The 71,657-nt window shown below is 46.0% G+C and overlaps 4 protein-coding genes across 4 annotated transcripts; 2 read left to right on the top strand and 2 right to left on the bottom strand.

Moving 5' to 3' along the window:
• The first annotated feature begins 38,174 nt into the window (after nucleotides 1–38,174).
• Nucleotides 38,175–42,769, top strand: LOC125509927 (uncharacterized). Its single transcript, XM_048674990.2, has 9 exons — nucleotides 38,175–38,417; nucleotides 39,164–39,354; nucleotides 39,469–39,581; nucleotides 39,918–39,993; nucleotides 40,472–40,500; nucleotides 40,657–40,750; nucleotides 41,010–41,099; nucleotides 41,253–41,439; nucleotides 42,339–42,769. Exons 2-9 carry the CDS (start codon nucleotides 39,166–39,168, stop codon nucleotides 42,677–42,679), a joined length of 1,119 nt encoding a protein of 372 aa, XP_048530947.1. The 5' UTR covers nucleotides 38,175–38,417; nucleotides 39,164–39,165; the 3' UTR covers nucleotides 42,680–42,769.
• Nucleotides 42,770–44,062: 1,293 nt separating this feature from the next.
• On the bottom strand, nucleotides 44,063–45,140 carry LOC147972101 (uncharacterized). Its single transcript, XM_087521307.1, has one exon. It carries the CDS (start codon nucleotides 45,101–45,103, stop codon nucleotides 44,063–44,065), a length of 1,041 nt encoding a protein of 346 aa, XP_087377433.1. The 5' UTR covers nucleotides 45,104–45,140.
• A 9,945-nt stretch (nucleotides 45,141–55,085) lies between these two features.
• LOC125509926 (uncharacterized) lies at nucleotides 55,086–58,727 on the top strand. The gene is made up of 9 exons (XM_087521308.1): nucleotides 55,086–55,441; nucleotides 55,534–55,760; nucleotides 55,857–55,969; nucleotides 56,357–56,432; nucleotides 56,910–56,938; nucleotides 57,092–57,197; nucleotides 57,423–57,512; nucleotides 57,667–57,853; nucleotides 58,328–58,727. Exons 2-9 carry the CDS (start codon nucleotides 55,581–55,583, stop codon nucleotides 58,666–58,668), a joined length of 1,122 nt encoding a protein of 373 aa, XP_087377434.1. The 5' UTR covers nucleotides 55,086–55,441; nucleotides 55,534–55,580; the 3' UTR covers nucleotides 58,669–58,727.
• Nucleotides 58,728–58,881: 154 nt separating this feature from the next.
• Nucleotides 58,882–60,418, bottom strand: LOC147972100 (uncharacterized). Its single transcript, XM_087521306.1, has one exon. It carries the CDS (start codon nucleotides 60,379–60,381, stop codon nucleotides 59,158–59,160), a length of 1,224 nt encoding a protein of 407 aa, XP_087377432.1. The 5' UTR covers nucleotides 60,382–60,418; the 3' UTR covers nucleotides 58,882–59,157.
• Between the last annotated feature and the right edge of the window lie 11,239 nt (nucleotides 60,419–71,657).

The raw sequence follows: 71,657 nt of genomic DNA, 5'->3' as shown, positions 1-71,657 counted from the left end.
CCGGGAGTTCCTTTCTCAGGATATACACGATGTACGGTATCGTCCAGTCAGGGGTGATTGCCAAAACTTCCATGATTGGGTCGACCACTGCCGGAATTTCAACTTCAGTCGGATCTGTGGCACTCTTTGGCTGCGGGGCTTCATCTATAAAAGGATCTTCTTGGACTGATGGCAAGTGGATGTGTTCCAAAAACACATTGCTGGGGATGGCTTCTCTCTTGGAGCCTATCTTTGCCAAATCATCAGCCGCTTGATTTTTCAGTCGGGGGATGTGATGAAGCTCTAACCCCTCAAATTTCTTCTCTAACTTTCTCACTGCATTGCAATAACCAGTCATAGCTGGACTTCTGACGTCCCATTCTTTCATCACCTGATTAACCACCAAATCTGAGTCGCCATAGACCATGAGGCAACGGACGCCGAGTGAAATGGCCATGCGCAACCCATACAAAAGTGCTTCATATTCTTCTTCGTTATTGGAGGAATCGAAGTGAATCTGGAGAATATATCTGAGCTTATCTCCTCGGGGGGAAACCAATACTACCCCAGCACCGGAACCATTCGGCATCTTAGATCCATCGAAGAACATGGTCCAGTGCTCCGAGTGAACTTGAGTCAGAAGTTGCTGTTCGATCCACTTGGCGACGAAATCTGCAATTGCTTGGGACTTGATAGCTTTCTTTGCCTCAAACTTGATATCTAGGGGAAGAAGTTCAATCGCCCATTTGGCCACTCGACCAGTTGCATCTCTGTTGTGCAAAATCTCTGATAGTGGAGCGTCGCTGACGAATGTAATGGAATGATCAGAGAAGTAATGTGCAACCTTCTTCGTGGTCATATAAATCCCATATACAAGCTTCTGGTAATGAGGATATCTTTGCTTTGAAGGAGTCAAAACTTTAGAAACATAATATACTGGGCGCTGAACTTTGAAGGCCTTTCCTTCTTCTTCCCGCTCGACCGTAAGTACTGTACTGACAACTTGTCCTGTGGCTGCAATGTAAATCAGCAAAGGCTCCTTGCTGATTGGGGCAGCAAGCACCGGCTGGATGGAGAGCAGAGCTTTGAGCTCTGTAAACGCTGCATCAGCTTCTAGAGTCCACTCGAACTTGTCAGACTTCTTCATCAGTCGGTAAAGAGGCAATGCCTTTTCAGCAAGGCGAGAGATGAATCGACTTAAAGCGGCCAAGCATCCTGTAAGCTTCTGGAAGTCATGCACACGCACAGGACGTTTCATCCGGAGTATAGTACCAATTTTTTCAGGATTGGCGTCGATTCCCCATTCGGAAATGAGAAAACCGAGTAACTTCCCACCTGGAACTCCGAACGTGCACTTTGACGGATTGAGCTTGATATCATACCTCTTGAGGTTGGCAAAGGTTTCAGCAAGGTCAGTCAGCAGGTCGGAACCCTTCCGTGACTTGACCACAATATCATCCATGTATGCCTCCACATTCCGACTGACTTGAGTGAGCAAACACTTCTGAATCATCCTCATGAACGTGGCTCTGGCATTCTTGAGGCCGAACGGCATGGTGACATAACAGAAGCACCCGAATGGAGTGATGAAGCTGTTTTGATCTCGTCGGGCCTGTACAGACGGATCTGATGGTACCCGGAATAGGCGTCTAGGAAAGACAAATGCTCACATCCCGCAGTCGAGTCGACTATCTGGTCGATGCGCGGGAGAGGAAAATGATCTTTTGGGTAGGCCCGATTGATATGCTTGAAATCGATGCACATGCGAAGTGACTTGTCCTTCTTGGGTACCATGACAACATTGGCGAGCCACTCGGAGTGGTAAATTTCTCGGATGAACTCCGCTGCTAAGAGCCGAGCCACCTCCTCGCCAATGGCCTTCCTCTTCTGGACGGTGGACCGTCGAAGATGTTCTTTCACAGGTTTAAATTTTGGGTCGACTCATAGGTGGTGCTCAGCCAGCCCCCTGGGAACTCCAGGCATGTCAGCAGGCTTCCATGCGAAGATGTCCCAGTTCTCACGGAGGAACTGGATGAGCGCTTCTTCCTATTTGGAGTCGACCGTCGTTGAGATGTGAGTCGGAGCAGCGTTTGGATCAGTCGGGTGAATGTGAACTGCCTTCGTTTCACCGGACGACTGAAAAGCTGATTCTGAAGCAGGCTTCTTAGCTCGTAGCAACTCACTCGGATCTGCAGTCTTCTGATACTCTTGCAGCTCGACCACCGCCATCTGAGCGTCAGCAATCTTTGAGCCTTTCTGAAAACACTCTTCTGCTTTCTTCCGATTGCCTGTAACAGTGATCACACCTTTGGGACCAGGCATCTTCAATTTGAGATACACATAACATGGTCGAGCCATGAAGCGTGCATAAGCTGGCCTGCCCAAAATAGCGTGATAAGCACTTTGGAAATCCACAACTCCGAATGTCAACTTTTCCTTGCGGTAATTCTTGGAATCACCGAAAACCACATCAAGAGCAATTTGGCCGAGTGACTTGGCTTTCTTCCCAGGAATGACTCCATGGAAACTCATGTTACTGGTGCTGAGCCTGGACATCGGAATGTCCATCCCTTTCAATGTTTCTGCATATAGTATGTTCAAACCGCTGCCTCCATCCATCAAGACTTTGGTCAGTCGAGTGCCTTGGACAACTGGGTCGACCACCAGAGCTTGCCTCCCAGGGGTGCCAATGTGCGTAGGGTGATCAGACTGGTCGAATGTGATGGCAGTCTGGGACCACTTCAGATAATTGGGTGTTGCCGGAGCAACCATATTTACCTCACGGTTAATAACCTTCAGTCGACTTTTGCTCTCAACATCAGCAAAAATCATCAGGGTGGAATTGACCTGGGGGTACCCATCGTCACTATCTTCCTTGTCCTCAACTTTGTCCGACTCCTTTTCCTTATCTTTGGACTGCTTGCCCTGAAACTGCTGGATCAGAAGCCGACACCGTCGAGTGGTATGCTTTGGGTAAATGAGTTTACCCTCTTCATCTTTCTTGGTGTGGATGTGACACGGTAGATCCAAAACATCATTTCCATCTTGGTCTTTAACTTTCTTGGGGTTCCAAGGTCCTTTCGGTTTTCCCTTAAATTTTTCCTGGGTTACGGCCAGGGCCTCCCTAGGAGCGGCTGGCTCGGCTTTCCACTTCTATTTCCGACTGGAATTTCCTCCGGTTTCCTGGGCGACTGCTTTATGCTTGCCACTCCGGAGTCGATCCTCATCTTCACCATTAGCGTATTTGGTGGCAATCTCCATCATCCGATTCAGAGACATCTCTCCGGTTCGACCGAACTTCAGATTCAATTCTCTGTACTTAACGCCTTCTTTAAAGGCACAAACTGCTTGATGATCTGGTACATTTTCAACTGTGTGATGCAATGTGATCCACCTTTGGATGTAATCCCTCAGAGTTTCATTCGGTTTATGCATGCAAGACCGCAATTCCGTAAGTCCTGCAAGTCGCTTGCATGTTCCTTCAAATGTGGTGACAAACAGTCGGGAGAGATTCTCCCAAGTGTAAATGCTAGTGGGTGCTAACTGATTCAGCCACGCTCTGGCCGAGCCTTCTAACATGAGAGGCAGGTGCTTCATGGCTACCTCATCGTTCCCACCGCCAATCTGGACAGCCACTCGGTAATCTTCGAGCCAAGTATCGGGCTTGGACTCATCGGTGAACTTACTAACTCCAGTCGCCAACCTGAAGTTGGGAGGAATTACAGCGGCTCTGATGGCTCGACTGAAACACTCCGGCCCTGAAACATGTACTCTGCTACTGGTAGGCGCATCTCTGTTGTGGCCTTCTCGATGAGCTCTATTCCTGTCGACCAAACCTTGAACGAGAATGGATCTCGCATCAAAGCCTGGTTCCCTGGGGTCGACTGGAATCCTCCGCCCAACACTATGAGGGCGTTTGTCTGCCTGCTGTCGAGGCACATATGATCCACTCCTCGGGGAAGGGGTTGGCACTCGACGTCGATCATCACGATCGAATCGGTGATCATACTGCTCATTCCTTTTGTACTGATCATGCCGGTCTCCACGTCCCTCACGCCTCAGAGGCGATCTTGGGCTGTGAGCCGACTGGACTGTATCTGCTGCAACAGATCGACTGTGGATCCTGTTCCGCGACTGAGAAACGGCGGAATTCTGGTCTCCCGCTGCCCGGAGCAACGCTCTGATTTGCAACAAGCCTCTGCCAACCTCTGACTGGGAGGGCTGAATCGACTCTGCTATACGGGCCGCAGCCGCCAAATTCTGAATCAGAGTACGATATACCTGCGGGGGCGGAAAGAGTTGACGTCGACTGGATTCTGGAGCCCGTTGATGCGCTCGCCCGTCGAGTATTTGCTGGAGATTCTCCAGTCGAGTGAGCTCGGCCAAGTTAGCCAAGCGCGTGTCCTCTAAGGCTCGGGCCTCGGGGGTCTCTCCAACGATAGGAGTGTGGAGTGCATCCATGTTCCGGCGGCGAAGTTCCTCCCGCTGCAACGACGTGAGAGGCTCGGGGAGATACTCCTCGTGAGGACGCGACGGGTCGCCCCCATCCGCGCCTCCGTCAGCGCGGGGGAAACCGGGAGGACTGTGTGGCCCATCGATCACCAGAACCTCTGCAGTTGGGTCACTGCTGTCGCATTCGGATGCGGTCTCTGCGGAGTCAGTCGAACAGGCCGTAGAGGGATTCGTCAGGCTCGATTACCGTGACATGTGGGGTGGCCGACGGGCGGGCCACCGCATGCCTCACCCATCTCTGAAGCCTCGACCGACTGGAGCACTTTCCCCGGCGAGAAACAGGCCGGGGAGATGCCACGGGAGCCGACCGATACTGGGTCGACGGCTGCCGCAGGAGGACACCACGGACGCATGCGCGAAAGTGCATCGCCCCGCGGACGGGGAGCGCGTCGACATCGAGTGGAGCCTCCTGAAGCCAAGCGGAGTCGTCGGCGATGAACGTGAGCGCACCGAGACGGATCTTGCGGCCCTCCACCAAAGCTCCGCCCGAAACCATGATCAAGGAGAACGGAAAAAATCGCAACTTCTCAAACTAGGCGCTAAGACTCCTAGCCCCAAGGTGGGCGCCAACTGTCGTGGTTCTAACTCTGATAGTGATGTAGGGGGTAAGTATGGAGAGGCGAGGTCTTAGCTATGGAGAGGTTGTAAGGACGCAAGGTTTACGAGTTCAGGCCCTTCTCGGAGGAAGTAACAGCCCTACGTCTCGGTGCCCGGAGGCGGTCGACTGGATTATGTGTATGTGAGTTACAGAGGTGCGAACCCTTGTCTCGGAGGAGGGGGTGGCTTATATAGAGTGCGCCAGGACCCCAACCAGCCCACATTACGAAGGGTTCAATGTACATTAAGGTAGGGCGTTACTGATAACGCTAGTAATGAAGTGCTATGATGACCATAAAAGCTACTTAATGACCGACCGTTAGCGTGCGGAGTGACTTTAGGTCTCCTGGCCGTCGAGTGGTTGGATCTTGGTCGAGTAATTGCTTCTTGGTCGAATGTCTTCGAGTCTGTCGAGTGGAACACCTCCAAGTCGATTGAAAGGTGATTTATTCTAGAAGTGTCCTTGGGTAGGGCAGTTAGGACAGGTCCGTGACCCTACCCTAGGTACATAGCTTCATCGGTTCTTATTGTTGCAAATAGGAATTATGTGCCCGTAGATTTTATTGTTCTTGACATAGATTGCAATCCTTCATGTCCTATTATTCTTGGTAGACCTTTCCTTAGAACAATTGGTGCAATTATTGATATGAAGGAAGGAAATGTTAGATTCCAATTTCCACTAAGGAAAGGCATGGAACACTTTCCTAGTAATTAAATTAAATTACCTTATGAATCTATTATGAGATCCACTTATGGATTGCCTACCAAAGATGGCAATACCTAGATATATCCTTGCTTGTTATGCCTAGCTAGGGGCGTTAAACGATAGCGCTTGTTGGGAGGCAACCCAATTTTATTTTTATTCCTTGCTTTTTGCTTCTGTTTAGTAATAAATAATTTATCTAGCATATGTTTTGGTTGTGTTTTTTGTGTTTAATTAGTGTTTGTGCCAAGTAGAACCGTTGGGAAGACTTGGGGAAAGTCTTGTTACACTTGCTGTAAAAACAGAAACTTTAGCGCTCACAAGAACTACTGCCATTTTTATTTGGAAAGTGATATTTAGTTAATTCTTTTTGAAGATGATTAAAAGATAAATTCCTCACGTCCAGCAATTTATTTTAGAATTTTTGGGGTTCCAGATATTGTGCTAGCTACAGATTACTACAGACTGTTCTATTTTTGACAGATTCTGTTTTTCGTGTGTTGTTTGCTTATTTTGATGAATCTATGGCTAGTAAAATAGTTTATAAACCATAGAGAAGTTGGAATACAGTAGGTATAAAACCAATATAAATAAAGAATGAGTTCATTACTGTACCTTGAAGTGGTATTTTGTTTTCTTTCGCTAACGGAGCTCACGAGATTTTCTACTTTGAGTTTTGTGTTGTGAAGTTCTCAAGTTTTGGGTAAAGATTTGATGGGTTATGGAACAAGTAATGGCAAGAGCCTAAGCTTGGGGATGCCCATGGAACCCCCAAGATAATCTAAGGACACCTAAAAGCCAAAGCTTGGGGATGCCCCGGAAGGCATCCCCTCTTTCGTCTACTTCTATCGGTAACTTTACTTGGAGCTATATTTTTATTCGCCACATGATATGTGTTTTGCTTGGAGCATCTTGTATTATTGGAGTCTTTATTTGTTAGTTTACCACAATCATCCTTGCTGTACACACCTTTTGAGAGAGCCATACATGATTTAGAATTTGTTAGAATACTCTATGTGCTTCGCTTATATCTTTTGAGTTATATAGTTTTGCTCGAGTACTTCACTTATATCTTTTAGAGCACGATGGTGGGTTTGTTTTATAGAAACTATTGATCTCTCATGCTTCACTTAGATTATTTTTAGAGTCTTAAATAGCATGGTAATTTGGTTAAAATCCTAATATGCTAGGTATTCAAGATTAGTAAAAAAAATCTTATGAGTGTTTTGAATACTAAGAGAAGTTTGATGCTTGACGATTGTTTTGAGATATGGAGGTAATAATATCAAAGTCGTGCTAGTTGAGTAGTTGTGAAATTGAGAAATGCTTGTGTTGAAGTTTGCAAGTCCCGTAGCATGCACGTATGGTAACGTTATGTAACAAATTTGAAACATGAGGTGTTATTTGATTGTCCTCCTTATGAGTGGCGGTCGGGGACGAGCGATGGTCTTTTCCTACCAATCTACCCCCCTAGGAGCATGCGCGTAGTGCCAAGGTTTTTGATGACTTGTAGATTTTTGCAATAAGTATGTGAGCTCTTTATGACTAATGTTGAGTCCATGGATTATACGCACTCTCACCCTTCCATCCTTGCTAGCCTCTTCGGTACCGTGCATTGCCCTTTCTCACATTGAGAGTTGGCACAAACTTCGCCGGTGCATCCAAACCCTGTGATATGATACGCTCTTTCACACATAAACCTCCTTATATCTTCCTCAAAACAGCCACCATACTTACCTATTATGGCATTTCCATAGCCATTCCGAGATATATTGCCATGCAACTTTCCACCATTCCGTTTATTATGACACATTCATTATTGTCATATTGCTTAGCATGGTCATGTAGTTGACATAGTATTTGTGGCAAAGCCACCGTTCATAATTCTTTCATACATGTCACTCTTGGTCCATTGCATATCCCGGTACACCGCCGGAGGCATTCATATAGAGTCATCTTTTGTTCTAGTATTGAGTTGTAATCATTGAGTTGTAAATAAATAGAAGTGTGGTGATCATCATTTTCTAGAGCATTGTCCAAAGTGAGGAATTATAAAAAAGAGAGAGAGAAAGGCCATAAAAAAGAGAAGGCCCAAAAAATGAGAAAAAAAGAGAGAAGGTACAATGTTACTATCCTTTGTCACACTTGTGCTTCAAAGTAGCACCATAATCTTCATAATAGAGAGTCTCTTGTTTTGTCACTTTCATATACTAGTGGGAAATTTTCATTATAGAACTTGGCTTGTATATTCCAACAATGGGCCTCCTCAAGTTCCCTAGGTCTTCGTGAGCAAGCAAGTTGGATGCACACCCACTTAGTTTCTTTTGTTGAGATTTCATACATTTATAGCTCTAGTGCATCCGTTGCATGGCAATCCCTACTCCTTGCATTAACATAGATCGGTGGGGATATCCATAGCCCATTGATTAGCCTCGTTGATGTGAGACTTTCTCCTTTTTATCTTCTCCACATAACCCCCTCATTATATTCTATTCCACCCATAGTGCTATGTACATGGCTCGCGCTCATATATTGCGTGAAATTTTATAGGTTTGAGATTACTAAAGTATGAAACAATTTCTTGGCTTGTCATCGGGGTTGTGCATGATGAGAGCATTCTTGTGTGATGAAAATGGAGCATGACTAAACTATATGATTTTGTAGGGATGAACTTTCTTTGGCCATGTTATTTTGAGAAGACATACTTGCTTAGTTAGTATGCTTGAAGTATTATTATTTTTATGTCAATATGAACTTTTCTCTTGAATCTTTAGGATCTGAATATTCATACCACAATTAAGAAGAATTACATTAAAATTATGCCAAGTAGCACTCCGCATCAAAAATTCTATTTTTATCATTTACCTACTCGAGGACGAGCAGGAATTAAGCTTGGGGATGCTTGATACGTCTCAACGTATCTATAATTTTTGATTGCTCCATGCTATATTATCTACTATTTTGGACATTATTGGGCTTTATTATCCACTTTTATATTATTTTGGGACTAACCTATTAACCGGAGGCCCAGCCCAGAATTGCTGTTTTTGCCTGTTTTAGGGTTTCGAAGAAAAGGAATATCAAATGGAGTCCAAACGGAATGAAACCTTCGGGAACGTGATTTTCTCAACGAACAAGACCCGGGAGACTTGGACCCTACGTCAAGACACAAAAGAGGAGGCCACGAGGTAGGGGCGCGCCTACCCCCCCCCCCCCCAGGCGCTCCCTCCACCCTCGTGGGCCCCCTGTTGCTCTACCGACGTACTCCTTCCTCCTATATATACCTACGTACCCCCAAACGATCAGATCTGGAGCCAAAAACCTAATTCCACCGCCGCAACTTTCTGTATCCACGAGATCCCATCTTGGGGCCTGTTCCGGAGCTCCGCCGGAGGGGGCATCGATCAGGGAGGGCTTCTACATCAACACCATAGCCTCTTTGATGAAGTGCGAGTAGTTTACCTCAGACCTACGGGTCCATAGTTATTAGCTAGATGGCTTCTTCTCTCTTTTTGGATCTCAATACAATGTTCTCTCCCTCTCTTGTGGAGAACTATTCGATGTAATCTTCTTTTTGCGGTGTGTTTGTTGAGACCGATGAATTGTCGGTTTATGATCAAGTCTATCTATGAACAATATTTGAATCTTCTCTGAATTCTTTTATGTATGATTGGTTATCTTTGCAAGTCTCTTCGAATTATCAGTTTGGTTTGCCCTACTAGATTGATCTTTCTTGCAATGGGAGAAGTGCTTAGCTTTGGGTTCAATCTTGCAGTGTCCTTTCCCAGTGACAGTAGGGTCAGCAAGGCACGTATTGTATTGTTGCCATCGAGGATAACAAGATGGGGTTTTCATCATATTGCATGAGTCTATCCCTCTACATCATGTCATCTTTCTTAAGGTGTTACTCTGTTTTTAACTTAATACTCTAGATGCATGCTGGATAGCGGTTGATGAGTGGAGTAATAGTAGTAGATGCAGGCAGGAGTTGGTCTACTTGTCTCGGATGTGATGCCTATATACATGATCATACCTAGATATTCTCATAACTATGCTTAATTCTGTCAATTGCTCAATAGTAATTTGTTCACCCACCGTAGAATACTTATGCTCTCGAGAGAAGCCACTAGTGAAACCTAAGGCCCCCGGGTCTATCTTTATCATATTAATCTCCTACTACTTAGTTATTTCCTTTGCTTTTTTACTTAGCCTTTATTTTACTTTGCATCTTTATCACAAAAATACCAAAAATATTATCTTATCATATCTATCAGATCTCACTCTCGTAAGTGGTCGTGTAGGGATTGACAACCCCTATTCGCGTTGGTTGCGAGGATTTATTTGTTTTGTGCAGGTACGAGGGACTCGCACGTAGCCTCCTACTGGATTGATACCTTGGTTCTCAAAAACTGAGGGAAATACTTACGCTACTTTGCCACATCATCCCTTCCTCTTCGGGGAAAACCAACGCAGTTCTCAAGAGGTAGCAATTATACACTTTTATATTATTTTTGGGACTAACCTATTAACCGGCCAGCCCAAATTGTTGTTTTCTTGCCTATTTCAGTGTTTTGAAGAAAAGGAATATCAAACGGAGTCCAAACGGAATGAAACCTTCGGGTAAGTTATTTTTGGAACGGAAGCAATCTGGGAGACTTGGAGTAGACGTCAGGGAAGCTTTGAGGTGGCCACGAGGCAGGGAGGTGCGCCTGCCCCCTGGGCGCGCCCCCACCCTCGTGGGCCCCTCGTGGCTCCCCTGACCAACTTCTTTCACCTATATATATCCATATACCCTAAAAACATCGGAGAGCAGAATAGATCGGGAGTTCCGCTGCCAGAAGCCTCCGTAGCCACCGAAAACCAATCTAGACCCGTTCCGGCACCCTGGCGGAGGGGGGAATCCCTCTCCGGTGGCCATCTTCATCATCCCGGTGCTCTCCATGACGAGGAGGGAGTAGTTCACCCTCGGGGCTGAGGGTATGTACCAGTAGCTATGTGTTTGATCTCTCTCTCTCTCTCATGTTCTTGAGGTGGTACGATCTTGATGTATCGCGAGCTTTGCTATTATAGTTGGATCTTATGATGTTTCTCCCCCCTCTACTCTCTTGTGATGAATTGAGTTTTCCCTTTGAAGTTATCTTATCGGATTGAGTCTTTAAGGATTTGAGAACACTTGATGTATGTCTTGCATGCGCTTATATGTAGTGACAATGGGATATCACGTGATCCACTTGATGTATGTTTTGGTGACAACTTGCGAGTTCCGTGACCTTGTGAACTTATGCATAGGGGTTGGCACACGTTTTCGTCTTGACTCTCCGGTAGAAACTTTGGGGCACTCTTTGAAGTTCTTTGTGTTGGTTGAATAGATGAATCTGAGATTGTGTGATGCATATTGTATAATCATACCCACGGATACTTGAGGTGACATTGGAGTATCTAGGTGACATTAGGGTTTTGGTTGATTTGTGTCTTAAGGTGTTATTCTAGTACGAACTCTCTGATAGATTGAACGGAAAGAATAGCTTCGTGCTATTTTACTATGGACTCTTGAATAGATTGATCAGAAAGGATAACTTTGAGGTGGTTTCGTACCCTACCATAATCTCTTCGTTTGTTCTCCGCTATTAGTTACTTTGGAGTGACTCTTTGTTGCATGTTGAGGGATAGTTATATGATCCAATTATGTTATTATTGTTGAGAGGACTTGCACTAGTGAAAGTATGAACCCTAGGCCTTGTTTCAACGCATTGCAATACCGTTTGTGCTCACTTTTATCATTAGCTACCTTGCTGTTTTTATATTTTCAGATTACAAAAACCATTATCTACTATCCATATTGCACTTGTGTCACCATCTCTTCGCCGAACTAGTGCACCTATACAATTTACCATTGTATTGGGTGTGTTGGGGACACAAGAGACTCTTTGTTATTTGGTTGCAGGGTTGCTTGAGAGAGACCATCTTCATCCTATGCCTCCCATGAATAGATAAACCTTAGGTCATCCACTTGAGGGAAATTTGCTACTGTCCTACAAACCTCTGAACATGGAGGCCCAACAACATCTACAAGAAGAAGGTTGCGTAGTAGACATCAAGCTCTTTTCTGACGTCGTTGCCGGTGAGGTGAGTGCTTGAAGGTATATCTTTAGATCTTGCAATAGAATCTTTTATTTTCTTGTTTTATCACTAGTTTAGTTCATAAAAGAAAACTACAAAAAAATGGAATTGAGTTTGCCTCATACGCTTCATCTTTTTAATATCTTTCGTGAGAATGATGGAAAGGAAAATTGTGCTCAAGGGCTAGAAGAAGAAGTCTATAGAATGTTTGGCACTAAATCTTTGGATGATGAGCATGATTGCAATGTTGTTAGTATGAATTCTTTGAATATCCATGATGCTAATGATATGCAAAGCCACAAGCTTGGGGATGCTATGTTTGATGAAGATGATATATTTTGTCCCCCAAGTTTTGATGAGCAAATTTATTATGATGATAGCATGCCTCCTATTTATGATGGTTATGTTGATGAAAGTGGGTTTGCGAAGAGTGTCAACTTTAGGAAGTAATGATCCCACTATTTTGGAGGATGTTGAATATTATTTTGACAATTATGAAAGTGGATTTGGAGAGGTCATGACTTTATTTAGTAATGATTCCACTATTTCGGAAGAGGTTCCAATTGATTATGAGAACAAAGTTGCTATATATGATGATTATTGTGATGACATGTATGCTATAAAGAATAATGATATCCATGAAACTTGTCATCATGCATAGGAAGTGGGTTAGACTTAAATGTGCTAGTCATATTCTTCATGATGCTCTCTTTATGTTTCAATTCTTATCTTTTATGTGAGCATCATTGAAATCATCATGCCTAGCTAGGGGCGTTAAACGATAGTGCTTGTTGGGAGGCAACCCAATTTTATTTTTGTTCCTTGCTTTTCATTCCTGTTTAGTAATAAATAATTCATCCAGCCTCTTTTTAGATGTGGTTTTATGTTTTAATTAGTGTTCATGCCAAGTAAAGCCTTTAGGACCTTCTTGGGTGATTGTTATTTGATCTTGCTGTAAAAAACAGAAAGTATGCGCTTACGAGAATAATTTTCATTTTTTACCAGAGAGCGATAAAATACCAATTCCACTTCAGTACATTAATAAACAAATTTCCCAGGACTTCCTAATTTCTCAGGATTTTTGAGGTTCTAGAAGTTTGCGTTAGTTACAGATTACTTTAGACTATTCTGTTTTTGACAGATTCTGTTTTCATGTGTTTTTTGCTTATTTTGATGAATCTATGGCTAGTAAAAGAGTTTATAAACCATAGAGAAGTTGGAATACAGTAGTTTTAACACCAATACAAATAAAGAATGAGTTCATTACAGTACCTTGAAGTGGTGTTTTGTTTTCTTTCGCTAACGGAGCTTACGAATTTTCTGTTAAGTTTTGTGTTGTGAAGTTTTCAAGTTTTGGGTAAAGATTCGATGGGCTATGGAATAAGGAGTGGAAAGAGCCTAAGATTGGATATGCACAAGGCACCCCAAGGTAATATTGAAGGACAACCAAGAGCCTAAGCTTGGGGATGCCCCGGAAGGCATCCCCTCTTTCGTCTTCGTTCATCGGTAACTTTACTTAGAGCTATATTTTTATTCACCACATGATATGTGTTTTGCTTGGAGCATCATTTTATTTTATTTTGTTTTTCTTTCTGTTTGAATAAAATACCAAGATCTGAAATTATTAAATATTAGAGAGTCTTCACATAGTTGCATAATTATTCGACTACTCAATGATCTTCACTTATATCTTTCGGAGTAGTTTGTCATTTGCTCTAGTGCTTCACTTATATCTTTTTAGAGCACAACGATGGTTTTATTTTGAAGAAATAGATGAACTCTCGTGCTTCACTTATATTATTTTGAGATTCTTTTATAACAGCATGGTAGTTTGCTTTGGTTATGAATTTAGTCCTAATATGATAGACATCCAAGAGGGATATAATAAAAACTTTCATGTAAAGTGCATTGAATACTATGAGAAGTTTGATACTCGATAATTGTTTTGAGATATGGAGATGGTGATATTAGAGTCATGCTAGTTGAGTAGTTGTGAATTTGAGAAATACTTGTGTTGAAGTTTGTGATTCCCGTAGCATGCACATATGGTGAACCGTTATGTGATGAAGTCAGAGCATGATTTATTTATTGATTGTCTTCCTTATGAGTGGCGGTCGGGGACGAGCGATGGTCTTTTCCTACCAATATATCCCCCTAGGAGCATGCGCATAATACTTTGTTTCGATAACTAATAGATTTTTGCAATAAGTATGTGCGTTCTTTATGACTAATCTTGAGTCCATGGATTATACGCACTCTCACCCTTCCACCATTGCTAGCCTCTCTAGTATCGCGCAACTTTCGCCGGTACCATAAACCCACCACATACCTTCCTCAAAACAGCCACCATACCTACCTATTATGGCATTTCCATAGCCATTCCGAGATATATTGCCATGCAACTTTCCACCGTTCCGTTATTATGACACGCTTCATCATTGTCATATTGCTTGCATGATCATGTAGTTGACATCGTATTTGTGGCAAAGCCACCGTTCATAATTCTTCATACATGTCACTCATGCATCATTAAACATCCCGGTACACCGCCGGAGGCATTCATATAGAGTCATATTTTGTTCTAAGTATTGAGTTGTAATTCTTGAGTTGTAAGTAAAAAGAAGTATGATGATCATCATTATTAGAGCATTGTCCCAGTGAGGAAAGGATGATGGAGACTATGATTCCCCCACAAGTTGGGATGAGACTCCGGACGAAAAATAAATTAAAAAAGAGAGAAAAAAGAGGCCAAAAAAAGAGAAGGCCCCAATAAATGAGAGAAAAAAGAGAGAAGGGACAATGCTACTATCCTTTTACCACACTTGTGCTTCAAAGTAGCACCATGATCTTCATGATAGAGAGTCTCCTATGTTATCACTTTCATACACTACTGGGAATCTTTCATTATAGAACTTGGCTTGTATATTCCAATGATGGGCTTCCTCAAAATGCCCTAGGTCTTCGTGAGCAAGCGAGTTGGATGCACACCCACTAGTTTCTTTTGTTGAGTTTTCATACACTTATAGCTCTAGTGCATCCGTTGCATGGCAATCCCTACTCACTCACATTGATATCTATTGATGGGTATCTCCATAGCCCGTTGACACGCCTAGTTGATGTGAGACTATCTTCTCCTTTTTGTCTTCTCCACAACCACCATTCTATTCCACTATAGTGCTATATCCATGGCTCGCGCTCATGTATTGCGTGAAGATTAAAAAAGTTTGAGAACATCAAAATTATGAAACAATTGCTTGGCTTGTCATTGGGGTTGTGCATGATTTAAATATTTTGTGTGATGAAGATAGAGCATAGCCAGACTATATGATTTTGTAGGGATAGCTTTCTTTGGCCATGTTATTTTGAGAAGACATGATTGCTTAGTTAGTATGCTTGAAGTATTATTATTTCTATGTCAATATTAAAATTTTATCTTGAATCTTCCGGATCTGAACATTCATGCCACAATAAAGAAAATTACATTGATAAATATGTTAGGAAGCATTCCACATCAAAATTTCTATTTTTATAATTTACCTACTCGAGGACGAGTAGGAATTAAGCTTGGGGATGCTGATACGTCTCCAACATATCTATAATTTTTGATTGGTCCATGCTATTATATTATCTGTTTTGGATGTTTATGGGCTTTATTATACACTTTTATATTATTTTTGGGACTAACCTATTAACCGGAGGCCCGGCCCAAATTGCTGTTTTCTTGCCTATTTCAGTGTTTTGAAGAAAAGGAATATCAAACGGAGTCCAAACGGAATGAAACCTTCGGGAAAGTTATTTTTGGAACGGAAGAAATCCAGGAGACTTGGAGTAGACGTCAGGGAAGCTTCGAGGTGGCCACGAGGAAGGGAGGCGCGCCCCAACCCTTGTGGCTCCCTTGACCGACTTCTTTCACCTATATATATATATCCATATACCCTAAAAACATCGGAGAGCAGAATAGATCGGGAGTTCCACTGGCAGAAGCCTCCGTAGACACCGAAAACCAATCTAGACCCGTTTCGGCACCCTGCCGGAGGGGGGAATCCCTCTCCGGTGGCCATCTTCATCATCCCGGCGCTCTCCATGACGAGGAGGGAGTAGTTCACCCTCGGGGCTGAGGGTATGTACCAGTAGCTATGTGTTTGATCTCTCTCTCTCTCTCTCGTGTTCTTGAGGTGGTACAATCTTGATGTATCGCGAGCTTTGCTATTATAGTTGGATCTTATGATGTTTCTCCCCCCTCTACTCTCTTGTGATGAATTGAGTTTTCCCTTTGAAGTTATCTTATCGGATTGAGTCTTTAAGGATTTGAGAACACTTGATGTATGTCTTGCATGTGCTTATCTGTGGTGACAATGGGATATCACGCGCTCCACTTGATGTATGTTTTGGTGATCAACTTGCGAGTTCCGTGACCTCGTGAACTTATGCATAGGGGTTGGCACACGTTTTCGTCTTGACTCTCCGGTAGAAACTTTGGGGCACTCTTTGAAGTTCTTTGTGTTGGTTGAATAGATGAATCTGAGATTGTGTGATGCATATTGTATAATCATACCCACGAATACTTGAGGTGACATTGGAGTATCTAGGTGACATTAGGGTTTTGGTTGATTTGTGTCTTAAGGTGTTATTCTAGTACGTACTCTATGATAGATTGAACGGAAAGAATAGCTTCGTGTTATTTTACTACGGACTCTTGAATAGATTGATCAGAAAGGATAACTTTGAGGTGGTTTCATACCCTACCATAATCTCTTCGTTTGTTCTCCGCTATTAGTGACTTTGGAGTGACTCTTTGTTGCATGTTGAGGGATAGTTATATGATCCAATTATGTTATTATTGTTGAGAGGACTTGCACTAGTGAAAGTATGAACCCTAGGCCTTGTTTCAACGCATTGCAATACCGTTTGTGCTCACTTTTATCATTAGCTACCTTGCTGTTTTTATATTTTCAGATTACAAAAACCATTATCTACTATCCATATTGCACTTGTATCACCATCTCTTCGCCGAACTAGTGCACCTATACAATTTACCATTGTATTGGGTGTGTTGGGAACACAAGAGACTCTTTGTTATTTGGTTGCAGGGTTGCTTGAGAGAGACCATCTTCATCCTACGCCTCCCACGGATTGATAAACCTTAGGTCATCCACTTGAGGGAAATTTGCTACTGTCCTACAAACCTCTGCACTTGGAGGCCCAACAACATCTAAAAGAAGAAGGTTGTGTAGTAGACATCAGCAAGCCAGCCCCGACGAACAGGCCATGCCCAATGACTCGGAGGACAGTAGTTATCATTCGCTCTCTGAGGATGAGGAAAGCCTCAGCAACGAAGATTTCATCGTGCCTGAGGAACCTCTCAAGCAGGAGCGCTTCAAGTGCCAGCTAATAGCCACCGCCAGGAGCTTGAAAAAGAAGCAGCAGCAGCTTCAAGCTGACCAAGATCTGCTCGTCGACAGGTGGACTGACGTTCTGGCAGCCGAAGAATACGGCCTCAGACACCCAGCCAAGAGTTACCCAAAACAAAGATTGCTACCTCAGTTTGACGAAGAGGCGCTGGAGCCCATACTTCCCTCGCGTAATGCGGCCGACCAAACACTACGCGGTCGGGACAGTGCTGCGGACCGACCACCTCGTGGTCGGGATAGAGCGGCAACCCAAGCCGAATAGCAGCCCGCCCCGCCACCATGAAAAAACAGAGACAAAACAGTTCGGGGTCATACACACGACCTCCGGCAGACCCTGAATAGTAGAGCAGGATATACCCGATCGATTTACGGATCGCGAGGATGTTCCTCGACACGTGATGATGGCTACCTATTCGGACATGACAAACCTAGTCACACCTGAGCCGACAACCGCAGACGGACTCCATCGGAGCTACGTCGCGACGCGACCTGATATAGAGGCGCCACACACCCTCTTTGCTTCACCGATGAAGTAATGGATCACAAATTCCCCGAAGGGTTCAAACCCGTTAACATTGAATCATACGGCGGAACAATCGACCCCGCGGTATGGATCGAGGATTTTATTCTCCATATCCACATGGTCCGCGGAGATGACCTCCACGCTATCAAATACCTCCCACTAAAGCTCAAAGGGCCAGCTCGGCACTAGTTAAATAGCCTGCCTGAAAACTCTATCGGCAGGTGGGAGGACTTGGAAGAAGCCTTCCTTGACAACTTCCAAGGTACATATGTCCGGCCACCAGACGTCGATGACTTAAGCCACATAGTCCAACAACCTGGAGAGTCAGCCAGGAAATTTTGGACTAGGTTCCTAACCAAAAAGAACCAGATCATCGACTGTCCGGATGCCGAAGCTCTAGCGGCCTTTAAACATAGCATCCGCGACGAATGGCTCGCCCGCCACCTCGGCCAAGAAAAGCCGAAATCCATGGCAGCCCTCACGGCACTTATGACCTGCTTTTGTGCGGGTGAGGATAGCTGGCTGGCTCGTAGTAAAAATACGGCCAGCGATGCAGGCCCCTCTGAGGGCAAAAACAGCAACGGCAAGCTCCGACGTAACAGACACAAACGCCGAAGCAATGGTAATAATACCGATGACACTACAGTCAACGCCGGATTCAGCGGCTCCAAGTACAGGCAGCGGAAGAAACCATACAAGAGAAACAATCAGGGACCATCCAGCCTGGACTGCATACTCGACCGTCCGTGCCAAATCCATGGCACCCCAGACAAACCAGCCAACCATACCAACATAGATTGCTAGGTTTTTAAGCAAGTCGGCAAGTTAAATGCCGAGAACAAGGAAAAGGGATCACAGAGTGAGGACGATGACGAGGAGCCCCTGCAGCCAGACACGGGGGGACAGAAGAAGTTTCCCCCTCAGGTCAAAATGGTGAACATGATATATGCTACACACATCCCCAAGAGGGAGCGCAAGCGCGCACTCAGGGAAGTCTACGCGATAGAGCCAGTCACCCCAAAATTTAATCCATGGTCGTCATGCCCGATCACTTTTGATTGCCGGGATCATCCGACCAGTATCCGTCACGGCAGTTCAGCCGCACTGGTCCTGGACCCAATAATTGATGGGTTCCACCTGACGCGAGTCCTGATCGACAGTGGCAGCAGCCTCAACTTGCTCTATCAGGATACAATGCGCAAAATGGGCATTCATCCATCACGGATCAAACCCACAGAGATACCTTCAAAGGAGTCATACTAGGTGTAGAGGCCCGCTGTACGGGTTCACTCACACTCGAGGTTGTCTTCGGATCCCCGGACAATTTCCGAAGCGAGGAGTTAATCTTCGACATAGTCCCCTTTCGCAGCGGCTATCATGCACTGCTCGGACGGACCGCATTCGCCCGATTCAATGCAGTGCCGCACTATGCTTATCTCAAGCTCAAGATGCCCAGTCCACATGGCGTCATAACAGTTAATGGAAATACGGAACGCTCCCTCCGTACCGAAGAGCACACAGCTGTCTTAGCACCAGAAGTACAGAGCGGCCTTCTCAAGCAGAACCTTAATTCGGCTGTCGAGCCCTCGGACACCGTCAAGAGGGTCCGAACTACCCTGCAGCAGGATAGCTCGGCTCGTCAGGAGCTAGACTAGCAATCCGGCCTTCGTCTCAGTCCTGGTCAAGTAGCGACATTCGCACCACACGTACATAACTACGCACTCAAAATTCCATGTGCATCGACGGAGGCATAGCTAGTTTATGATCCGCAATTCGGCTAGATCGCCCCGGACACTCATACTTTAACTATTCCCTTTTTTTTCTTTTATTTTCCCTTTTTTACAGGCCTTTTCTGATGGCTTGACCATCAACTCTTTTCGAATAATATAACACCAAGACAACAAGAAGCATGGACGTACTGGAAAACTATTAGGTGGTCTCTTTAACGATCCCTTTACCTATCTTCAGGACCCATACGCAGCTCTCTCTTGGTGAAGGCATAGTAAATAGCCTTTCCGCTTATTGCACTACATGTATAAATGCACTTTAACGCACCAATGAAATTATAATAGAAACAGTTTGCGGCCCAAATTTTCACGGCTCTAGCTTACCACTGGTTCTTCTTTTTCTTTATTTTTGTCTTTTCCTTTCTGGTAATTCTATCAGGTAACACCTATACACTCGGGTGCGTTTCAATTTGCTAGGGGCTTCATAGCACCCCACACTACAGCAACAAAAGTCCGAACACTTTTTATAAGTATAGTTCGGCACCCCGAATTAAGCATTATATGCATTGGCTCCGAATCATGTCTTTGGTCAATAGTTGGGTTGCCCGGCTCGTGTGCTTGGTACCCTACGTTCCGCTATATCGGCTAAGGTAGTAAAGGGAGAACTACTGCGATTGTGCCTTAGTTTATCCAAAGGAGCACCTCAGTAGAGAAAGACGAAAACTGACTGTCATGATGCGGCAAGAGCCGGTCAGTTGTTCGGAGGTTGAAAATCATTGGAGATTTCTTCCGCATCACGCGAAGGATCGGTACTTCCTGATTAGACGCTTGCAACACTCTAGCTCAGATACTAGGGGCTGCGCCCATGTTTTTATTGTCAAACTCCTATGGCTAAGTGAGGGCGTTAACGCCGCATAGTCTGATTGCCTGGTTCGTTGCGCTAAACAACTCCTTCAAGGACCATATAATTGGATCAAGATTGTTTAGATTCCATCCCGAACACCTCCGTACTACCTACGTGGGGGCAGAAGCCGACGACTGGAAAATCCTCAGATTTCACATAACATGGCCGCACAGGAGGAAAAATTTAAAAACATAACAAGCATTATATTGCAAACCCGCTTTGTTCTATCATACAAGGTAGAAGGAACTTGAATACATTCATTCAAAGATAGTGTCCTGCGCACACTGCGTTGCTACAATGCGAGACCCCTCTAGGACATCTGCAAAATAGCGCTCGGGTGTGCGGTGCTCCTTGCCCTCCGGCGGCCCCTTGGTCAGCTCGACGACGTCCATCTTCGCCCACCACATCTTGCAGCGGGCGAAGGCCATGCATGCACCTTCAATGTAGGCCGATTGCTTTACGACATCCAGCCGAGGACAGGCGTTCGCCAGCCGCTTCACGAGCCCGAGGTAGCTGCCGGGCATAGCTTCAGCTGGCCATAGCCGGATTATCAAATCCTTCATGGCTAGCTCAGCCACCTTATGCAGCTCCACCAGCTGTTTTAGCTAATTGGTGAAGGGCACGGGATGCTCCGGCACAAGATACTGCGACCAGAGCAATTTCTCCGTGGATCTCCACTTCTTCGGCTTGGAAGAACTCCGTGGTGTCGGACACACTGCGCGGCAGATCTGCGAAGGCCCCTGGAGAACTCTGAATCCGGGTTAGTAAGAAATACTTCTTTATATATTTGCTTTGCATGCTAAACGCCTTACCCGCCGCGATCTTCTTGGCCTCTTGGATTTCCTGGAGGGCACCCTGGGCTTCAACCCGGGCCGCTTCCGCGCTTTGACGAGCCTTGGAGAGTTCAGTCTCTCAAGCCGAGACATCGCCCTCCAGGGTCTCGTACTTCTTCACCGCATCCTGGAGCTCTTGCTGGACCTCGTTCAGCCGGGCCTTCAGCTTCTTGCGAGCGGCCTGCTCCTTGATGGCTCTCTCCTCGGCTTCGGCCAGGGCCGTTTTCAGGGCCTCGACCTTGGTCGTCGCCCCTACACATATAATGACACTACAGTCAGTATACATCATTTACTCTTTCCGAATATATCACGAGCCATTGCATACCTTGCTGGTCTTCCAGCTGCTTCCTCGCATGGCCAAGCTCTTCTTCGGCCCGCTCCAGTTTTTGCTTTAGTCCGGAGACTTCGGCGGTATGAGAAGTCGCGGCCAGCAGCGACGCCTGCTTATTAACATCAGACACACTTGGTTAGTTTCATGCGAAATTTAATTGATCCTCTGTCCGGCTTGTCTTTCCGAACACCGGACAGTGTCTCAGGGGCTACTGTCTATGTGGAGATTTTCTCGGTTAAACGCCGCTTACCTCAAGACCTGTCAACAAGCCGCTGCAGGCTTCGGTCAGTCAGCTCTTGACAGACTGAACCTTCTCAATCATCGTACCCATAAGGATACGGTGTTCTTCCACAATGGAAGCACCTCATAGTGCTTCCAACAGATTATCCGGCACCTCTGGTTGGATAGAGGTCGCCGGTGGGACGGGCGCACCTCCTTCTCTTGATGGAGGCTGCTTGTCGGACTCCAGGGCCATATGGGATTTCGGATCCGTTCCCAGAGGGGGGCCGAATCGAGTACGACCCCCATCGTCAGTCTCCATGGGGGCTTGTTCCCCCATGTGTCCGACGGCCAAGGTATCGCCCTCCAGCGCCGCCTTGACGGCCTCCCAAACCTCTCCCTGGCCTGGGAAGGTCCTTCGGGACAGCACCTCGACGTCTCCCTGGGCCTTGGGAGAGTAAGCGGCCGACGGTGTCTCGCTGGCCATCTCCTTTGAGTCCAACGAACCTCTTGATGAGGATCGCTGGGAGCTGTCATGGGCCGGACTGCAATAGCATAATTAATCATGTCAATACGACAAAGAGGGGAGGTTAGATTTATGGGCATGTATGAGTGTTAGCACTTACGATGCGGCCCGAGGCTTAGTGCGGGGGCATCGCTCCGGACTGCTGTTGACGTCCCATGCGGAGCTGCCCGCGAGCGGGCCTTTCCCCTTCTTGGGCACCTCCGCCTCCAGAATTGTGGAGGCCACCCTCTTCTTCCTCCCTCCATCAGAGGGAGAGTCGCTCTTCTCCTCCTCATCATCGTCGTCTTTGGCGACGGAGGAACGGGTCTTGTCTTCGGACATCGCGTTCGAAGTGCCCTTGCGGCGGGGGCCACTCCGGACCCCCTTGGCCTTCCCCGTGGCCTTCTTCGCCGGCGCCGTATAGGGCACCGGCACCAGCATCTTCGCTAAACGCGGAATGACTGGTTCTTTAGGCAGTGGAGCTGGACACCGGATCTGCTTCGCCCTCTCCATCCAGTCCTGAAGAAGCAATGATAATAATAGCTTAGATATAATCCTTGAAACAAGCAAGTAGGGGATGCGTTAAAAATAACATACCTCGTTGGCGAGGTGATTGATGTCGTGCCCACGGTCCGAATCCGTGGCCGGCGGTATCTCGTTGCCCTTGAAGAGCAACTTCCAGGCGTCTTCATGAGAAATTTCGAAGAGCCTCTTCAGGGTATGGTGCTTCTTCGGATTAAACTCCCATAGAGGGCGACTTCGGATTTGGCACAGGAGAATCCGACGAAGTAGCATCACCTGGATTATATCGACAAGCTTGATATCCTTGTCCACCATACTTTGAACGCTCGTCTGCAGCGCTATCAGCTCGTCTGGCGAACACTAGTTCAGGCTAAGGATGGCAATGGGTCGGGTTTGGATCGGGTTGAACAATCTCAAATCCATATCCATGTCCATGAAGACAGTCTTTGCCTGCCCATGAAAAAATCCATGGGTGAAAAATTGTGTCCATGTCCAAATCCGATGGATATCCATACCCATTGGATATCCATTGGGTCCTCTTGAGACATATAAATAAGACATAACACAATATTAACATAAACTCTTCCATTCTCCACCTCGTGGTAGGCTAGGCTTCACTTATGGTAAATCAACATCCACTAACAACCTAAGATCATTTAGTATTTTTCTAACAGATGAGAATGACAAGTCATTTAAGAAGGAGGTATAAATAAGGGAAGGGGTGTTGGAGTATGTTATAGAGGGGATTGAATGTCAACTAAAAAAAGTTACGATGGGGATTGTGTAATTTCTTATGCATGTTTTAGATAAAAAAGTGTAAAATTGTTGTGGGACATACGACCGTGGGGCAGGGATAGCAGATTTTCCTCCATTAAGTCGTACTATCGGGTCGGGTTTGGGTATATCCATGGGTACAAGATTATATCCATGCCCTATCCACGAACAATCGGGCCGGGTTTGGGCGCCGCCCATGGACACAAAAGCATATCCAAACCCTATCCATCCGGGTCGGATATCCATGGATATCCATGTCCATGGATAAAATTGCCATCCTTAGTTCAGGCTCTTCTCGACCCAGGAGGTGAGCCACATTGGAGCACCGGAATTGAATTCGGCAGCTGCGGCCCAGTTGGTGCCGTGGGGTTCTGTTGTAGAACCATTGTTTCTGCCATTCCTTGACAGTCTCCACGAAAGTGCCTTTCCGCCAGGAGACATTGGACAGCTTACTCACCATGGCTCCTCCGCACTCCGCGTGCTGGCTATCCACCATCTTCGGCTTCACGTTGAAGACTTTGAGCCACAGCCCGAAGTGGGGTTGGATGCGGAGGAAGGCCTCACACACGACGATGAACACCGAGATGTTGAGGAAGGAGTTCGGGGATAGATCATGGAAGTCTATCCCGTAATAGTACATCAGCCCACGGACGAAAGGGTGGAGTGGAAACCCTAGCCCGCGGAGGAAATGAGGGATGAATACCACCCTCTCGTTGGGCTTCGGCGTAGGGACGACTTGTCCCTGGGCCGAAAGACGGTGGGCGATTTCCTTCGCCAAGTACCCGGCCGCCCGAAGCTCAGTAATGTCCTTCTCCTTGACGCAGGAGACCATCCACTTGCCTTGGCCTCCGGATCCGAACATGGTTGAGTGCTAACTTGAGTGGGAAGAAGATGAGAACTTGGGCGCTGGAGCTCAAGAGTGGAAGAGAGAAGGCATGCGAGAAGAAGGGGGAATCCTTATCCCCTTATAAAGGCAGTGAATATCAAATGCCTCCCCACTCGCCTTAAACCTCGCCTATTCCCAAGGGCTGCGTAAACAGGTATGGTTGGGTTACCCACGCCCGAATTGATGAAAATCCCGCAATAAGGGGACACAATCTCTGCTTTGACAAGACGTGCCAATGGAAACCGTATCTCGAAATGCGGAGCGATGGACAAAAACGGTTCGATATAGTGACCGAACAGATGTGATGTCATCTTGCAAAAAGTTGTCAGCACATGATACTCATGGAATATTATATTCCTTATGCGGTTGTGTGTGGTGCGTGTGTTACTGGTCCGGACACATTCAATACGTCCGAAGACTATCTTGGAGTTTGGAAGGAGGAACCCGCCTTGCAATGCCGAAGACAGATCTATGCGTCGGATACCTTGTCATTGAAGCCAGGTTTAGGGGCTACTTGTAACACCCCGGATATGACTTTCCCAATATGTACTCCAACTCTTGCCATTTCTAGCGTTAAGTTATTTTATTTTCTCGGGTTCGGGTCTTTGTCTCCGTGTGTTGTTATCGTTGTCATGCATCTCATATCATGGCATCATGTGCATTGCATTCGCATACGTGTTCATCTCTTGCATTCGAGCATTTTCCCCATTGTCCGTTTTGCATTCCGGCGCTTCGTTCTCCTCCGGTGGTCATTTCTACCTTTCTTTATTGTGTGGGGATTGAACATTTCTGGATTGGACCGAGACTTGCCAAGCGGCCTTGATTTACTACCGGTAGACCGCCTGTCAAGTTTCGTACCATTTGGACTTCGTTTGATGCTCCAACGGTTAACCGAGGAACCAAAAAGGCCTCGTGTGTGTTGCAGCCCAACACCCTTCCAATTTGGCCCCAAACCCACCAAAAACCTCTCCATCATCTAGAGCGTTTGATCACGATCACGTGGCCAAAAACCGCACCTCATTTGGAGTCTCCTAGCTCCTTCTATCTATAAATAGGTGCACCCCCCCAAAAATCCCGGATGAAACCCTAACCTAATTCCCTCTTCGTCGCCGGACTCTTCCTCTCCACCAGGCGGACACGTCCGCCCCGCTCCCCCAGCCTCTCTCCTCCCGCCATGTGGCCGCCGGCCGCCTCCCACCGCCGCGGGCCCGCAGGCCCATCCGCGGCCCTCCGCCGCGCGCCACCGGGCTGTGCCTCCCGCGCCGCCCCCACCGCCCCTCTCCTCGATCTCCGGTCGCCACCTCGCCCGCCGGCCGCCGCCCCGCCGGATCTCCGCCGGTGCCAACCTCCGCCGCCTCCCGGCCCACTCCGCCGCCCGGCCGTGCCTCGCCGACCCGACGCCGCCTCGGCCTCGCCTCCCCTCGCCCGGAGCCGAGCTCCACCGCGGCCACCTCGCCGTCCGGCGAGCTCCGGCCTCCCCTACTCCGAGCTCCGGCGTCGTCTCCGCCCCCGGTGAACAGTGTTTCCGGCGATCCTCATAATCCGCGCCAATCCGGATTCAGATCTGGGATTTGCCTCGGTTGACTTTTTGCCCCGAAACCCTAATATTTTGCTATGTTCAACGCATCGTAACTTTGCATCCGTAGCTCCGTTTTGGGCATATAGCATATCAAATTGTTCGTCTCAGAGATTACATCATTTCATTCCATTGCATCATTTTCATTTGAGTTTATCTTGATGCCCGAAATGCTGTTATAAGAGGGATACTTGAGTTAATTGTCAGATCTGCTACTCCATTTAGATATTTGTCATTTTTGCCATGATTATTGTGTGCATGTTATCACCATGAGCTCTACATATGTTTTGTTAAGGGTTTTGCCATCTTTCCAGAGGTGCAACCCATGTATTTTTGTGATGTGTGTGGTGACTAGCACAAGCTTGCAAAGTGAGGCACTTGGTAATTCTGATTTCAGGGACTTAGCATTTCCACTAAGTCCTTGAGCTGTTTATCTCATATGGCCATATGTTCATGTTGTTTCCTAGTGATCCGTGCCTCTTTTGAGGATGATCAGTAAGGATGTTTTGTTAATATTGTAGTGCTCTATACATCCATGTCTTTGTTTGCAATTATGGAGGACCCTAGCTTGAGTCAATCGAGCTCTACTTTTGCTACTTCGTGATTCCGGGCAGATTGTCTACTTGTTAGCAATTTTGCCGATGATGTTGTAGTTGATCCGTGCATGCTATGCTATTGTTCTTGCCATGTCTAGCTTGCATTTTGTGTATTCTTGATGCATGTATGCTTAGTTTGTCATGACTTGCTCCGTAGTGAGTGCATCGAGCTCGTAAACATGCCTACTTGATATTTGTTTTCAGCATGTGCCATTTTTCACTGTCTGAAAACTGATTGTGCTTTTGCTATGTTCACATGCTTGCTAATATGTTTTCTGATCCCTTTTGGCTCAAGGTCACTAAGGGACTTTTGTTAAGCTCTTTGAGTAGCTCTATGCCATGTTTTACTTTGCCATGTTCAGGTCCTGTAGAATGTAGTTTTGTTGCTCCGAAGAGTGCTACCTGATCTGAAATTCCAGACAAGTGCTAATTTCACTAAGTCTGAGATCTGTTTACCATATGCATTTTTGCCATGCTTGTTTGAACCTGTTAATGGATGAATTGGCCGTAGCTCAGTGCTAGACTTTTGATAAGCATCATGAATGCATCCCTGCCATGTATTTTGATGCCATGTTTGGGTGTTGTAGCATGTTCATCTCAATTGCATTTAGATGCCTACTTGCTGTAAATCACAGACCGGTGTCATATTTGAATTGCTTGCCTTTTCCAAACCGTAACTCCGATTCCGGCTTTCTTTATATCGTTTTCAAGCGATTTCATCTCATCTTTCCAGTGGCACACTTGGATTTCCAAGTTGAGGCCAGATTCATGCATTCCTTGTCAAATCTCGCATATGCATCACGTATTGCATCCCGCATAGCATGTCATCTTTGCATCATAGTGTTTGATCTTTGCGCGTGGTTGATTGTGTCCTTGTTGCTTGTTTGTCTTGTTTGGGTAGAGCCGGGAGACGAGTTCGCTAACGAGGAGCCCGTTGAGTTTGCTTTCGAGGATCCAGTCAACTCTGACAACTGTGCAGGCAAGATGATCATACCCTCGAAATCACTACTATCTTTGCTATGCTAGATTGCTCGCTCTTTTGCTATGCCAATGCTACGATGCCTACCATTTGCTTTCAAGCCTCCCAAATTGCCATGTCAAACCTCTTACCCACCATGTCCTAGCAAACCGTTGATTGGCTATGTTACCGCTTTGCTCAGCCCCTCTTATAGCGTTGTTAGTTGCAGGTGAAGATTGGAGGCCGTTCCTTGTTGGAACATTTATTTTACTTGTTGGGATATCATTATATTGTCTTGTTATCTTAATGCATCTATATACTTGGTAAAGGGTGGAAGGCTCGGCCTCTCGCCTAGTGTTTTGTTCCACTCTTGCCGCCCTAGTTTCCGTCATATTGGTGTTATGTTCCCGGATTTTGCGTTCCTTACGTGGTTGGGTTATAATGGGAACCCCTTGATAGTTCGCCTTGATTAAAGCTTTTCCAGCAATGCCCAACCTTGGTTTTACCATTTGCCACCTAGCCTCTTTTTCCCTTGGGTTTCCGGAGCCCGAGGGTCATCTTATTTAACCCCCCCCTCGCGGGCCAGTGCTCCTCTGAGTGTTGGTCCGAACCGAGTAGACTGCGGGGCCACCTCGGGGCAACTTGAGGGTTGGTTTTACTCGTAGGATGTCTCATCTGAGTGTGCCCTGAGAATGAGATATGTGCAGCTCCTATTGGGATTTGTCGGCACATTCGGGCGGTGTTGCTGGTCTTGTTTTAACCTGTCGAAGTGTCTTGAAGAACCGAGATACCGAGTCTGATCGGAACGTCTCGGGAGGAGGTCTATTCCTTCGTTGACCGTGAGAGCTTGTCATGGGCTAAGTTGGGACTCCCCTGCAGGGATTTGAACTTTCGAAAGCCGTGCCCGCGGTTATAGGCAGATGGGAATTTTTTAATGTCCGGTTGTAGATAACTTGAACCTTAACTTAATTAAAATGAATCAACCGTGTGAGTTACCGTGATGGCCTCTTCTCGGCGGAGTCCGGGAAGTGGACACGGTGTTGGAGTAATGCTTGTGCAGGATGTTCTCTAGATTACTTGCTCGCGCTTTGCCTCCTCTTCTCGCTCTCTTTTGCGAACAGGATAGCCACCATATATACTAGTCGCTTGCTGCAGCTCCTCATATATTTTTACCTTGCCTTACCTATAAGATTAAATAGTCTTGATCGCGAGGGTGCGAGATTGCTGAGTCCCTGTGGCTCATAGATTACTATTACACCAGATGCAGGGCCTGATGATTCTGCTCCAGGTGACGCGCTCGAGCTCAAGTGGGAGTTCGACGAGGACTCTCAACGTTACTATGTGTCTTTCCCTGATGATCAGTAGCGGTGCCCTGTTGGGGGTGATCGGGACCGTGTCGCATGTTGGGTTATCTTTTATTTTGGCACCGTGGTCGGGCCATGAGTGTTTGGATGATGTAATGTTATTTATGTACCTTGATTGACGTGGCAAGTGTAAGCCAACTATGTTATCTCCCCTTTATTATTTATATTACATGGGATGTTGTGAAGATTGCCTTACTTGCGACATATGCCTTCAATGCGATTATGCCTCTAAGTCGTGCCTGACACGTGGGAGATATAGTCGCATCGAGGGTGTTACAAGTTGGTAATCAGAGCCTTCCCCGACCTTAGGAGCCCCATTGCTTGATCGTTATTAGCGGCCGAGTTGTGTCTAGAAAAATGTTTTGAGTCATTTAGGAATTATATATCGGAGAGTTTAGGAATTCTTTTTACTTCCCAGTCTCCTCATCGCTCTGGTAAGGCATCCTGACGTAGAGTTTGACTCTTCTCTTCTCAAATTTCACTAAAAAAAATTTAGGATCACGCGGGTATCTTGGAATCGTTCCGATGGGTTTTTGATGAGAACATTGTCTTGGTGCCTCCCGTCAGGGGTTTTGTGGAAGTGTCCCGGGGAGTTGAGCTCTGAGGTGTTGTCGTCATAATTTTATCGTTGCAATTCTGGAATACCTGAGTTTAGTACGCCGACATCGAAAATCTCTTTTATGTAGTTCGTTGGTGAGATAACCTCGACGCCACCCAGTACTGGGGCGGGAGTTCGGGAGTATCGCCATAACTTGTATAACGGATGCTTTTAGAAGGTTGAGGTAGATGGTTTCCGAAGTTTTTCTCGGTTATGTGTTGAAGGATGGATACAGCTGGATGTAGGATTTGCTAGATTTGGGTGAGATATTATGCTTCCCCTGTATCCCCAACACCTGATTGCATAACTGGAAAGGTTCGGGAGTTTCATAGGTTGGAATTCTCGTAGTTCTAGTTCTTCTTCCATGGATAATTGGTTTGAGATTGGGATTTCTTACCGAGTATTCGTTCTTGATCCGTACCTTGTTGATTTATTTCTCTACCTAAATTCTACGTGGCTTCTCAATTTATGGATATGTGACCATTTCAAGAGGAATGCATTCGTTCATTTTGTTCGGATGTGAAGACTATATGTTGCAATTTTCATTCCGTTGGATTCAGCTTCATTTTTCTATCAATGTGCTAATGGATGTCAACCTCTTTAGGATGGCTCCTCCAACGCGCACGACTCCGAATCCTGATCCGCCACCACCTCCACCTCCTCCGGAGGCATGGCAAGCTGTGATGGCCGTAACCAATGCTAACACACAGTTGATCATGCAAATTCTCCAAGAGCGCAATCAAGGCAACCAAGGGAATCAAGGCAACAATCAGAATCACTTTGCTACACTCAACCAGTTCCTTGCTAACGGGCCAAAGACTCTCAGCAATTGTGTTGAGGCAACCGATGCTGACGATTGGCTTGTGGATCTGTGCAAGCATTTCGAGTGCAGTAACGTCAGGCCTGAGGACTTCGTCAAGTTCGCTTCCTTCCAACTCAAAGATCAAGCTGCAGAATGGTTCCAGCAGTACAAGGATTCCAGAGGTGGACGTGTGATCACTTGGGATGAATTCCGTCAAGATTTCAAAGCTCACCATATCCCTCAGAGCGTGGTTGAAAGCAAGCGTGAGGAATTCCGCAACCTGAAGCAAGGCTCTTTGTCTGTCTATGACTACAACAAGTTGTTTCAGAAGCTTGCCCGTTTTGCCAAGCAGGACGTTCCTGATGAGAAGAGCATGATATACCAGTTCAGGGGTGGTCTCAGAGAAGAAATTCAGCTAGCTCTTGTTCTCTTTGAGCCCTTGAGGTACGATGAGTTCTACAACATGGCACTGAAGCAAGAGGCCTCTCAATTGAGGTGTGATGCTTCCAAGAAGCGAGTCAGAGATGCTACTCCTTCTTCCTCTACTCAAGTGGCCAAGCAGCAGAAGTATTGGCTTCCTCCTCCTCCGTTCCAACAGCCGTATCAGCAGAAGAGCAAAGGTGGCAGTGGATCTTCCCACCTACCCAACCCTGGCTTTCAGAACAAGACTTCGTCTCAAGCTCCAAGATCGAGTGCTCCATACCACCGTCCGCTTTCAGAGGTCACGTGCAACAAGTGCCAACAGAAGGGTCACTATGCCAACAAGTGTCTCAACCAGAGGCGTCTCCCTCCTCCTCCTCCCGTCAGATCGGCAAGTACAGTTGTGGTCAAGCATAACCCCAAGCACGCCAAGGTCAACTTGATGAATGCAGCTCAGGCAGAGGACTCGTCAGATGTCATCATGGGTAACCTTCCTGTTAACGATGTTCCCGCAAAAGTACTTTTTGATACTGGTGCATCGCATTCTTTCTTGTCATGCCCGTTTGCATCGAAGCACAATGTTGATACTGAGATCATGCCCAAAGTCATGCAAGTTGTTTCTCCCGGCAAGCTTTTGACTTCTAGTTTGGTTGCTCCCGATATCTCTATCACGTTGGGCGACTACAAGTTTCTTTCTTCTCCGGTGGTTCTTGGTAACTCGGATATTGATCTTATTCTCAGAATGGATTGGCTTTCTAAGCACAAGGCGCATCTTGATTGTGCAGCCAGGCAGATTCAATTGACTCATTCGTCTGAGGATGTAATTGTCTTTGCCGCTCGTGATGATACAATCCGTCTGTTTTCTCTCAATGAGAAGGGTGAACTGGATGCTATCTCGCAAATTCCAGTCGTTTGCGAATATCAAGACGTCTTTCCAGAAGAGCTTCCAGGAATGCCTCCGCACCGGCCAGTTGAATTCGTCATTGATCTTGAGCCCGGCACGGAACCAGTGTGCAAGCGTCCTTACAAGCTCGGACCTGAAGAGTTGAAGGAGCTAAAGAAGCAACTCGATATTCAAGAAAGAATGGGTCTCATCCGGCCTAGTTCTCCTCCGTGGGGTTGTGGTGTTCTTTTGTGAAGAAGAAGGATGGAACGGACCGACTCTGTGTTGATTACCGTCCATTGAACAAGAAGACCATCAAGAACACCCCGGATATGACTTTCCCAATATGTACTCCAACTCTTGCCGTTTCCGGCGTTAAGTTATTCTATTTTCTCGGGTTCAGGTCTTTGTCTCCGTGTGTTGTTATCGTTGTCATGCATCTCATATCATGTCATCATGTGCATTGCATTCGCATACGTGTTCATCTCTTGCATTCGAGCATTTTCCCCGTTGTCCGTTTTGCATTCCGGCGCTTCGTTCTCCTCCGATGGTCATTTCTACCTTTCTTTCGTGTGTGGGGATTGAACATTTCCGGATTGGACCGAGACTTGCCAAGCGGCCTTGGTTTACTACCGGTAGACCGCCTGTCAAGTTTCGTACCATTTGGACTTCGTTTGATGCTCCAACGGTTAACCAAGGGACCGAAAAGGCCTCGTGTGTGTTGCAGCCCAACACCCTTCCAATTTGGCCCAAAACCCACCAAAAACCTCTCCATCATCTAGAGCGTTCGATCACAATCGCATGGCCGAAAACCGCACCTCATTTGGAGTCTCCTAGCTCCTTCTATCTATAAATAGGTGCACCCCCCAAAAAATCCCGGATGAAACCCTAACCTAATTCCCTCTTCGTCGCCGGACTCTTCCTCTCCACCAGGCGGACACGTCCGCCCCGCTCCCCCAGCCTCTCTCCTCCCGCCATGTGGCCGCCGGCCGCCTCCCACCGCCGCGGGCCCGCAGGCCCATCCACGGCCCTCCGCCGCGTGCCACCGGGCCACGCCTCCCGCACCGCCCCTCTCCTCGATCTCCGGTCGCCGCCTCGCCCGCCGGCCGCCGCCCCGCCGGATCTCCGCCGGTGCCGACCTTCGCCGCCTCCCGGCCCACTACGTCGCCCGGCCGCGCCTCGCCGACCCGACGCCGCCTCGGCCTCGCCTCCCCTCGCCCGAAGCTGAGCTCCACCGCGGCCACCTCGCCGTCCGGCGAGCTCCGGCCTCCCCTACTCCGAGCTCCGGCGTCGTCTCCGCCCCCGGTGAACAGTGTTTCCGGCGATCCTCGTAATCCGCGCCGATCCGGATCCAGATCTGAGATTTGCCTCGGTTGACTTTTTGCCCCAAAACCCTAATATTTTGCTATGTTCAATGCATCGTAACTTTGCATCTGTAGCTCTGTTTTGGGCATATAGCATATCAAATTGTTCGTCTCAGAGAGTACATCATTTCATTCCATTGCATCATTTTCATTTGAGTTTATCTTGATGCCCGAAATGCTGTTAGAAGAGGGCTACTTGAGTTAATTGTCAGATCTGCTACTCCATTTAGATATTTGTCATTTTTGCCATGATTATTGTGTGCATGTTATGACCATGAGCTCTACATATGTTTTGTTAAGGGTTTTGCCATCTTTCCAGAGGTGCTTTTGCTATGTTCACATGCTTGCTAATATGTTTTCTGATCCCTTTTGGCTCAAGGTCACTAAGGGACTTTTGTTAAGCTCTTTGAGTAGCTCCATGCCATGTTTTACTTTGCCATGTTCAGGTCATGTAGCATGTAGTTTTGTTGCTTCGAAGAGTGCTACCTGATCTGAAATTCCAGACAAGTGCTAATTTCACTAAGTCTGAGATCTGTTTACCATATGCATTTTTGCCATGCTTGTTTGAACCTGTTAATGGATGAATTGGCCGTAGCTCAGTGCTAGACTTTTGTTAAGCATCATGAATGCATCCCTGCCATGTATTTTGATGCCATATTTGGGTGCTGTAGCATGTTCATCTCAATTGCATTTAGATGGCTACTTGCTGTAAATCACAGACTGGTGTCATATTTGAATTGCTTGCCTTTTCCAAACCGTAACTCCGATTCCGGCTTTCTTTATATCGTTTTCAAGCGATTTCATCTCATCTTTCCAGTGGCACACTTGGATTTCCAAGTTGAGGCCATATTCATGCATTCCTTGTCAAATCTCGCATATGCATCACTTATTGCATCCCACATAGCATGTCATCTTTGCATCATAGTGTTTGAGCTTTGTGCATGGTTGATTGTGTCCTTGTTGCTTGTTTGTCTTGTTTGGGTAGAGCCGGGAGACGAGTTCACTAATGAGGAGCCCGTTGAGTTTGCTTTCGAGGATCCAGTCAACTCTGACAACTGTGCAGGCAAGATGATCATACCCTCGAAATCACTACTATCTTTGCTATGCTAGATTGCTCGCTCTTTTGCTATGCCAATGCTACGATGCCTACCATTTGCTTTCAAGCCTCCCAAATTGCCATGTCAAACCTCTTACCCACCATGTCCTAGCAAACCGTTGATTGGCTATGTTACCGCTTTGCTCAGCCCCTCTTATAGCGTTGTTAGTTGCAGGTGAAGATTGGAGGCCGTTCCTTGTTGGAACATTTATTTTACTTGTTGGGATATCATTATATTGTCTTGTTATCTTAATGCATCTATATACTTGGTAAAGGGTGGAAGGCTCGGCCTCTCGCCTAGTGTTTTGTTCCACTCTTGCCGCCCTAGTTTCCGTCATATCGGTGTTATGTTCTCGGATTTTGCGTTCCTTACGTGGTTGGGTTATAATGGGAACCCCTTGATAGTTCGCCTTGATTAAAGCTTTTCCAGCAATGCCCAACCTTGGTTTTACCATTTGCCACCTAGCCTCTTTTTCCCTTGGGTTTCCGGAGCCCGAGGGTCATCTTATTTAAAACCCCCCCCCCCCCGGGCCAGTGCTCCTCTGAGTGTTGGTCCGAACCGAGTAGACTGCGGGGCCACCTCGGGGCAACTTGAGGGTTGGTTTTACTCGTAGGATGTCTCATCTGAGTGTGCCCTGAGAACGAGATATGTGCAGCTCCTATCGGGATTTGTCGGCACATTCGGGCGGTGTTGCTGGTCTTGTTTTAACCTGTCGAAGTGTCTTGAAGAACCGAGATACCGAGTCTGATCGGAACGTCTCGGGAGGAGGTCTATTCCTTCGTTGACCGTGAGAGCTTGTCATGGGCTAAGTTGGGACTCCCCTGCAGGGATTTGAACTTTCGAAAGCCGTGCCCGCGGTTATGGGCAGATGGGAATTTGTTAATGTCCGGTTGTAGATAACTTGAACCTTAACTTAATTAAAATGAATCAACCATGTGAGTTACCGTGATGGCCTCTTCTCGGCGGAGTCCGGGAAGTGGACACGGTGTTGGAGTAATGCTTGTGCAGGATGTTCTCTAGATTACTCGCTCGCGCTTTGCCTCCTCTTCTCGCTCTCTTTTGCGAACAGGATAGCCACCATATATGCTAGTCGCTTGCTGCAGCTCCTCATATATTTTTACCTTGCCTTACCTATAAGCTTAAATAGTCTTGATCGCGAGGGTGCGAGATTGCTGAGTCCCTGTGGCTCACAGATTACTATTACACCAGATGCAGGGCCTGATGATTCCGCTCCAGGTGATGCGCTCGAGCTCAAGTGGGAGTTCGACAAGGACTCTCAATGTTACTATGTGTCTTTCCCTGATGATCAGTAGTGGTGCCCTGTTGGGGGTGATCGGGACCATGTCGCATGTTGGGTTATCTTTTATTTGGGCGCCGTAGTCGGGCCATGAGTGTTTGGATGATGTAATGTTATTTATGTACCTTGATTGACGTGGCGAGTGTAAGCCAACTATGTTATCTCCCCTTTATTATTTATATTACATGGGATGTTGTGAAGATTGCCTTACTTGCGATATATGCCTTCAATGCGATTATGCCTCTAAGTCGTGCCTCGACACGTGGGAGATATAGTCGCATCGATGGTGTTACACTACTAAGGGAGTCCTGGACTAAGGGGTCCTCGGGCGTCCGGCCTGTTAGTCATGGGCCGGACTGATGGGCTGTGAAGATACGAAGACCGAAGACTGCACCTGTGTCCGGATAGGACTCACCTTGGCGTGGAAGGCAAGCTTGGCGATCAAATATGTAGATTCCTTTCTTTGTAACCGACCCTGTGTAACCCTAGATCCTCTCGATGTCTATATAAACCGGAGGACTTAGTCTAGAGAGGAGGAGATTCATTATCATAGTCATACAGGCTAGACTTCTAGGGTTTAGCCATTACGATCTCGTGGTAGATCAACTCTTGTAATACTCATATTCATCAAGATCAATCAAGCAGGACGTAGGGTATTATCTCCATAGAGAGGGCCCGAACCTGGGTAAACATCGTGTCTCCCGTCTCCTGTTACCATTGACCTTAGACGCACAGTTCGGGACCCCCTACCCGAGATCCGCCGGTTTTGACACCGACAGCGGGTGCGAGCGCGGCCATGAGGCACGAGTGCGAGGCAGCTGCGAGGCGTCAGCGCCGCTGCATGTCTTTGTGCTCTCTGAATATTGCTGCTGCTATTTGTGTGATATCTGAATATTGCTACTGCTATCTGTGTGATATCTGAATATTGCTGCTGCTATCTGAATATTGTAGCTGTTGAAAATATAGCCGTTGGAGACATAGACTACCAAATTTAGACAATCCACTCGAAAACTAAGGTTTTCTAAACTGAAAAAAATTACACCATTGTGTATGTGAAGATATAGACTACCAAATTTACACAAGCCACTAGAGATGCTCTTAGGGTCTTCACTGGGGAAGCTCAAGTGGAAAGTGCAACACCTTTAGGAATAAAGTTTCTTTGGTTTTTCTCTTGTCATACGGTACCTACTAGGTAGCACCATGAAGCCAGATACTTCTTGTCTTTGTAGGTTTGATCTTGCAAAAATTTAGGATTATGTACTCGCAGATGCGTTCATGCGGATCCGATGAGATTGTGTTAGTGGCTGATGACTTTTTTATGTGATCTTTGTGGATTTGAAGTGTTTCTCTGCTGTTTTGGTGAAGATTTTGTGGTTCAGCGACTTGTACTTCTAGGGACTCCCGCCCCAAGTGCGAAATGCTCATGGCTTTCCATTTTTTGGACGAACAACTCATGGTACTTCAAAAAACTTTTAAAGGTAGTCAAGTTTGTGCGGATATGCATGTGACGACGCCTCTACTCCGATCTGATTGAAATATCTTTATTAAGGCCTCAGTAATATTTCTTATTGCAAAAATTATTACCATGGAAAACCGGTCTTAGAGAAATTCTATTGTAATTCTTAGTTATAGGAGTTATGATTTTTTTTAGGGGGGCTCATCCAAAGCATTGTATTGTATTGTCGAGTTTAAGCAAAGTAACAAGTGATTCTAGAAGAAAAGCTTAAAACCACATATCTTCATTAGATTGACGAACCTAAAACAGTTTTGACAATGTTGACACTAGCATTTCCATATAAAAGATTCAACACTAACATTGACCTAACCAAACTCAACACACTAGCATTTTCCATCAGTTAGTGATGGAAAAGCAGTTTCAATATGTTCATTAAAACCTTCAAGCTCACCAAAACTTAATTATAAATCATTAGAAGCAATTAAATGACAATTTTTTTCTCTTTGAACATTGGCATCATAGGTGAAATTACGTATCCAACCGTCGGGGTTGAACTTGAGCATGGCGTGTCTTCCCGGGTCTTCTTGTCCTTCTTGATGTGTGCCAATTTGTGTGTATTTAGGGTAGTCATTCCTCCTCCCCCCCCCCCCCCTCCTGAATACAAGACCACACATCTTTTGCACCTAGCTTTAAGCACGTTGACACCACCCTCCACAACAATTTCTTCATCGAAGTAGTCCAGCACTTTGTGGTTTTGCGACAAATCCTTCTTGTACCGGTGGTGGTGGAGGTAGTGCTAGCAGTAATGGAATGGGGGCCGGATGGTGATTGTGTATTCTCGTCGGAAGAAGGATAGGTGGTGGCATTATGGGCAGTGGGATCGACAAACTCGGTATGTGAATATCGAAATCACTTGCATTGAAGTAGAACTGGTTGAGATCATCCATGTTTGAGTGTGGGAAATGATAGGGGGTTTACCTTGCAAAAAAAATGATAGGGGGTTTGAGTGTAAGAAATGAGAGGGATGTGCACCCCTTTTTATAGAAAAAACTGACATTTTTGGACTAATTTAGCTCCTCCCCTCGCCAACGTGGCAGATGGGCCGTGGGTGCCGGGCCGGCACGCGTGCCTGCCTAGGCAGCCCAGGTACAGCCTTAGCCGGGCCACTTGCCGCGGGAAGAAGAAAAGGCCAGCAAACACAGCCTCGAGTCGACTCGTCCTACAGCCGCGGCCCGCGGCTCGCGCACTGCCTCCCGTTCCCAATTCCCCTCTACGCTCCCGCCGCCCTAACTCGCCGCCTGGTTCCGTGCCTCGCCGTCGACTTTACTCGCCCCGCCCCTGCCCTGCGCCACCGCGCCCAGCCGGCAGCCCGCAGCCCGCAGCCGCCGAGACCGCACTCGGCAGTCGACGCCCGGCGTTGTGCAGCTGCAGAAGGCAAGCAGCGACCTGCCACGTTTGAGGTATGTTTGATGAGATTTCTGCCTGTTCCCAAATTTCTGTTTGCTCAGTACTCGTCGTGCTGCCACCTGCCAGTACTTCTAGTTAAGAATTTAGGCTTGCTGTGCTCCTTTGAAAATTGTAATGTACTTATTACTTACTACGGAATTCTGCCCAGGAATGTTACTACTTACTACTCAATTGTTTTAGTTTGGATCCATTTTCTGAATCCATGTGGCATCTTGAGCTGTAATTTTCAGAAATGTTACTACTTACTACTGAATTGTTTCAGTTTGGGTCAAACTCTCCTTTTTTGAATCAATAAATGTCATTGTCATATTGAAGAACAGAATGTCAACTAGGTCCACATGATTACATATATGTATCAAATGTGGAAGAATGAACACATGCACATAGTCTTATTTGAACTTTGCAAGTTTTTTTAATGCAAAATCAAAACTTATTTGAGAATTTTTCATATGTTTGTAAGAACATATTGATCAATTTCTGTTGTTCTATTGGCATGTCATATTTATTTGTAATTTTTTTAGGGTAGATTACCCTGTTTCAAAATCGTAGATCCACCACTGCCGCTGGGTAATTTCTAGTTACCTCGTGAGCAGTGTATTTTTATTTTCGATTTGTTAACTTAAGTTGATGGATTTTGTTGCCAATTCACGCACTATTATTTGTACTATTTTTCATGTTTTATGTACTTTATTGGATTGTTGAGCATTGAGTTTAAATTCTAGATCCATCCACGACCTAGACATGGCAGATACCAAGCTGGGAGCGACCGCCATGGCGCAGCGTCAGGAGGGTTCGGCGGAGGAGGGGGAGGAGCATCGCCTGCGGGCGGCGCTGCGCCACCTGCAGGCGGAGGCTGGCGTGCTTGAGCGCCTCGTCTACAAGCACCGGAACCAGCACCGTGGCGCCGCCTACTTCCAGTACCTCCTCAAGGTACGCCTACTATTACGACCTGCTCGTCCCCCTCCCCCACCTTTTCCGGGCGAGTGTGGCTATTCACTGACAACTGACGAGTGTGATTTGTATGTGTTTGGAATGGGCGCGTAGGTGCGGAGGGACCTGAAGCTGCTTCTCAGTGCCAATCTCGCGGAGGTCATCAATGCGGTGTTCCCGGTCATCACCTGTCGTAAGCCGGCCAACACTATTCTTGTTCCGAACAGGTTCGTCAGGTTTCTCATCCATGGTGCTGTTGCACGCCCCGGTAAAACAATCTTTGTCATTTATTATGTGTATGTCAATCACAATTTTTTTGTTATGTGTAGAAATCCTTCATGTTGGGACATGTTGTGGTGTTGTGATGATATTTGTGGTCCTTATATTGATCCTAGGAGATAACAAAGAAAAAGTTTATTCACTAATGACTGTTTCCACTTGTATGGGCAGTGCTTAATTTCCTGGCAGTTCAGATTATTTCATTGGCTTTTATTCTTGGTATAATGATGCTATAATTATATTAGTCTGCTATTCAGGTTATTTCTTAATATTTTCTTTTATAGGCAGGGTAAGAGGAAGCCTGGTGCAAACCATAGCCACTATAAGAGGCTTTTGGGGGTTGCCCGTTTGCTGTCCCAGGTGCGTTTTGTTGTCTGTTGACACTGGTTGCGTTTTGTAAACTATCCTGTTGCAACTGAATCAAATATTTTGGTGGAATCATAAATGCAATGTCACTGTTGATAGAGCATAACTTTTGTTCCTTGTACTTGCTTTCATGTAACGAGTTACGCAATATTGAAATTTGAATCTCTGGTAGTCTACACATATTGCCTGGTTGTTTTACTTCTTTTGTTTAGCTAACTATAAGGGTACAGCGGCAAAGTGTTGTGATTATCCCTGCATGTTTGCAAGGTTTCCGATGTATTTAGTATACACTCTTATATGGTACATGAAGCTCATCACCCGAGAAATTCTATATTTTGTAACTGCATGGTGCATACTTCTGGATGAGTCGTTGTAGCTTACATATCATTCTTGATCAACTTCGAGACCGGAGATAGCTAACTTGGTTTGCACATCAGAGGGAAAACACTAATGCTTTCTGTATTTTGTGCAGATGGCTGAACCTGTTATGAAGGGAGCAGTGTATCCTTTATTTTTGTGCTATTATTTTCTTATAGCAGAAATAAAGGAAGGTGTACACCCACACTTTGCTTGCCTCCGAAAAGGAAACAAATCTCGTAGTAACTTTCATTCGGAGTTGATTGCTACCTATCCAAAGTTCCTTAATCCATACTACAGTCAGATCAGCTTTTTACTTGCTAGATCTTTCTTCGTAGAACTTTGCACTGCAGTGCTTGCTTTGCTTGCAAGACTGAGGGTCCTGACCCAACAGGTGAGCCACATACTCTACAGGCATGGCTATGAATGATTGTATCAATTAAATTCAGTAAATAACCTCCCATATATTTATGCAGCAACTAACTTGGTAGTCAAACTGTTATGTGTATTAATTAGGAATCTAAGAAATGTCAACTTCTTTTTTCGAAAAGGAAGAAATGTCAACTTGGAATGATATGCATGCCAATTATCTTCTTTGTCTCTTTATGCACAGATTTTGCCTAAGATGCTTGCCTCTGATATTATGTTTGCAGATGTTACTTGATGTTGTATCAATATACAACAAGGTTACTGATCTTACGGATAAAAAGCAGGCTGTTAAGATCAGTATTGATAAAGTACAGGTATGTTTTGCTTCCACACTAGCACTCTGTATCCTTGTTGATCATGGAAAAATATGTATTGTGTAAGATCATGCTTTCACACGAAAGTGCAGTTGCTGGACCTTGCAGTTACCTCGCTACATAACTCCTTGGTTCTGCCTCTGCATTCCACAGGCTTTCAGAGAGTACTACCCCTCGAGCAATGATCCCAGTACTATCCTGGAGTGTGTATGGGTGAAAGATAAATTTGTTTTGCATGAAAAGACCAAAGCTAGCAGTCAGAAAACCCAAGCTGAGGATCTGAAGTCGTGCACTCCAGATTCATCAATCCAGTATGAGACCCTTGGACTTGTTAGTGAAGGTTGGAACACTTTACCTTCTCGGATTAATGACATATGCACATTTGGAGTCCATGGTTGCATTTTCTGCAATACTTATACATGACTGCCTGCTGAAACCAATCGCATACAATTGTATCCTAAAGGCATGCAAATTAAAAATTGTTTTCTGTTAAGTAATCTAAACTGAAAATGCAATATGTATTAATAACATATATATGTAGTAAGAAGTGGTAGGAAGTGATACAGAATGAGTATGAATGAAGATGAAGAGTCTTGATGGTGCTATTACATTCACCTCCAATTGACTATCTGGAAGTTATGATGACACTCAAGTATGTTGTCTGATAACATCTCCATGTCTCTTATGCTAGATGACATTTGAGAAAACACTCAAGAGTATGCGTCTGGAATTTGTAACTTATTATGGTAGACTACTGTTGTTTAGCATGATATCTTGGTATAATAGCCATATATCTCTATATGTCAGATAACCTGACTGAAAGTTGTTGCAATGAAAACAACTGTTAGTCAGTTAGCCTAGCTGAATGATGGCTGGGATTGTGCTTACTGGAAGACAACACATTGCGACTATGGTCTCATTTTCTATTATCTCCATTGCAATTTTAAAGCATATTTCTGGGTGCGTGTTCCAGCTGGAAATTAAATTGCATGTGTTGCCAAAATGCTGCATTTTTTTTAATATCAACTGTTTGTGTTGTACCTAATAGAACAGGAATGCTTGTTTATTAATTATTCCCTCTGTGAGGAAATTTAAAACCGTTTAGATCACTATAAATGGTCTTATATTTCTTTATAGATGGCGTATTCCATTAATAGAACAGGAGTAATAATGTGTTTATCATGTCATACTTTGGAAAAGGTTCTTATAAGTTCTAATGCTGCACTTTTGACATATCAGAGATGGAAAACCTTGATGGAGCAAACACCCCAGCGAAGCAACAACATGTTTCTCTGGCTGACCAACCAGATAAAGCTACCCATTGCGGCGATGCCGGAGATTCTCAGAGTGGGAGGCAGCTACCAAATGATGAAAACACTCCGCGTTCTCTTCTTGGCACGCCTGCTGCTGCGCCGGCTCCACGCAGAGATGTCGTCAAGCCTGATACGAGGAAGAGAGTGGCATTCATCGCTGTGGGGAAAACAAAAGTCACCGTGACACCACCCGAAACATCATCCGTAGTTACCAAGAAGCAAAGGGTGGACACGATTCGACAGACCACCATAGATCCTGCTTTGTAACTCTATATAAAAGAACAACCGGTAATGATGAAGCGAATAAAGGGCTATACATATGCACATCTTAGTAGATGATCCATGTGTTATTGTTGATTTGTTGCGTTCTTACTGCATCTCGTACCAAGAGATTGTTTTTTATTATCACCAAGCATCACATGACATATATCCGAGTATTTAACCAAAAACTACCATATTTCACGGAAACGTGACAGAAAACTACTCCTTCCATTCCAAAATATAGTGTGCCCGCACTTCCCGAGGTCCAACTTTAACCATAAATTTAACCAACAAGACCAATTGCGGCGGGAGAAAAAATTATATAATTGAAATCTTCTTTCGAATACGAATTCACTGATATAATTTTTGCTCCCGCCGCAATCGGTCTTGGTAGTTAAATTTACGGTCAAAGTTGAAGCACGGGGATAGAGGAAGCACTACATTGTGGAATGGAGGGAGTACCACTTTACGATTTTGTGCGGAAAACTACCACTTTTGTCCTAATCCGTGGCAAAAAACTACCAAGTCTCGAAACCGATCACTTCACCCGCGCTAAGCACGAAACTAACCAGCCGGTCCCATGTTTCAGGCGCCATGGTGGCCAACCGATGCCAGCCGGTCCCACGTTTCAGGCGCCATGGTGGCCAACCGATGCCCGACGCACGTTAACAGCGCGTCCGCGGTCGGAAACGGCGTCGTCAGAGGATCGGCATCAAATGGCCGGCCCCATGTTTTGATGCACTGAACGCAAATCGACAACCACCGTTTCCGACCGCGGACGCACCGTCAACACGCGGCAGGCGGCGGTTGGCCACTGTGGCACCTAAAACGTGGGACCGGCTGGTCAGTTTGGTGCTTAGCGCGGGTGAAGCGGGTGAAGCAATCGGTTTCGAGACTTAGTAGTCTTTTGCCACGGATTAGGATAAAGTGGTAGTTTTTCGCACAAAATTGTAAAGTGGTAGTTTTCTGTCAGTTTCCATGAAGTTAAATACTCCATATATCCAGATAATTGATGAGGTAATTAGGCTAAGAAGCAATTGTCTCGGGCGCTATGGATCATTATTAGACCACAATCATGCACTCTGTATAATCGATCATGTACTTTCATATGGTCTACATAAGAGGTGTTACCACACAACCACAACTTTCTCATTCAATCATGCTTACTCGCCTTCTCCGAGACCTCAAGAACAACATCAAGTGTCAGTTATGTTGCTAGACAAGATGGCAACCAAATCAGTTGGAAAAAAAATCACTAATTGAGCTGACAGTCTGAGACTCGAATGAATCAGTAATTTCATACATTTTCAATCATGTTCAGCAGCAGCAGAAGAAAACTATTACAAGCTTTCTACTAGCCACGACGATCGCTAAAAGGGAAAACGACGATCACAGCCGAATCTCCCCTTCCTCTAAATCTTCTTGGCAGCTTTGGTGGTGGTGCTGCTGCTGCTTGAGGTCTTGGTCGTCAAGCTTGAGGAAGAATCCCATCTGTCGCAACAAGTTGTTCGGCCTCGCCGTGTTGTACTGATCAATGCCGAGCGCCTTCACGTCCTCGTCTAGGGTGTCCTTCGGCATTGCCGTCCTCTCCATCTCGAGCAGCTCCTGACGGGCCTTCTCCCTCGCACGGGACGTCTCCTCCTTTCGCCGCCTTTCCAGAATCTTGCTGGCACGGGCGATGAGGTCGCGTGTTGGAGGCGTACTACTGTTGGCGGCGCGCTCTGCCGGAGCTGGACGACTGTCGACACTCTGGTGAGATGAACCAGAATCCGAACCGCTGCTACCGCTGATGGTTGCACCTTGGCCAAGATTCTTCACCGGTGAGGCGTCGCCGCAGATGTCCACTTCAACGAGCTGCACTGGTGTCGGCCTGACCTGCAAAGGGGAGACGCCGCCGACGACGTCCACGTCTTCGTCTTCCTCCTCGTCTTGGGCCATCATATTTTTGTGCTGATGATGCTTCGACGGATTCGGCCTCTCTCGAAGGAATTTGTCCAGCTGCTTCTGCATCTCCACAAGGGCCGCGTCTTGGACGGCGTGCATCTCGATCTCGATGTAGTCGTCGCAGAGGCCGCGGCGGCTGTGCTTCTTCAGCAGCTCCAGGATATGAGCAGGGAGTACATGAGATTCAGATTGCTTCGCTAGCGTTGTGAGGTCCGCGTAGAGCTGGTTCCGCTCCTTGGGCGTCATCTTCTTCACGGGGACGACGGAAGGGGACGCCTTCCTCTTCTTGGCTGGCGGCTCCTCGGCTTGACGGACGCGCACGCGGGGAGCCGACAGGGACGAGGCGGGAAGCACGGCCTGCGCCTCGGCGAGGAGGCAACGGGCCGCGACGAGCTCAGTCTGGAACCGCTGGCGAAGGATCTCCAGCGGGCGCTTCCGGCCGGAGCCGGACATGATGCTGAAGGGCTCCCGGCGGGCAATCTCCATGGGAGCAGTGGATGCCGGTCGCTGGGGTAAGGTCCGGAAGAGGATGCGGTGGAGGAGAGGAGAGGAGAGGAGACGATGGGGAAGATTGGAAGTGCGCTGGAGAAGACACAGGGCAAGGCCTTTTAACTTGTGCAGTGATCCGTGATGAGATCGAAACCGTGTGCTGCTGTGAGTGATCCGTGAAGAAATCGGAATGCACTCCGAGTCAGTTCAAGCGAAGGCCTTTTAACTAGTGAGCCGTGAAGAAATCGGAATGCATGGCCGTGAGTCAGTTCAAGCTTCGGATTTGGTTGCGTGCATCTCAAGCTTAGCTTTGATTCATCTTCATCTTCCAAGATGCGGAACCATCACAACTCCTACTGCTGGGAAGGCAATGCATCCTGGCCTGGGTTCATGCTTGCTGCAGCATAAACATCATTCTTAGATGCTAGGTAATGCAGCAGCTCCAATTAGGTACGCCAGATTTCATTTTGAAAATTTTCTGACGCGGAATTCAGACTGAGGAAGACCAGTGTAGCAGGACCGTCCGTTTTCGCAAGAGTTCAGAAAACTTTCTGACGCGGAATTCAGACTGAGGAAGCAACTAAAACTGAACATTAATTCTCAAGGTTTCTGACAGAGAAGTAGTAACTGAACATTCAGGGAAGGCCACGACAGTGCACGATCATTTTGCCAGTGAGTTGGGCGAGAGGCATCCACTTCAGCGCACACTCAATTGGGACGAGCTACAAATTCCATCGGTTAATTTGCAGGGCTGGGCTGCGATCGTGACCTCCCCTCCCCACCTGAGAAGGCGCCCGGACCAGACGGGTTCATGGGAAAAATTTTCAGGTCATGCTGGGGTATAATCAGCTCGAGAGGGAGTGATGGCTGTTTTCCACAAGTTTTATTAGATTGCGGGTGAAAATTTTGAAGAAATCAACAAAGCTTCATTGCCCTGCTTCTGAAAAAATATGGTGCCACAGAGCTTAACCACTTTTGGCCGATCAGCCTGATACATTCGATTGCAAATCTCATTTCCAAGGTTCTGTTGATGAGGCTTGCAATGGCTGTCAAGGTCTTAATCTCACCGGCGTAGACGGCGTTTCAGAGAAGGAAATGACATTGTTTTTTGAAACGAGACAAAAGATTTGTCATTTTCATTGATTAAGAAAAAGAGATTTGCTCGGTTAATTAGAGGAAAACCAGGCGAAAAACCATACACAATGATAATAGGAAAAAGAAAAAGAAAAAAAAAGACATGAACCGGTCAGGAATCTTCCAGAAGGTTTTGAAAACCAGGGTATGTGGAACGCTAAATAGTCGCTCGACTCGCTTGGTCTGTGTGCTTGCTCGACAAACCAAAAGCAAAAGGGCGTCCTATAGGATTTTTTGAGCTAAAGCAGCTCCCTGGTGTTCAGCCCACACAGTAGCAACTCACCAAGGCCCAAATTACGAAGAAGACGGCCCGAAGGAGACCTCCTCGCTGAGTCGAACGCCCAAACGCACACACATGCCGCCCTTCCCCAGAGCCCTGGTTACATCCCGGATGTATATTTGGGCTGGGTCGGGCTTTCGTTCTTGCACTTTTCGGGCTGAGCTTACATGTAACAGCACTGGGAAACATCATTCAGGGCGGCCTCGGGCTTGAGAAAATGTGCATTGTCGGGCTTCAGGTCTGGGGTTCGGGCCTTTTGGACTTTGGAGCATGTCCTAAACCCGGGTCTGGCCTGACGTATGACCAGGTTGAGACATAACCATGCGAGGCCGTCGACACCACCTCCTGGACATGCAAAAGTCCATGTGGATGGGGGTGTCTCATGCGAACAAGAGGCAGATGAGCAACTGAAGTGTGTCCCAATGATTCAGGTAATTATCTTGAGAGTTCGTCACTAGTCATCGAGGGATTACTTGATCCTGCTACGCTGGAGGCGATAGCGTGCAGGGAGGCCTTGGCCATGGCGGAGGATCTCCTACTTCAGAATTTCATCCTCTCGTTAGACTCCAAGCAAATAGTGGTCGACATCATCAAGGGCAACCAGGGCCGCTATGGGTCCATTATTACAGAGATCAACTTTCGAGCAGCGACTTTTAATTGTAACTTTATTTCTGAAGGTCATGCCGTTGACGGCGAAGCACAAAATTTAGCTAAGTACTCTCATGTTCTCGATTCGAGATGCCACATTTGGTTGGCTCATCCCCATGATCCAAATTGTATCCCACCACATGTGGACTATGATAAAAAAAACTTAGCCTTACCCCTAAAAATAATCAGTTCGCTGTTGCTTGAACAGTTTTTGAAAACGGGAAGACTCTCTGAAAATGACAACATTTTTTGAAAATCTTAACATTTTTAAAATTCTGAATGATATTTAAATACAAACATTTTTTGGCATTTCAAAATATTTTTTGAGCACACAAACATTTTTTGAATTTGTGAACTAACTTTTGAAAATGAGAGTACTTTTTGAAATTCTCAAAAATATTTTAAAACACGAACAGTTTTTTGAAGAGATCGGTATATTTTCTTGAAAACGCAAACATTTTATAAAAAAGCTGAACTTTTTCATTTGAAAAGTAAACATTTTTAAAAAGTAAAAAAAGATAAGGAAACCAATGAACAGGGATAAAAGAAACAACAGGAAAAAGAAAAAATTGCTGCAAAAAAAATAAAACAAAAAAAGACTTGTGCTAGTCAGGAATCTTCCAGAAGGTTTAGAAAACCAGGAATGTGTAACACGCTGAATAGTCGCTCGACTCGGTCGGTCTGCGTGCTTGCTCGACAAACCGAAGCAAAAGGGCGTCGTATAGGATTGGCCCTCGCTATGAGCGATACACAACAGCCGCTCCCTAGGTTTTTTTAGAACTAGCCGCTCCCTAGGTTTTTTTTTAGCGGAATCTGTATCCTGTATTAGACGTTCAAAGACATGGGAATACAGATAATGTCGGGCAAAGAGGAAAGCCACACATGGCGCCCGGGAGGGAGAGATGCAGCAGCCTTAGCTAAGGCATGAGCCTCCCCACTGTGTCTCCTATTCTCGTGAATGAATTTAACATCACTAAAGCTCTTCCGCTGTTGCTTGATATCTTGCAGGATTGGGTAGAAACTGCATGGAGAATCGTCAGCTATCCTTGTTACAACTTCGAGACAATCAGAGGCCACACATACGGACTGGATGTGAAGATCTGTGGCGAGTGCTAGTGCCTCGCTGCATGCTTGAGCCTCGAGAATTGCTGGGTCTAGGCGGCCCTCGAAGATGATGGCAGAGGACCCTAGATAGTTTCCACGCTTGTCTCGACAGACTACAGCAGAGGCACCCTTGTCCCCAATTTTTGACAGGCCGCCATCTACATTTATCTTGGCGTCGTGAGCATCCGGCGGAAGCCATGCGGGCTGCGGTAGCTGCTGTAGTCTGTCCTGCCTCTTCCTCTTCCACCTGATCGGCCTCCACGGGCAGCCCAGCCGCCTTGTTGCTCTGGGGCAATTTCCCTCCTCTGTGCCAACATCCAGCCTCCCCACTGTTTGTGTTTCTCCTCCCAGACACCATCGCCACACTCCTCATGGTTATGCCCCATGAGTCCGTAGACCTTACAGAAATAGGGGATCTTCTCGTATTTAACCGGAAGAAACAGTCGGCCCTCTCCCACGACATTCAATGGGGTGACTCGTGTGAGAGGTTTGTTGACAAGAACCTTGGCCCGAACCCTGACATAATCCCCTTCATAAAACAGTCGAGGAGCGAGCTGAATTTCCTTCACCCGCCCGATGCGACGGGCTAATTGATCAACCACCTCTGCCTTGCGATATAGTTCTGGTATGTTGTGAATCTGAGCCCATACATACAGTCCCTCAAAGTCAAAGGATGTGGTTTCCTTCTTACCATCATAGTCCTCAATCAGCATCCCCATCCCCCTGAATAGCCATGGACCACCATGCACCACCTTCTTCCAGTCGCCAAGGCAGAACATCTAGAAGATAAACAGGTTTTCGCCCGCCTCCCTATACTTGAGGACGTGCGCTAGCGACCAGATTGACTTCATGCACTCGAACATCGAAGACGAACTGAAAGTACGGGTCGTGTTCACCTTCGCAATCGCTAGCCACCTAGCGTCCGCTGCAAACTTCTTTACCTCCTCCTCCCCTACAACCACATCATCAAGCTCATCATCTTGCAGGTCCAAGTGCTGCAGCATCTCTTCAAGATTCTTTCCTGACCACCCCGCAGACGACGATTCTGCACGTTCCGCCATCTAAGGTTTCTTCCTTCGACGATAGAACGCTCCAAAACAGCCGATCTGACTCGCTCTCCTGCCGACCAAGGGGATGATCTGCGCAGGAGGAACAGTCGGCGGTCAATTCACCGGTGAGATCTCACGGCAGCGATGGGATCGCCGCCAGAGCCGAAAAAACCCTAAGCGAGAGGGTAGGACATATAGCCGCTCCCTAGGTTTTTTTTGAGGCAAACCCACAAAGCTTTTATTCATCCGTCACACCGTTTACAGGGACGAAAACAAGATCCCCGGGCTGGCCTAACCAAGCATGGCGACCAGTACCCAGCATTAAAGCATGCTTTGCAAGTTTGTGAGCCTCGACATTGGAGGTTCTAAACTCATGACTAATCAAACAGGAAGAAAAAAACCTAGCTCAACCTTTTATTTCTCGCACTATTGCACCATATGAAGCCGATGTGCCTGTCTTGATTGCCTCTACCACTTTCTTACAATCGGAAGCCACTGAGATTTTCTGAATGTACAAGTCCTCTGAGAGAGCAAGAGCTTCACGTATAGCCAGCGTTTCCAGAACCTCAGGATCATCGATATTGTTGAAAGTGAGTGCAGACGCCCCTTGGAAAATTTCGTTGCCGTCGCGGCACACTGCTGCTACTGATCCAAGACCACCGCGCGTTGCTACCGCCGCATCAACGTTCACTTTTAAGTGCTGGTTCAGAGGAGGGATCCACCTCGTCGGCCTTGGCGTCATTCCTGAACTTGCTGTTACTGCTGGCTTCTTTAGAAACTCGATGTCTGATAGATAGCTTGATATAAAACCATTAATAGCATGAGGAGATTGGAAGATGCCTTCATGAATCAACTTGCGGCGAGCAGACCAAATCGCCCACAAGGTCACGATCAGGACGGTGGCCTCATCTTCCTTAAGAACTTCTACCATGGAGTGTAGCCAGCGCTTTGCATTGGGGTCTTGGTTGGAAGACATATGCTGCACCAATTCTTCATTAGACAGAGCCCAAGTGCATCGGGAGACGGCACAATCCAGTAGTGCATGGCGCCAACTGTCCGGGGCTCCACAAACAGCACATACACCTGTTGTTGCCATATTTCGATGCTGAAGGACGTCCCCGGTAGGCAAAGAATGTTGTGACAGCCTCCAAGCAAAAACCTTCAGTTTTGAGGGCACCTTGATTTTCCAGAGATCATTCCATCCTTTCCTCTCCCTATCTACATTTGATAGGCTTTCTGATTCCTCCAACCATGCCTCTCTCCCCATCTTAATTCTGAAGATCATCTTATAGGCCGTCCTGATAGAGAAACGACCCCGCGGGTCCTTGGACCATGCCCAAAAATCCTCTAGAGGCCTAGAGCATATAGGGATTCGCAGAATGGCCTCGGCATCAACCGGTGTGAATATCTGCCGAATCAGCTCTTCCTTCCACGAGGCCGAAGTGGCATCAATCAGTTCAGCAACTTTTATTGGTGGGTTGAGCACCAGCGAAGATACTGGTCTCATCAAACCAGACCTTGGGATCCAGTTATGATCCCATATGCTAGTCGTCCGTCCATCTCCAATTCTTCTGATTATTCCCTGCTTGATAATGTCTCTGCCATCTAGGATCGAACGCCAAATCTGAGAAGGGTGCGTCCCCAGTCCTACCTCCAGCACAGTGCAATTAGGGTGGTAAGCAGCCTTTAGGAATCGAGCGCTCAAAGAGTCAGGATTCTCTAGGCATCTCCAAGCTTGTCTCGCCAAAAGCGCCAAATTAAAAATCTCAAGGTCCCGGAAGCCTAGCCCTCCCAAATTCTTCGGCCTCGTCATAACATCCCACGACACCCAACATGGCTTTCTTTTTCCTTGCTTACTTCCCACCAGAATTGCCTTATGGATGAAGTTATGCTCTCACAAAGCCCCCTCGGGAGTCTGAAACAAGACATGGAGAAAACTGGAATCGATTGGGCCACCGATTTAATAAGAACCTCTTTTCCCGCTGCTGACAATAGTTTCTGCATCCATCCTCTTATCCTTTCCCAAACTCTATCCCAGAGATACTTGAACATGCCATTTTTTGATTGTCCAACTTCTGTAGGCATCCCCAAGTATTTCTCGCTGAGTGACTCATTCTGCACAACCAAGATATCCTTAATTCGTTGTCTAGTGCCTTGAGGGCACCCCTTACTAAAGAATATTGAGGACTTATCATTATTAATCCTCAATCCCGACGCATTACAGTATTGATTCAACAGGTTTGACACCAAATTTGCACCCTCATCACTAGACTTAAAAAGCAATAGGCTGTCATCTGCAAATAACATGTGGTTCACCTCAGGAGCTGTGGGAGCCACCTTAGCACCACTTAGAGTTGATGACTGAGAACTGGAATTGAGTAGGCATGAAAGGCCCTCTGCTGCAAGTAAGAATAGGTAAGGGGAAATAGGATCTCCCTGTCGAATACCTCTTGTTGGTTTGAAACTCTCAAGCTTTTCTCCATTGAACAAAACTGAGAAAGAAACTGATCTAACCATGCCCATAACAATATCAATCCAAGCCGAGGAGAACCCCAGTTTGACCATAATTGCTTGTAGATAGTCCCACTCTACACGGTCATAGGCCTTCATCATGTCCAGCTTCAGAGCACAGAAACTATTAGTTTTGGATCTGTTTCTCTTCATAAAGTGCAAGCATTCATAAGCACATATTATATTATCTGTGATCATCCTACCAGGCAGAAAAGCGGATTGCTCCTCGGATATGATATCTGGAAGAATGACTTTTAATCTATTGGCAACCACCTTTGAGGCTATTTTGTACAAGACATTGCAAAGACTAATCGGCCTGTACTGTGACAAATGATTAGGATTTGTTACTTTTGGTATAAGGACCAAGACCGTATCATTGATGCTCTCCGGATTTTCCTCCCCTCTAATGATGCGCATGATTACTGTAGAGACCTCATCACCACAAATATCCCAGTGTCGCTGATAAAACTGTGCCGGAAAACCATCAGGACCTGGAGCTTTGGTTGGGAACATTTGAAACAAGGCATTTTTTATCTCAGCATTTGTGTATGGCGCACATAAAATCTCATTCATCTCAGGTGTAACTTTCCTCGGAACGTGCCTCAAGACCTCATCCACCCCTTGAACCCCTTCTGACGTATACAAGGTTTTGTAGAACTCCAGAACCATGTTTTTTAAGTCAGCTGGATCCTCAACATGAGTGCCGAAAGCATTTGTGAGTGCCCGGATCATATTCTTCTTTCGCCTCATACTTGCTCTCATGTGAAAAAACTTTGTGTTTCTATCACCGTCCGCGAGCCATTCCAGCCGTGATCTCTGACGCCACATTAACTCTTCCCTGTGGTATAGTTCCGCTAATCTCTCATTTAGCTTTAGCTCTGGATGAGACGGACTCATACGCACTGGATCATTGCGCAGCGACTCAAGCTGGGTTTTTATATGGCTTTTCTCTTTACGAACACTTCCGAAAGTTTCCTTACTCCATTTAGACAGATCATTTGTTATGGACAACAACTTGTCACGAAAATCACCGACCCCATAGCCAGCGTTCGCCGCATTCCAGCTATTGGTTATTGTCTCCTTCCATGTATCATGTGATTCCCACATCACCTCATACCGAGAAGTGTGATTTGGCCTTGTTGTGTTCTGTGTATCATCAAGATTTACAAGTATGGGACCATGATCCGATGTGGCTGAGGTTAGATGTGTCACCGAAGCTTGTGGGAATCTAGTCATCCAACTGGCAGAGGCCAATGCTCGGTCCAAGCGCACCCGCGCATATGCACCTCCTGCTATCTTTTTCTCAAACGTCCAAAATCGACCTTTATAACCCAAGTCCATTAGCATACAAATGTCAACTGTATCCCGAAAGCCCTGTATCTGGGCATTGCTTCTGTTGGCTGCTCCTTCGTGTTCGTTCGGCTGAAGCACCTCGTTGAAGTCACCGAAACAAAGCCACGGCAAGTCGCTAGTAAAGCTAATGCCCTTCATAAGATCCTAAGTTTGATGCCGAAGATGAGTTTGTGCCTCTCCATATACACATGTTATCCGCCAAGGTTCTTGACCTGGTTCCTCAACTTTAGCATCAATATGATAGCAGGAGTCACCCAAGATCTCAAGCTTAATTGTATTATTCCAAAACATGCCCATACCACCACTTCTTCCCTGATTGTCAATAGCATAAGATTGATCATAACCTAGCGTACTCGCTAGTGCTTCTACACGCGCCCCACTTATTTGAGTCTCAACAATACAGAGCACGGTAGGGGTAAACTTCATCGCGAATTCGCGAATTTCATGAACTGTCGCAGGTTTACCCGCGCCACGACAGTTCCAGCAGAATGTATTCATTGGGCATGGCGGCGCCCCTCGAAGGAGCCCGCCAAATTTCTTGCAACACTAGTAAGGGTCTCATTGCCTTCCTACTCTGTTCTTGCCTTTTTGGGATCTCTCTTGATAGGTGGACTAACCATGGTGGCAGCTGCTGGTACTATAGCCAGCTGATTATCCACGAAGCTGGATACATGCACAGAAGGGGTAGCCGAAGGGTTATTGCCCCGCTCTACTTCTGTCCTTTTCCGTGAGTGTTCCTCCATTACAGCATCTAGAGTAGGATCCTTGCCACCCTCTCCGTGCATAACTACAGACTTCCCCACAATTGCGTCATTGTCGACGTCCTCATAAAACTCCTGTTGTGGTTCTGAACGGCCTCTGCCTCCATTGCGTCCTCCCCTTCTTCCTCCTCTGCGGTTTCGATTCTCACCAGGACCCCTACCGGATCTCATAAACCAACCAACACGCAGATCCTTAAAGACGAGAGCAGATGGTGGGTGAATTCCCGTGCCATGTTCCTTAAACAGGTGCCCTAGCATTCCACAGACCGCACACCAATCTGGGAGCTTTTCATATTTCACTCGATAGATCTGGCGCTTCGAGTTTCTGACCATAGACACTGCATTCTTTAGAGGCTTAGTTACATCAATCCTAACCCAGACACGGTAGAAATTACCGGCGAAGTCTTGAGATGGGGGTTCGGCAAACAGGACTTCCCCCACCTTCGCTGCGAGGGCTGGAACTAGATGAGCATACAGATCTGGGACGTCGTGTATCTGCGCCCATATCTCAATCGTATCCATCTTGATGGTCGAGGGCTTAGTCACACCATCATAGGGTTTAATGATAACCGCATCTCCACGGAAGTGCCATGGACCATCATTCATCACCCTCTCCCAATCACCAAGGCACGCAAACTGGATTGTGTATAGGTTGTCTTCCAGCGGTCTGAATTTCACCTCCTGCGCCAAGTCCCACGCCGATCTCATGTTCCGATAAAACCACGTCTGAGTATAGGTTTTTGGAGTATTAACCCTAGCCAGCGCCGCCCATCTCGTAGCGTCGGGTGGCGCCCCCTCCTCATTGAAGACCGCATCGTCGAGGTCCTCCTCTCGCAACCCTAGCTCCTGCATCATCCTCTCCACATCGCTGATCCCCGCTTGATCCGAGGTCTCAGCTGCAGCCATGGAGATTCCCTTACCCAACGGAGAAACGTATCGGGTACACGGATAGGAACCCTAGTCCGTCGCTCAGCCCACCAGCCGCAGACAGCTAGCGGGGAAAGATCGACAGCAGGGACGGCCAAACTGCTCGACGGGGGCGGAGATCGCCAGCGCGAGAAGAAGAAACCCTAACTTGAGGGAAAAGTTTCAATTCTTAGCCGCTCCCTAGGTGTTCAGCCCGGACAGTAGCAACCCCCCAAGGCCCAAAATATGAAGAAGAAGGCCCGAAGGAGGCCTCCTCGCTGCGCCGAATGCCCAAACGCACACACGGGCCGCCTGTCCGCTCTCCTGTCCTCCGCCGGCCGCCGCCCTTGACCGGAGCGCTGTGGCCCCCACGCCGTCCTGCCCGGTCTGCCCCCGCCGCTTCGCACAACCGTGCCCTGCCGCCGTTCCCCGGCCCCTCGGCAGCCCGCCTTCGCGCCGGTCATTTTTGGCCCCGTCCGCCGGGCTCCTGCCGTCGTGCCACCTGGTACCAGGACCGCCGCCCTGCTACCGCCGGCCAGGCACCGACATCCGACGCCGAGGGCACGCTGCTCGCCTCCGTTGCCGCTGGGTAATTTCTAATTACCTCTCGACCACGAGCAGTGGATTTTTGTTATCGATCTGTTAACTTAAGTTGATGGTTTATGTACTTTTTTTGGATAGTTGAGCATTGCGTTTAAATTCTATGTACATCCATCCACGACCTAGACATGGCAGCTACCAAGCCCGGGGCGGCCGCCATGGCGCAATGTCAGGAGGGGTCGGCGGAGGAGCATCGGCTGCGGGCGGCGCTGCGCCACCTGCAAGCGGAGGCCGGAGTGCTTGAGCGCCTGGTCTACAAGCACCGGAACCAGCACCGCGGTGCCGCCTACTTCCAGTACCTCCTCAAGGTACGCCTAGGTGCTCGCCCCCCTCCCCTACCTTTTTCCGGCGAGTGGCTCTGCACTCATGAGTGTGATTTGTATGTGTTTCGGTTGGGCGCGTAGGTGCGGAGGGACCTGAAGCTGTTGCTTGGTGCCAATCTTGCAGAGGTCATCAACGCCGTGTTCCCGGTCATCACCTGTCGTAAGCCGGCCAACACCATTCTTGTTCCGAACAGGTTCGTCAGGTTTCGCATCCCTGGTGCTGTTGCGCTCCTCTGTAAAACAATCTTTGTCATTTGTTATGCGTATGTCAATCGCAAAAAATAAATAGATTATGTGTATGGTACACCATGGCAGAAGTAATGTCCTTACACAAATCCTTCATGTTGGGGACATGGTTTAGTCCTGTGATGATATTTGTGGTCCTTATATTGATCCTAGAAGATAACAAAGAAAAATGTATTCACTATTGACTAAAAGCCTAGCTAGAAATTCCCACTTGTATGGGCAGGCTTAATCTCTTGGCAGTTAAGAGTATTCAGTTTGCTTTAATTCGTGGTACAATGATGCTGTAATTATATTAGCCTGCTATTCAGGTTATTCCTTAATGTTTTCTTTTATAGGCAGGGTAAGAGGAAGCCTGGTGCAAACCATAGCCACTATAAGAGGCTTTTGGGGGTTGCCCGTTTGCTGTCCCAGGTGTGTTTTGTTTTCTGTTGACACTGGTTGCATTTCGCAAACTATCCTATTGTAGCTGAATCGAATATTTGATGGAATCATAAATGCAATGACGCTGTTAATAGAGCATAACTTTTGTTCCTTGTGGTTGTTTTCAAGTTACAAGTTATGCAATATTGAAATTTGAATCTGTGGAAGTCTACCAATATTGCCCGGTTGTTTCACTTCTTTATTTAGCTAACTAGGATATAGCAATTAGCAGCAAAGTGTTGTGATTATCCCTGCATGTTTGCAAGGTTTCCAATGTATTTAACTCTTAGTATATGGTACATGAAGCTCATTACCCGAGAAATTCTATATTTTGTAACTGCATGATGCATACTTCTGGATGAGTCGTTGTAGTTTACAGATCATTCTTGATCAACTTCGAGACTTGAGATAGCTAACTTGGTTTGCACATCAGAGGGAAAATACTAATGCTTTCTGTATTTTGTGCAGATGGCTGAACCTGTTATGAAGGGAGCAGTGTATCCTTTTTTTTGTTTTGTTGTTTTCTTAGCAGAAATAAAACAAGGTGTACACCCACACTTTGCTTGCCCCCGAAAAGGAAACAAATCTCGTAGTAACTTTCATTCGGAGTTGATTGCTACCTATCCAAAGTTCCTTAATCCATACTACAGTCAGATCAGCTTTTTACTTGCTAAATCTTTCTTCGTAGAACTTTGCACTGCAGTGCTTGCTTTGCTTGCACGAGTGAGGGTCCTGACTCAACAGTTGAGCCACATAGTCTACAGGCATGGCTATGAATGATTGTATCAATTAAATTCAATATATACATGCAGCAACTAACTTGGTAGTCAAACTGTTATGTGTATTAACTTAGGAATCTAAGAAATGTCAACTTGGAATGATATGCGTGCCAATTATCTTCTTTGTCTCTTTATGCAGAGATTTTGCCTAAGATCAGTATTATCTTCTTTGTCTTCTTTGTCTCTGATATTATGTTTGCAGATGTTACTTGATGTTGTATCAGTATACAACAAGGTTACTGATCTTACGGATAAAAAGCAGGCTGTTAAGATCAGTATTGATAAAGTGCAGGTATGTTTTGCTTCCACACTAGCACTCTGTATCCTTGTTGATCATGGAAAAAATATGTATTGCGTAAGATCATGCTTTCACACATAAGTGCAGTGGCTGGACCTTGCAGCTATCTCACTACATAACTCCTTGGTTTTGCCTATTCATTTCACAGGCTTTCAGAGAGTACTACCCCTCGAGCAACGATCCCAGTACTATCCTGGAGTGTGTATGGGTGAAAGATAAATTTGTTTTGCATGAAAAGACCAAAGCTAGCAGTCAGAAAACCCAAGATGAGGATATGAAGTCGTGCACTCCAGATTCATCAATCCAGTATGAGACCCTTGGACTTGTTAGTGAAGGTTGGAACACCTTACCTTCTCTGATTCACGATATATGAGCATTCGGAGTTCACGGTTGCATTTTCTGCAGTACTTATACGTGACAGCCTGCTGATATTTTGGTATAATAACCATATATCTCTATATGTCAGATAACCTGACTGACAGTTGTTGCAACGAAAACAACAGTTGGTCAGTTAGCCTAGCTGAATTATGGCTGGGATTGTGCTTACTGGAAGACAACACACTGTGAATTGCGACTATGATATTATTTTCTATTATTTCCATTGCAATTCTAAAACATATTTTTGGTTGCGTGCTCCAACTGGAAACTGAAGTGCATGTGTTGCCAAAATGCTGCACTTCTTTTTTTATATCAATTGTTTACTTTGTATCTAATACAACATGAATGCTTGTTTATTTGTGTGTTTATTATCGTGCCATACTTTGAAAAATGTTCTTATAAGTTCTAATGTTGCACTTGTGACATATCAGAGATGGAAGACCTTGATGGAGCAAACACCCCAGCCAAGCAACATCATACTTCTCTGGCTGACCACCCAGATGAAGCCACCCATTGCGGCGATGCTGGAGATTCTCACAGTGGGAGGCAACTACCAAACGATCAACACACTCCGGGTTCTCTTCTTGGCACGCCCGCTGCTGCGCCGACTCCACGCAGAGATGTCAAGCCTGATACGAGGAAGAGAGTGGCATTCATCGCGGTGGGGAAGACAAAAGTAACTGTGACACCGCCTGAAACATCATCATCCGTAGTTGCCAAGAAGCAAAGAGTGGACACGATTTCACAGACCGCTGCAGATCCTGCTTTGTAACTCTGAAAGAATAACCGGGTCGGCCTGATCAGTGTGTTCTCGATGCTTTGTTGCATTCTTACCGCATCTCGTTTCGGTACCAAGAGATTGTTCTTGTTTCACCAAGCACCACGTGACATACCAGATAATTGATGAGGTTTAGGCCAAGAAGCGAGCGTCTCAGGCGCTACGGGTCATTAATTATTTGACCACAATCATGCACTGCGTATAATCATCGATCATCTACTTTCATATGGTCTGTATAAGAGGTGGCCACACAAGCACAACTTTCTCATTCAATCATGCTTACACGCCTTCTCTGAGGCCTCAAGAACAGCATCAAGTGTCAGCATGTTGCTAGACAAGATGGCAACACCACAAACATGTGTACACACAAAAGAAAATCACTAATTGAGCTGAGAATCGAACTATAATCGATCAGGTAATTTCATACATTTTCAATCACGTTCAGCGGCAGAAGAGGACTATTACAAAAAGGGAAAACGACGATCACAGCCGAATCTCCCCTTCCTCTAAATCTTCTTGGCAGCTTTGGTGGTGGTGCTGCTGCTGCTTGAGGTCTTGGTCGTCAAGCTTGAGGAAGAATCCCATCTGTCGCAACAAGTTGTTCGGCCTCGCCGTGTTGTACTGATCAATGCCGAGCGCCTTCACGTCCTCGTCTAGGGTGTCCTTCGGCATTGCCGTCCTCTCCATCTCGAGCAGCTCCTGACGGGCCTTCTCCCTCGCACGGGACGTCTCCTCCTTTCGCCGCCTTTCCAGAATCTTGCTGGCACGGGCGATGAGGTCGCGTGTTGGAGGCGTACTACTGTTGGCGGCGCGCTCTGCCGGAGCTGGACGACTGTCGACACTCTGGTGAGATGAACCAGAATCCGAACCGCTGCTGCCGCTGATGGTTGCACCTTGGCCAAGATTCTTCACCGGTGAGGCGTCGCCGCAGATGTCTACGTACTCCTCATCCTCTTCGACGACGAGCTGCACTGGTGTCGGCCTGTCCGGCAAAGGGGAGACGCCGCCGACGATGTCGACGTCTTCGTCCTCCTCTTGGTCTTGGGCCCTCTCTCGAAGGAACTTGTCCAGCTGCTTCTGCATCTCCACAAGGGCCGCGTCTTGGACGGCGTGCATCTCGATCTCGACGTAATCGTCGCAGATGCCGCGGCGGCTGTGCTTCTTCAGCAGCTCCAGGATATGAGCAGGGAGTACATGGGATTCAGACAGCTTGGCTAGCTTGGTGAGGTCCGCGTAGAGCTGGTTCCGCTCCTTGGGCGTCATCTTCTTCATGGGAACGGGAGGGGACGCCTTCCTCTTCTTGGCTAGCGGCTCCTCGGCTGGACGAACGCGCACGCGGGGAGCCGACGGGCACGAGGCAGGAAGCACGGTGGCCGCCTCGGCGAGGAGGCGACGAACCGCGACGAGCTCAGACTGGAACCGCTGGCGAAGGATCTCCAGCGGGCGCGGGCGCTTCCGGCCGGAGCCGGACATGATGCTGAAGGGCTCCCGGCGGGCAATCTCCATGTGAGCAGTGGACGCCGGAAGATGCGATCGAGAGGATGCGGTGGAGGAGAGGAGAGGAGATGATGGGAAAGATTGGAGGTGCGCAGGAGAAGATCGACTCAGGGCAAGGCCTTTTAAAGCTTTGTGATCCTGATGGCAATCGAAGCCGCGTTTGCTCGGTGAAGAAATCGAAATGTTTACATTTCGAGTCAGTTTCAGCATCGGATTTGGTTGCGTTGCGTTGCGTTGCGTGCATCTCAAGCTTATGGAAATGTCGATTCACCACGGCCATGGCCTTTTTCTCCCATTTCGTCTTGCATCTCAAGCTTATTATGTCACTGAGTTTTGTTCATGGAGTTTAAATCAAATACAGCCCTTAATTTGGCTTGCAGTCCAGTCATTCATTACAATGCCTTCTGAAATAATCTACTCACTACAAGTCATTTAATTAAATTGAAATCCCTTTCCAGAAATTATTTTTTATTCACGTCGACACGAATTCCAAATTTTATGGTCGATTGCCCGTTTGGAAGCGAATTGAAAACCACGAGGCTGGGGCGTGACAAATAGTTGGGCAGCCCCGCACCATGCGGAGTGTGAGAGGACATTGTAGCAGGAGCAGGGTAGGTGTGTGTAGCATGTGGCCAGCAGTCGGCAGTAAGGGTACTCGCCTGAAGGGGCTGGCAAGCAAGGCCGCAAAGGACTTTGCTCTGGTGTCGCAATGGACTTCGTGACCCTTGGGGTACTCACCTTGGTGCTCGCACGGAATGAATCCTGACATGAAGCTCCAGGTCCCCACCTTGAGCGCTCGCACGGGACGACGTCTCACCAAGAAGAGGCGAGGTGAAATCAACGGTGTCACCCACCAGCAATGGGATAGAGCATGAGCTGCGGATGAGGCTAGATAAGGCCGATGAGGATGGGCCATTGCCCGGAAAGGAGTCGGGGTGGGAGAGGACAAAGTGTCGGGGCAAAGAGGATGGAAGATTCCAGACAATACCACAATCAATAAAGCAGGGCGAAAGCCTTTTTAGGTTATATATTACATGCATCTTCATCTTGTTTGCTTAATCTATGCAATTTTACTAACCGATAGTTTTACAACAGATACTTTAACAATAATCATTGTCATATACTCTCACTTTAGAAAAATATGTAAACTAGGAGTAAGGTTGTTACGACTAGTGATGGTCTAAGCCTAGGTAAAACTTGTGCCTCGTGTTACAACCCAAATTTCCCCTAAATTTTGGTTGTGAAATTAGAAGCATATGCATCCATGCTTTCCTTGCGTATTTGTTTTTTGAGGCCAATAAGGACAACATTTGAATCCAAATCACCATTTGAATTTAATTGGAAGCCATGAAGGGCTCACCCAAAACTTTATTCAGAAAACTTGCATAAGGGCAGGGAATAAATTTCCTATAAGATTATATATATTTGCCCTAATTATTCTTGAATGAACCAGAGTTCGAAAATAGTTTAGTTTGGGAAATTAAACTACAAGTAAATCTTTGGAATAATAAATAAAACAAAAAAGAAATAAAAACAACTTTGCAAATGGGCCCACTAGTTAATTTCACAAACTATAGTTTGTCAAAAACCCTTGGATAAATGTTCAAATAGCAAGAAATATTCCCAAGGTAATTTAAGAATACTTTATATTTTGAAAGAAAATTCAAATTCAAATTTGAAAAAATGGAAACAGAAGGCAGAAACAGAAAACAGAAAAGAAAAGAAAGAGGGAGAAAAAGAGAAGGCTCAGCCAGCCAACCGACCAGGCGCGCGTCCGCGCTCTCTCTCTCTCTCACTCACTCTTCTCTCACTGACGCATGGGCCCCACAATATTCCTGCTTGGCAAGAAAACTGTAGTATTTCCGGCCACAGTCCTCAACCATACATGAGCCTGTCCACCTCAAGGGGCACCGATATGTGTAATTGATAGCTCTATTATGTCTCTGTCGTATCTATAATTTTTCATTGTTCCATACCAATATTCTACAACTTTTACATACTTTTGGCAACAATTTATATGATTTTCTTGTACCAACATATTGATCCAGTGCCCAGTGCCAGTTCCTGTTTGTTGCATGTTTTTTGTTTCACTGAAAATCCATATCAAACGGAGTCCAAACGGGATAAAAACTTACGGAGATTTTTTTGGAATATATGTGAATTTTGGAAAGTGGAATCAACGCGAGACGATGCCCGAGGGGCCCACAAGGGTGAGGGGCGCGTCCTGGGCCCTTGTGGTCACCCCGTAAAGTGATTGGTGCTCTTCTTTCGCCGCGAGAAAGCTAATATCTGGATAAAAATCGTGTTAAAATTTCAGCCAATCGGAGTTACAAATCTCCGAAAATTTAAGAAACGGTGAAAGGCCAGAATCTGGGAATGCATATACAGAAGGAAATAGAGAGAGAGATCCAATCTCGGAGGGGCTCCCGCACCTCCGCTGCCATGGAGACCAAGGACTAGAGGGGAAACCCTTCTCCCATCGAGGGGGAAGGTCAAGGAAGAAGAAGAAGGATGGGGGCTCTCTCCCCCTCTCTCCCGGTGGCGCCGGAACGCCATCGGGGCCATCATTGTGACGACGATCTACAGCAACAACTTCGCCGCCGTCAACACCAACTCTCTCCCCCTCTATGCAGCGATGTAACACCTCTTCTCCCCGCTGTAATCTCTACTTAAACATGGTTTTCAACGCTATATATTATTTCCCAATGATGTATGGCTATCCTATAATGTTTGAGTAGATCCGCTTTGTCCTATGAGTTAATTGATGATCGTGATTGGTTTGAGTTGTATGTTTTATTATTGGTGCTGTCCTATGGTGCTCTCCATGTCGCACAAGCGTGAGGGATCCCCGCTGTAGGGTTTGCAATATGTTCATGATTTGCTTATGGTGGGTGGCGTGAGTGACAGAAGCACAGACCCGAGTAAGTAGGTTGTTTGCGTATGGGAGTAAAGAGGACTTGATACCTTATAATGCTATGGTTAGGTTTTACCTTAATGATCTTTAGTAGTTACGGATGTTTTCTAGAGTTCCAATCATAAGTGCATATGATCCAAGAAGAGAAAGTATGTTAGCTTATGCCTCTCCCTCATATAAAATTGCAATAATGATTACCGGTCTAGTTATCGATTGCCTAGGGACAAATAACTTTCTTGTGACAAAAATCTCTCGACTAAAACTAACTTAGTTGTTTATTTATCTAAACAACGCCTAGTTTTTATTTATGTGATCTTTATTATCCTGCAAACCTATCATACAACACCTTCAAAGTACTTATAGTTTCATAATTGTTCTAGGTAAAGTGAACGTAAAGCATGCGTAGAGTTGTATCGGTGGTTGATAGAACTTGACGGAATATTTGTTCTACCTTTAGCTCCTCGTTGGGTTCGACACTCTTACTTATCGAAAGAGGCTACAACTGATCCCCTATACTTGTGGGTTATCAAGACCTTTTTCTGGCACCGTTGCCGGGGAGCAATAGCGTGCGGTGAATATTATCGTGTGTGCTTGCTTGCTTTATCACCAAGTAGATTTTATTTGCTGTTCTAAGTTGTTCTCTATCTTTAGTTATGGATATGTGATGTCTACTACACAACTTGTTCTTGTAGACTCATGTTGCGCCTCCAAGCACAGAGTTTTGTAGGATAGTAGCAAATTTCCCTCAAGTGGATGACCTAATGTTTATCAATCCATGGGAGGCGTAGGATGAAGATGGTCTCTCTCAAACAACCATGCAATCAAATACAAGAAATCTCTTGTGTCCCCAATACACCCAATACAATGGCAAATTGTATCGGTGCACTAGTTCGACCAAGAGATGGTGATAAAAGTGTAATATGGATGGTAGAAATATATTTTTATAATCTGAATAAATAAAAACAGTAAGGTAGCAAATAGAAAACGGGCACAAAAACGGTATTGCAATGCTTGAAAATGAGGCCTAGGGTCCGTACTTTCGCTAGTGCAATCTCTCAAGAATGCTAATATAATTGGATCATATAACCATCCCTCAACATGCAATGAAGAATCACTCCAAAGTTCCTATCTACCAGAGAACATAAGAAGAAATTGTTTGTAGGGTACGAAACCACCTCGAAGCTATTCTTTCTGATCAATCTATCCAATAATTCATACTAAAATAACACCAAATAATTTCATATTCATAATGCTCAATCCAACACAAAGAACCTCAAAGAGTTCCCCAAGATTTCTACCCGAGAAACAAAAGACGAGAACGTGCATCAATCCCTATGCATAGATTACCCCAATGTCACTGTGGGAATCCGCGAGTTGAATGCCAAAACACATATCAAGTGAATCGATATGATACCCCATTGTCACCATGAGTATTCATATGCAAGACATATATCAAGTGCTCTCAAATTCATAAAAGTATTCAATCCGATAACAACGAAATCTCAAAGGGAAAACTCAATTCATCACAACAAGATAGAGAGGGGAAAACACCATATGATCCGACTATATTAACAAAGCCCGCGATACATCAAGATCGTGACATATCAGGAACACGAGAGATAGAGAGAGAGATTAAACACATAGCTACTGGTACAAACCCTCAGCCCCGAGGGTGGACAACTCCCTCCTGATCATGGTGGCTGCCGGGATGATGAAGATGGCCACCGGTGATGATTTCCCCCTCCAGCTGAGTGCCGGAACGGGGTCTAGATTGGTTTTCGGTGGCTATAGAGCCTTGCGGTGGCGGAACTTCTGATCTAGGTTTACCCCGAGGGTTTTCTCTATTTATAGGATTTTTTGGCGTTGGTTTCACGCTAAGATGGGCCTCGAGGTGAGCACAACCCACTGGGGCAAGCCAGGCCCACCAGGCGCGCCCTGGGGGTTGTGCCCTCCTCGTGGCTCTTCTGGCCCTCCCATGAAGCTTCGGGGGTCTCTTTTGTTCCAAAAAAAATCTTCAAAAAGTTTTAGCTCATTCTGGGAACTTTCATTTCTGCACAAAAAACAACACCACGGTAGTTCTGCTGAAAACAGCGTCAGTACGGGCTAGTTCCATGCAAATCATACCAAAACCATATAAAATTGTTGTAAACATGGCATGAATACTTCATAAATTATAGATACGTTGGGGTGCATCAGCATCCCCAAGCTTAATTCCTACTCGTCCTCGAGTAGGTAAATGATAAAAGAAATAATTTATGAAGTGTGAATGCTAGCAAAGTGCATAAGTTTGATCAATGATAATTTCAGTCACTTGTCCTAGCATCAAAACATCAATTCTTTCTCGTAAAATTTCTCATGTTAAAGTAGCAAACAATTCACATGTCAAGGTTCAAATAATGAATTCTCTTGAAACTCAACAACCTATGTTCTCACTCACCAAGCAATTGCAATTCAACTTATTCAACAGAGTTTAAGTAAGAGCTCCACATACTCAACCATCATATAGTCTTCTATAATTGCTAACACTCACTGCATACACATGAGCAAAACGTTTCAGCCGGACACATAGAAAGATAGGGGCTTATAATTTCGCCTCCCAACGTATTCACCTCAAGGGTGATGTCAACAATAATAACTCATGCTACCCATATCCAACTGGGATATATGTGCGTAGATCTTTCCTCACCACATGATGCTTGCCAAAAGAGAAAAATAAGAAGGAATAGAGAGAAGAACTTTGACTCTTTGCATAAAAGTAAATACATAAAAGTAAAAGATAGGCCCTTCGCAGAGGGAAGCAGAGGTTGCCATGCGCTTATTTGTTCGTACGCTCAACCCCTTAGTGCAAAAGAACGTCACGTTGTATTGCCCCTTGTGATGGCAACCTTTATTATGCAGTCTGTCGCTTTTATTATTCACCATCACAAGATCGTACAACGCTCAATTTTCTCTTACACTAAATGATCTCACGCTCAATTTTTATTGCCTTATTGCACCAATGACAACTTACTTCAAGGATCTTGTTCAATCCTTAGGTAGGTATGGTGGACTCTTGAAGATAAGATTTGGGTTTAAGGGTTTTTGGATGCACAAGTAGTATCTCTACTTGGTGCGGAATTTTTGGCTAGCAAGGATGGGGGGAAAGGACCACATGTTGAAGGATCTATGTCAATATAACTTCTATGTGAATATGAACAAACATAAACCATTACATTGTCTTCCTTGTCCAACATCAACAATTTTGGCATATAATATTTTGATGGGGGCTCACAATCACAAAATATTTCCATGATAGTGTATTTGCATGTGAAAGACCTCTTCCTTATAATAATTATTCATGAATTGCTTGTATGACCAATATTGTGATTGTTAAGCCTCAAAAGTTTCACTTTCTAAACCCAATGTGAAGCTACCACTAGGCATGATATAATTTGAACATCATGATATTCAATGCATTCAATGATTTACTCATAGGATATAAGTGAAGCACAAGAGTAAATGATGAGCTACTCCAAAAAAGATATAAGTGAAGATCAAGCGAGTAGTTAAGTACATAGGTAGCTATTTGAGGACTCTCTCTTATTAAAAAACTTTCAGATCTAAGCATTTTATTAAAACAACAAGCAAAATAAAATAAAATGACATTCCAAGAATAGCACACATCGTGTGAAGAAGCAAAAACTTAGGCTCAACCGATACTAATCGATAATTGTTGAAGAAGAAATGTGGGATGCCTACCGGGACATCCCCAAGCTTAGATGCTTGAGACTTCTTGAAATATTATCTTGGGATGCCTTGGGCATCCCCAAGCTTGAGCTTTTGTGTCTCCTTAGTTCTTCCCATATCACGGTTTTCCTAAATCTCAAAAGCTTCATCCACACAAAACTCAACAAGGACTCATGAGATAAGTTAGTATAAACCAATGCAAAAACCTTATCATTCTCTACCGTAGTGTAACACCCACAATGCGGCTATATCTCCCACGTGTCGGGGCACGACTTAGAGGCATAGCCGCATGGTAGGCTTGTCGCAAGAGGGTAATCTTCACACATCCCATGTACTGAATAAGAAAGGGATAAAGAGTTGGCTTACAATCGCCACTTCACACAATACATAAATAATTCATACATCATCCAAAGTACAATCAAAGTTCCGACTACGGAACCAATATAAAGGAAGACAACCCCAAATGCTAGATCCCCGATCGTCCCAATAGGGCTCCACTACTGATCATCCGGAAAAGAAACATAGTAACGGCCCGAATCCTCGTCGAACTCCCACTTGAGTTCGGTATCATCACCTGCACTTGTATCCTCGGCACCTGCAACTATTTGGAAGTATCCGTGAGTCACGAGGACTCAGCAATCTCACACCCGCGAGATCAAGACTATTTAAGCTTATGGGTAGGAAAAGGTAGTGAGGTGGAGCTGCAGCAAGCACTAAGCATATATGGTAGCTAACATACGCAAAAGAGAGCGAGAAGAGAAGCAACACATGGTCGAGAAGCTGTAAGTGATCAAGAAGTGATCCTGAAGCTACTTATGTTCAAGCATAACACAAGGCCGTGTTCACTTCTCGGACTCCGCCGAAAAGATACCATCACGGCTACACACGCGGTTGATTCATTTTAATTAAGTGTCAAGTTCTCTACAATCGGATACTAACAAATTCCCATCTTCCACATAACCGCGAGCACGGCTCTTGAAAGTTTATACCCCGCAGGGGTGTCCCAACTTAGCCCATCACAAGCTCTCACGGTCAATGAAGGATAATCCTTCTCCTAGGAAGACCCGATCAGTCTTAGAATCCTGGTTACAAGACATTTCGACAATGGTAAAACAAGACCAACAAAGTCGCCCGATGTGCCGATAAATCCCGATAGGAGTCGCACGTATCTCGTTCTCAGGGCACACCGGATGAGCACTCCGTACAACTAAAACCAACCCTCGAGTTTCCCCGAGGTGGCGCTGCAAAGAACTCTAGTTCGGACCAACACTCAGAGGAGCACTGGCCCGGGGGGGTTTAAAATAAAGATGACCCTTGAGTCTGCACAACCCAAGGGAAAGGTATATGGTGGTAGGTAGGCAAATGGTAAAACCAAGGTTGGTCCTTGCTGGAGGAGTTTTATTCAAGGCGAACTGTCAAGGGGTTCCCATAACACCCAACCGCATAAGGAACGCAAAAATCAAGGAACATAACACCGGTATGACGGAAACTAGGGCAGCAAGAGTGGAACAAAACACCAGGCATAAGGCCAAGCCTTCCACCCTTTACCAAGTATATAGATGCATTAAAGTAAATAAGGTATAATAATGATATCCCAACAATATCCATGTTCTAACATGGAAAAACTTCATCTTCACCCGCAACTAACAACGCTATAAGAGGGGCTGAGTAAAAGCGGTAACATGGCCAAACAACAGTTTGCTAGGAAAGGTGGGTTAGAGGCTTGACATGGCAATATGGGAGGCATGATGTAGCAAGTGGTAGGTAGCGCGACATAGCGATAGAACGAACAACTAGCAAAGCAAAGCTAGAAGTGATTTCGAGGGTATGGTCATCTTGCCTGCACTATTCTCAGAGTTGTCGAAAGCTTGATCCTCGTAAGCGTACTCAACAGGTTCCTCGGTCACGTACTCGTCTCCCGGCTCTACCCAAAGCAAGAACACAAGAAAAGGAACAACAATAAATCACGGTGCAATGCACAAGCAACATGATGCAAAACATCGCATGACATGCAAGACATGATATGCAATGCATATGCGTGCTCCGGAAGGGAAAGAATGAACAAGGCATCAACTTGGCAAACCAAGTATGCCGCTGGAAAGATGAGATGATTTCAGTTGAAATCAATATAAAGATCACCAGAAACGGATGCACGGTTTTGTAAATGGCAAGCAAAACAAGAATGGTGCTATTCTGCGATTAACAACACGATGGCACTTAGAATGCAGCAAGAAACTAAGCTACTGCACTCCAACATATCAACAAGGCACATGGTAGTGATGTACAAGAGATGCTTGACAAAACATGAACACTGAGCTACAGCTAAAACATACTAGAACATGTTCAAACAAGCATAGCAAAAGTGCAAAAGATATCAGCTTCATAGACTTGGAGAAATTACTAACATGTCAAAAACAACATCAGGCAGCAAAGTTTAGAGCAAGCAAACACCATGCTACAGGAACATAGCATGGCAAATAAATACATGGCATGATTCTACTAAAAGCATAGATCAAAAGTCCCTTACTGATCATGAGCTAAAAAGGCACATAAGATATGATGGCACCCATGTAAACATAGCAAGTTTTATTGACAGTTTTAGACTTGGCAGAAAAACAGAGAATGGCATAAACAGAATTATGATAGCAATTTTGCGAGCTCAAACCACTCACCACAAAGCATTTCATGACAAAACAAGAATACCAACAACAAGATGACATGTTCCTGAAGCTAACCATGGCAAGAGCAAGTTCATAGCATGCATGGATCACTAGCAACAACCATGGCAATATGGATTAACATGTTAACACTCTGCCAGGAACTTTTTATAGCAAAAGTAGAGCAAGAACAAGACATGCTAGAGCAGTCCATAATTGCAAACAGGGGCATGGATGGATAGAGCATAACCACATGCTCAAAACACCCTTACTGAAGTATCCCAAAATAAGCATGGATCTCACTATAGCATCAAATTTACATGGCATCAAAAATAATAGTAGGGAAAGACTTAGCAAAATCCTAAGTCCCTGAAAACAGCAACATTGCGAAGCCTAGTTTGCATGCTTGCGCTAGTCACCACATAGATCACAAAAATACAAGACAAGCACCCATGTAAAGATGGCACGATGTAGTTCAAAACACATGTAGACCTCAAGCTCATACGATGCACACATCAAATGCAACAAAAATGACAAAACCTCATGATCTGATAAGTACCAGCAGTTAACATTTTATAGCACTCTTTCATCAATGAAAATGGCATCATAATGAATAGGAATATGCATGGAAATTCTACTGGCATGGAGAGCTCAGCGAGACGAACAATTCGACATATCATATGCATGATTTGGATCAACGAGCACGGAGATATGATGCGTTGAATAGGGGCACAAAATATTGCAGGGAAAGGACTTAGACGAAATTAGACCTGAGGGGGAAAAAGTCAACGGTGGCGGATCTCGCCGGAGATGGCCGGAGAAGGTCGGGGAAGCCGGATCCGGGGCTCCCTCGGCCGGATCTCGCCGGATCCGGTCCGGGTCGAGGCGAAACGGCGATGGGGAGGCGCGGTCGCGGCGTTTGGGGCGACGGAGGAGGTCGCCGGGCAGCGCGGGAAGGCGGCGCACGGCGGCCGGCAAAGGTGGCGCGGCGGTGGAGCGCGGAGCTGTGGTGGAGGCGGCGGCCGGAGCGGCGGCGGGGAACGATGGAGCAAGCGGGGGTTGGGCGGCGTGGCTCGCAGATCCGGCGAGGTCGCGGGAGGCGGCAGCGGCCGGCGACGGAGGAGCGGCGTGCGGCGGCGGAGCACGCGCAGGATGGTGCGGGCGCGATGGGCCGGTGATGTGCGGCGGCGCGCGAGGCAGCGGTGCATGTGGGAGTGTCGGATTGCGAAACGGAGAACGAGGAAAATGCTTGGATGCATGAGGCGAACATGAATGCAAATGTGATGCACATGATGACATGATATGAAATGCATGACATGAACAAAATGCAAAACGAAAGACAAAAACCCAACCACGAAGGGAATCTCATATCGCATCTCCGGAAAAGGCAAGAGTCGGAGTTACCAATATGGAAAGTTGTATCCGGGGCGTTACATGTAGCAAATCACTAAAATTATTATTCAACATTGCACACTAAATGCCTCTGCATATTTAATACTCATATCCTCAAATAGAATCATTAAACAAGCAAACATATGCAAACAATGCAAACATAACAGCAATCTGCCAAAACAGTACAGTCTGTAAAGAATGCAAGAGTATCAATACTTCCCTAACTCCAAAAGTTATGAAAATTGGCCACACTGTATAAAATTTATCATAGCTCATTTTGCAAAAAGTTTCAACATTTTATCACATTCTGACTTTTCTAGGGAATTTTTGCAACAGTGGTAAATTTTCTGTTTTCAAACAGCAACATGTATACTTGCAAAATAAGCATGGCAAAGGCTATCATTGCCACTTTTATTGAAATAAAAGATTCAAAAACATTATTCTAAATAACATCATGCAAATCCTAATAAAATAAAATGACGCTCCAAGTAAAACTCATATCATGTGACGAATGAAAACATAGCTCCAAGTGAGGTTATCAGTAATGTTGGAGACGAACGAGGGGATGCCTTCCGGGGCATCCCCAAGCTTAGTTGCTTGGATCTTTCTTAGATATTAACTGAGGGTGCCGTGGGCATCCCCAAGCTTAGGGTCTTGTCTCTCCTTATTCTCCTCATATTGACATCTCACCCAAAACTTGAAAACTTCAATCACACAAAACTTAACGGAACTTCGTGAGATAGGTACTGTCAAAGACAAGATTCATAATTGTTCTCACACAATTCCTACTGTAGCAT

This window comes from Triticum urartu, chromosome 5A (genome assembly GCF_056163025.1).
Source record: "Triticum urartu cultivar PI428250 chromosome 5A, HENAU_Tu73, whole genome shotgun sequence".
Taxonomy (NCBI): domain Eukaryota; kingdom Viridiplantae; phylum Streptophyta; class Magnoliopsida; order Poales; family Poaceae; genus Triticum; species Triticum urartu.
The sequence above is the reverse complement of the archived record's forward strand: the minus strand, read 5'-3'. Positions and strand labels throughout refer to the sequence as shown.

Bases quoted from the DNA above. Each gene is read 5' to 3' on its own strand.
- LOC125509927 (XM_048674990.2), top strand. From the start codon at position 39,166: ATGGCAGATACCAAGCTGGGAGCGACCGCCATGGCGCAGCGTCAGGAG. The intron at 39,355-39,468 runs GTACGCCTACTA...ATGGGCGCGTAG, and splicing joins ACTTCCAGTACCTCCTCAAG to GTGCGGAGGGACCTGAAGCT. The intron at 39,994-40,471 runs GTGCGTTTTGTT...TATTTTGTGCAG, and splicing joins TTGCCCGTTTGCTGTCCCAG to ATGGCTGAACCTGTTATGAA.
- LOC147972101 (XM_087521307.1), bottom strand. From the start codon at position 45,103: ATGGAGATTGCCCGCCGGGAGCCCTTCAGCATCATGTCCGGCTCCGGC.
- LOC125509926 (XM_087521308.1), top strand. From the start codon at position 55,581: ATGGCAGCTACCAAGCCCGGGGCGGCCGCCATGGCGCAATGTCAGGAG. The intron at 57,198-57,422 runs GTCTACAGGCAT...TTATGTTTGCAG, and splicing joins CTCAACAGTTGAGCCACATA to ATGTTACTTGATGTTGTATC. The intron at 57,513-57,666 runs GTATGTTTTGCT...TTCATTTCACAG, and splicing joins TCAGTATTGATAAAGTGCAG to GCTTTCAGAGAGTACTACCC.
- LOC147972100 (XM_087521306.1), bottom strand. From the start codon at position 60,381: ATGCTGAAACTGACTCGAAATGTAAACATTTCGATTTCTTCACCGAGC.